Below are 50,889 nucleotides of genomic sequence, written 5' to 3'. Positions count from 1 at the left end.
GAACTCACAGCATGCATCGTTCATTAATTTATTCGTATTATTCTTTATACCTTTATATTTCAACATATCTTGATGATTGCCAGTACGTCGCCACCTTCTCTCACAACTCCTTTTCTCATGCCTAGCTGCTTTAATATCCGCATTGAACCATGGAACAAGAGGTCTAGATCGTATAATCTTTGTTTGTATCGGCGCATGCCGGTCCAAGTCTTGTACTAAGGTTGTATTGTAACATTCCACAAGTTCATCAAGCGAATCTGGACTGTCTTGGGAGAGTTTCGAGGATAAAAGTTCATCCCGCAACTTATCTTTGTCAATTGCCTTGATCTTTCTGAAAGAAAGCTCTTTCATTTTGGGAGGAGGTTTTCCCATAGTAAGGTCGTACAAAACAGTTATATGATCAGAGAACAGGTAATCTATAATCGGTTTAGCCGGGAGCAGAGAGTCAGAACACCGCGTAATAACTAAATCAAGGATATGACCAGATGTATGTGTAGGCTTGTCAATATGTTATTCGAGGCCCATGGACGTGAGGAGCTCCAATAAACGAATAGCATTGGTATCTGTGGCGACATCAACATGAATGTTGAAATCGCCGGTGATCAACAAAGGCTCAGGAGACATGACTAAAGATTCTAGATAGTTTGAAAACTCATCAAAAAACACACCAACAGAAATTGGATGGGCAACGGAGTAAGGAGGGCGGTAAACCACTATAACTCTCAGTTTACTTGAACCATATTGAAGAATCCATTCAGAAAATTCAAAGGACCTGCGCTCCCCACCATCGATCTTCCTCACATACACGTTCTCACTAAATAAAATAGCAGTTCCACCGCCAGTACGACCAATTCGTGGATGATCGAGTAGCTTGTATCCAGGAAAGGTAATTTCAGCTCGATGAGCCATATCTTTCTCAGTTATCCAAGTCTCAGTAAAAACGAAAACATCAGCGCCAGTTGAAGAAGCATAACAGACGAAGTCGGCAGTTTTATTCTTGATGGATCTTGCATTCAGATAACATAGTCTTAGATGCCTCTTAACGCCTTAACAGTGTTCATTAACAATAGGAATATCAACAAGGGTATGGGTGGCTGGTCTTACAAAAGGTCTTGAATAATTCGAACGATTTGAAATTACTAACCGAATCTTATTATAGCGAACGTTAAAGCCTCCAACATCATCACAATTAGAGTTATCCAATAACGAAGAGTCGTAGAATGGCGTCGTATTTCCAAACCAACAGTAGTTTTGGCTACTCATGAAGGAATTATCAATAAACTTTGCAGCACTGCCTTTACCCATATTAGCATATCTAGCCGATTGTGAAACGTTTATTTCAACATTAGGATGCAGCTCGTTCGTAACATCATTATTCTTCTCTACCGGGCCAGGATTCAGAGATATATCCATGAATATTGTGATATCAAAGGGAGGATCGTGGCCAGGAATCAGTAACGTAGTTTGACCATGCTTGGACCATGTTATAACTGCACGCCTAGATTGACGATATCCAAGTCTTTTGTGAAAGGCTGAAATATTGTACCATGGAAGTAGATGGTCGCTAGTTTTATGAAGACTAGATGTCCCAGGACATAAAAGGTCACCTGCATGACTTATATGATCATAGCATACAAAAAGACGACTTATATAAAGAAAAACTTGCAGAGTCAAAATACTCGTGGCCGCCATTTTCAGGAGCATGCGCTACTCTCGTATGTAACCAGTCTCGGTTGGCGATGGAACATCTTCATCTACGTCCATTGCGCAAAAATGTAGCTTTTTTGATTTTTCGTTTAAGATACTCTTTATCTTGATTAACAAACTGGTATCTAGAGATAACGTTCCTGAGGATCTGGCTTTAACCGATTTACAGTTGCCTTTCGGACCGAGAATTTCCAATCTCGTTTTGCTTTACTCGCAGAAATGAAAATTAGATGAGAGGTACTTACCTTGAAAGTGTAATTATAGTTCTCTGTAGATATGTGGAGCATTATGGAATAATTATGCATACTTTCTTCCTACCTACTTGTCAGCGGTCACGTTTAAAAAGTAGTATTGAAATGCAAATTAGTAGTACATAACACCGAGCATATGCTCTGTTGACCAGTTCTTCTGGAGTGCAGCATTGGCCGAGGTCTCCATGAAGGATGGGAGGGAAAACTAGAGTAATGGGTGGGAAGCATTATCCCATAATGCTCCACATATCTACAGAGAACTATAATTACACTTCAAGGTAAGTACCTCTCGTCTAATTTTTCATTTCTCTTACGATATGCTCCGCAATATGGGATAATTATGGGATAATTATGCGATTTCAAAGTAATGCGGACAATGTACAAAATGATAACATACCAATAAAGTTACCATCAATTTATTTCAAGGAATCGAATTCGTAACTTAGATGGCTACATTTCTTTTACTCTTAAATAATGTTTACGAAATGTGCGTTCATTAGACCAATAGGCCGTCTTCAAAATTTGGGAAACAGGCATGCCTGTTACATAAGCATTAGTGGCAACAGCTCCTCTCACACTATGAGCTTTGAAATTTGTTGTATCTATTCCTGATAGACTTAACACTATTTTAATCCACCTAGCTATAGTTGCCGTGGAAACAGGTTGATGTGGTTTAATAAATGAAATAATAAGTTTTGACACAGGGCAAAAATAAATATTTAAATATTGAGTAAAGGCATATTAAAGGTGTGGTAACGGAACCTTTACATACCTTTATTCAAAATGATTAAAGATTTTAAAGCCATGTATATTTAGCTTTAAAACATATCAATTAAAGGTTAGTAGTGGAGGCTTTACTAATTTCATTTAATGGTATACTAAATGTATGTAATGGTACCTTGCATTACGTGAGTAAAGTGTAATTAAACATATGTAAAGTTATCTTTATCATCCTTTAATCATTTTATTAAACATTGGTAAAGGGAACTTAAACTACCTTTAATTAGCCATATTAATGATAGTTAAAGGTACCTTTATCATTGTTTATTCACTTTATTTAAATATCGGTAAAGGGAACTTAATATACCTTTAATAAGCCATATAAATGATAGTTAAATGCACCTTTATCATTCTTTATTCAATCCATAAACGTTAATAAAGGGAACTTTAGGAACCTTAAATTATCTTTATAAATAACCCATAAATGTGCCCACCTTTTAGTTCCCAAATGAATTTTAATGAAGGTAACTAATTATCTTCATTCCTTTTTATAGATCATAAAAAGAAAAACAAAATTAAAATACTCAGAATTTTCCTTCGATCGTACTGATTTTATTGAATCCATAATAACCTTAACTTACAATGAAAATATATGTTACTAAAAGATATATAAAAGATGCTATTTTTATGTAAAAATAGCCAAAAATGATTTTTACAATAAATATGTCTCAAGCTCTATATCACAAAAAAATCATTAAATTTGTTTCAGCTATGAAATATATAGTAAGCTAATAGTTGGGTATTGTTTCATTTCATTTTCTCTATCAAAGAGTATAATAGTTTTTGTTGATAAGGTAAGTAAAATCTCCCTATGATGTTAAAATTACTATACTAAATAGTTGATAATGTGGGTACTCCATGCATAGTCTCTATTTCAGAAATCAAGGTCGACCTATACAAATTTTACCACGAAAATGGTAATAATTATTTTAGTTACAACTTTAGTGTCTACCACTAAAGCACTATTGGTTATAAATATGAAATTCTATTGCAATAATTCATAATTCAATAATTCATTACAAACACATGATTTGCCAAATAAATAGATGAGAAATTTAATAGAGGATAAAAGAGGAAAAGGTTCCATGCAAGACAGTGGCGTATATACTCAAACTGAAATATTAAAAACTGCATCCTGTTACATTCATGCCCTAAAGAATTTTGAAGTTTTCTTACATTTCACAGGTACAGTAGTTGACAAATTAAATAAGCAGCCCTGTTGTATAACAGTTAGACAATCACTCATAATATATTGTAATTACACACAACTAGGGAAATAAGGAGCTAAAACAGACAAGTTAAAAAGAGAGTTCTTGTACATTTGATCATATCATTGCATGGAATTTGTGCAATTTGATAGGAGTAAGAGACATTGCTATTATTAAGAAAGAAGCCAAACAATACACTAGCTAATAAAACGTTGTAGCACATACTACAGACTGTTTTATGTTGTGACATGAAACTGAATGGAGGTGAAACATGAAACATCTGCACACATGTTGACAAGTGCAAGAGATACAAATCAGAAATTAAGAAATGCTTTTATGATTAGGAATGTCATAAAATTATAATTATTACTGAAGGCAAGCCCAGTCTGGGCAATCGTTTGGCTTTTGTCTTCGAGAAGGATGTCCATTCCGCCTGGGAATAACTCTCCTTTTAACTAAATCAGGCAAAGAATCCTTATGGTGTTTGTCAAGAGACTTCTTTGCCTTTTTTAGTTCCTGACTTTCCCAGTTTAGAGGTTTAACAATATATGCCACTGTCTTAAATGGTTCCTCTTCCTCTACCTCACCATTACTCCACTTCTTAGAGTCAAGGCTTTTAAGTCTTCTTCCCAGCTTCTATGAAAATAAAAACAAGGAAAACAAAAACCCAGATCAATACAAAATCGTTTATTATTTGTTGTCGAAAGTCATTCTGCAGCAACGTGAAAAATGAATTAATTATTGATCAAGCTAGTCTCGTGGTATTTTGGGCGGGAAAATTCACCAACGGTTAGAATATAATTTTTAATACAAAGAGCGGGTTTGCTTGTTGATAAATTCTTTCTTACTACTATATATCAGTTATCAAATTTATTTCGCAGTAAATGCGCTTAAGGATGAATAATGATTATAATAACATTAGCAGGTTAAATAAAGCAAGCTGGAGGATCATCGAAGAACATTGTGTAAATTTGAATTTCAAATTATCTACATTCAGTTTTGGCGCGTGAATGGTTAATTCTAAGATCTCTTCGAGGATTTTGTATGAATCAAGGAAAAATGAACATCAACAGGGAATTACAGCTTAATTAGGTTTTCGGAGTGCCTTTTCTCTTTTCCTAAGTACTTTTGGATTAAAAATAATTGCAGTAAGCATGCCGGACAATGAAGTCACTAGAGCGCACGATGCAGAGGTCACCAGGGAGTTTAATTTTTAAAAAGATTTTTGTGTCTGTTGTTTTAAATATTAAAGATAGAAAAACTTTTAATACTTACGCTACACATCTTAGGGACTTTTGTAGGCCCTCCAATTTGGCGAACTCTTCTCGCAGCCGTCGCATTCATCGAACTTACTGTCGTCGCTAGCCCATCGACTTTCTTAGCTATGTTCTCTAGAACATCTTTCTCCGTACTCTTATCCTTGTGGATCTCCTCTCTCAAGAACTTCGATTGGTTCACAACATCTTGAAGTAGGACAACGTAGTGATCGCTTAGAGAAATATCGGCCACTATTACACTTAACTCGTAATGTTAACTAACTAGCTTTTGAGATCAATGATCGCTTGGAAAGAGACCCTCTAAGTGTTTACACTGTAATTTATATAATTATATTTTGGCGGGAGAAGAGCTGTTCTCTTTGATTGGCTAATGTCGATACCCAAACAAATATTAACACGCTGGCCCAAGTGGGGAACCTTATTATTGACTACACGCTTACTGGGTAAGTGAATCATTGTAATAACCAGTAAAAAATATGCTGCATGGGTCTATTTTTAATCATATTGCGAGAATAATATACTGTTATCCATTACCGAACATTAATGCATAAGCGATATGCATACCGCACGAAAGAAAGCAAGTTATCGCCGTGTATACCTCCCTGACAGTCTAAATTAGGGGAGACCCCTAATTTAGATCAATTTAGACTGTCAGGGAGGTATTGATAGCAAATCTAAAGCACATGTTTACGCGCGCTAACATGATAGGTTACATTAAGAAGACTTGATTCTTACTTGTTGGGTTGGTTGTTGCCTTCGTACCTTCTCTACTATATATTTGAATTCAACTCATCTTATTTAGCAATCTTTTGGTGAAGTAGTAGTGTTGTAAAACTGGCTGAAATGGCACATTTAAGCACAGTCTTTCACAAGGCGAGTGGCACACTTGCCATGAGTGAAATGCAACATGAACCTCATCCATTGACGAATGCTAAACAAAGACGGCTTTCTCGTCCAAATACCATCGAAGAAATACGAGTTAAAAGACGAAAAAGAAAGCAAAAAAAGCGCAAGGAAGACAAACAGATGTCTAAGAAAGCGAAGAGGATGATGAAAGCACGAAAGCTGGAGTTGCAAAAGGAAAAAATTAATAAGGAATTAGAAGAGAAAGCTTTGTATGGCAAAGAGCAACGAAAGAGAGCATTATATTTTTGGAAAAAATGGCGGGAAGAGCGACGATTGGATAATAACGAATGCATGTGAGTCTCGTTTCCCTAATATTACGTATTTTTATTTATTAAAGCAAAGTATTTTCTACATAAAGTTAGATTATTTAGGATGGAGAGCCTGCATGGTCATGATTCATGACTTCATGTTAGGGGCTTTTTTATTGTTTACAGGGAAGGGGGATCAATTTTATTCACGGAAAAAGGAAAACCAAAATGTTTTTTGTGCAGACTATTCAACTACATATATATAAAACAAGGTAGTGTCCCCCTACCCTATAATAATTACCCCTTGGTGCGCGACCTTCAGAGCATGAGGTACACGTTTGGATCCTTAGGATCTCCACATCTGTTTCGACTTCTCTCTAATCCGTGTAGCTTCAGCTTTAAATACTCTTAAAACAGAGCACTGATGGAGAGAGGGGGTAAAGTGCGCACCGTCGGATTCCATTGATAGCAGTTGAATTTCAACTGAAGGAACTACTGACGTTAAATATAGGTACTTTACCTTTTACCTTTGACAAGGATAATATTATAAAGTAGCCAAGTTTCCATTTGATGTAAATAAGTTTATGAGTTTATGAGTTTTGGAGAAGGTTAGTGATGCTAAAAAGTACACCCTCTTAACAAATGAGCAAGAAAAATACAGATTATACCACAAGCATATTGCACCAGAGGTAGTAAGGGGATTTCATCCTCAATCTACAGCAAGTGATGTATATGCTTTTGGACTTGTGATATCACTAGTGTGCCACTATACCAAGTATGAGGACTTGAGACTTCTAGCAGTGCAGTGTATTCATGGTACCCCACATAAAAGACCAGGGATACAAAATATAATTTCAAAGCTTTTTCCATTTTTTAATAATTAAATAATTATTATATACTAGTTATACAATGGTTTAAAATGGCATACCATGAAATATCCCACGAGTCATTTATAGTTTCTAGTATACAATCAAGCCTTTAGGCGAGTGTGGCATACAAAGAAAATACAAGTGCGAGTGGGTTATCCACATCCGCATCCTTGTTCTCAGTGCCTTCTCAGTGAAATTTTTATAAATTGTAAGGAGGCACTGGGGAATCCGAAAAGGATTGGTTTTATCATACTTAGCAAAAACTTTTAACTAAAGAACTTATGGCATATCTTTGTTCGCCTCTGTCATTTGACACTGTAGTATAAGCACATTTTGAAGAAATTCTTTGTACTGGAAGAAATCTTGAAGGCCCCCCAGGAAGAGTATCATTTTTGCATGCAATGAGAAGAGGGTTTACATTGGCATAAATGGTATCATTTGATGAATGATACCAGGTCACACATGCAAAAATGTTCTTAAAGTAAACTCCGTCTAAAACTAGTGAATGAGTGAAAAAATAATCAACTGTTCCAAATGTTTGAGTGGAGGAATCTTGTGTGATACCATCATTTTTGGGCCAAGATGCAAGTATTCCAGTTGATCTACTGCTTCGATGAGCCTTTTTAGAACCAAATTCAAGGCCATAAATATTAATTGTGGCATACTTGTTTACTGATCTTCCAAGATTTTTGTGTGAAAGCTCTTTTTCAGGAAACATAATTTTATATACTTGTAAAAGAATAAGTATGTCACCATCAACAAAAAAAGCTTGCCTATAATTCTTAGGTAGATGATGGCTAGTAAACACTAGCGTGGACTGCGTCGGTGTTTCTAATGAAACAGTTATCGTAGAATGATAAGTTATACACCGTAGTGAAAATAGTAACTGACGTTTCGGACGTTAGTCCTTCGTCGGAGTCAATGGAAAGTAAGAGAAAGAGAGATGTTTATATAGTAGAGGAGAGAGAAAACAAACCAATAAGAAAAAAGCAAGCCATAAAACAAAGGAAAACAAAAGGATCGAAAGCAACAATAGGTGGGAAATAACTTAATTATTAGCGAAGCGTTCGTTCATCCCGTGGGGATTAACGGTGCCAAGTGAATGAATTAAGAGCGACTGTCTATAAAGATCAAACATACGGCGGAAAGGCACAAATTTTCGAATTCGCTCTACTTTTGGATTTTAGTAGTGTATGATGAAGGAAGAAACGCTGTGTGGTTAGTTTTGAAAAATACTTTTTTGTTTTCGAGAAATAGGGAAAAATCGGTTTGAGCTCCAGGGACGATTTTCGCTGCCAAAAGATGGCTGAAAATTGCTTACTTTCGCTTGGTCCGTGTATCAAAACTATTAATTCAAATAGCCTTCTAATACTTTCTGCCAAAAGTACAACTCTTATTTGCTCAATTAAGAGTAGTTTCATAAAAATCGAACAACTCAGAATTATTTTACACAATAAAAAGCAATGGGCACTGAGTTACAATGCTGGTCAGTGCATCTCGAAAACTGCGAGTTTCCCTATGTGCCATTTATTTCGAGAAGTCTTTAGTCACGCAATCGCCAAACAATGATTTCTGCATATTTAATGAGTCAAAATAAAAGCTCTCGCAAAAAGCGCACAATTATTTCCCCAAAATAAAAAATACATTTTTCAAAAGAGTAGTTTCCCAATAGTTGTTAACTATAATTTCATAAGATTTGGAAGGATGGCACATAGGGAAACTCGCAGTTTTCGAGATGCACTGACCAGCATTGTAACTCAGTGCCCATTGCTTTTTATTGTGTAAAATAATTCTGAGTTGTTCGATTTTTATGAAACTACTCTTAATTGAGCAAATAAGAGTTGTACTTTTGGCAGAAAGTATTCAAAGGCTATTTGAATTAATAGTTTTGGTACACGGACCAAGCGAAAGTAAGCAATTTTCAGCCATCTTTTGGCAGCGAAAATCGTCCCTGGAGCTCAAACCGATTTTTCCCTATTTCTCGAAAACAAAAAAGTATTTTTCAAAACTAACCACACAGCGTTTCTTCCTTCATCATGCACTACTAAAATCCAAAAGTAGAGCGAATTCGAAAATTTGAGCCTTTCCACATATTTCTGATTTTGTTTGATTTTTACAGACAGTCGCTCTTAAGCGCATTTCTTTTGCTTTACGATGATTGTTGCTGCAGTGGGTTAAACACAGACCAAAAACAATAGCATTAAGCTCAGAGTGATTAGCAGAGTTAAAGTGCCGAGCAACTGGTTTAGATAAATCTTTCTTGCGAATGTCGTAAAGGTGGTCTCTAAAACGATCACCTAATCGGCGGCCAGTTTCTTCAACATAGAGCATGTTACAGCGTGAACATTGAATGCAGTAGATGACGTTAGAAGAAGTACAATCAAAATGATCTGTAATATTAAAGGTGGATTTGGGACCTTTAATAGAAGTTTGTGAAGCAACAAAGGGGCAAGTGTAGCAACGTTTGCGAGAACAGCGAAAAGTACCGGGTTCTTTATTAGAAGGAAGTACACCTTTAACTAAGAAAGAGCGTAAATTACGGTCCCTTTCGAAAGTAAAAAGAGGGCGTTTCTTTCAAAGATATCGTTATAAAGCTAAAACACCAAAAGCTTTGAATAGGCCCGTAGTCAATGATTACTTCCTTGAGGTGACAATGAAGATGCATATTTGGTGTTGTAGCTTTTTTTCCATAAAGTGACTGGAATTCGTTACAGAATTTCAATAGTAGGCCATCTCCTTTTATTATGTCTGCTTCAGTGAGGATGGGTTTACAGACATACCTACAAGCTAAGGTGAAAGTCTGCCAGCACCTAAAATGGTCATCCCCAATTATATTTTTTAATGCAAAGAGCGAATAAAGAATTGTCCAGTTCTTCCACTGTTCGGCGGTGTATGTTCCATAATTAGCTGAAATGTTCTTAGGTAGTATTCCCAGATGGGGTGGAGCATCCATTTCTTGTATTCGAGCATCAATTTTTCTTAATTGTGGAGCACTTAAAATACCTTCGTTAATCCAAAGTTTGAATACAAATTTAGCTGTACCAAGAAATAAATTGTGCATGGGATCTATGGCACAGAACCGTATTGCATCGAAGTATTCAAGGTCCAATAACGAAGAATAAAATGATATACCATATTTTTTTGAGAGCTCTTTAGCCTTGACTTTTGTTTTGCATGTTTAAATTTTTTTTGCATATTTTCTGTGATTTCTATTTGTTCTTTTTTCCCATTTCGTACGCTCAAATCCTGAATAATCTCTAGATTCTTCAAAAGAACCTGAAAATTTCTTTAAACATCTGGAGCAACCCAGTTCTGCAGAATGACCCTTCAATCCACATAACTTTCTTGCAGCAGGAATGTCAGAGGATGTACAGAGAACTGCAGCTCGGAACTTAAGTGGTACACTAGTAATGCTATTGTTCATGAAGATTCCTGACCATAATGCATTTAGCTCTTCAACTGCTGGGTTTAAAAACTCATTCAATGTTTTAGGTTCATTTTTCATTGATGGAATTATACCTACCACGATGACATTTTCCCACTTAAATCTTTCTGATCTTGGTAAGTTTAAAAGTACAAGGTATAATACTCCAACCGAATAGTCCTTTCTTCGTTTCATTGGTTGAAAGAAATCAAAGTTTAACATAAGGCCATAATTTCTTGGGGCATCTAAAAAAGGTTTTCCATTGAATGTTTTAAAGTCTTTCCACAGTTGGCCATCATAGATGTCAGTCATTAGTGAACTACCAATATCCCTTTCTCTCCATTCTTCACATTTCTGAGGAAAACCAGCTTTCTTCAATACATTTTCCAAAGGATTGATTATCCCATTATAGCAATAATAATGTATAGGATAAAACTTGACATTATTGTTTTTTAGTGTGACCTTCTTTACAAGTGCACTATCACACTGATGGGGTCGTCCTCTTAAATAGGTAATATTGGTGCAGTGCCTGCCAACTTGATGACCATGGACATCAAATGTCAGACATTCATCATTAATTGTAGCACTTTGTGCATTTTGGACAAACAATGAACTTTGTAAAGTTATCCCTGTCCAAGTTCAGATGTTGCCGCACCATATACAATGAACAAGGAAATGCAGCAATGAGATCTGTTAGGAGTTCATTTGACATATGAAGATTTAAGGCCTTGAAAAATTAAAGAAAAAATCTTAGCAACCATGTAAGACCATTATCACTTAGATGACAATAGCTTTGCCAAATTAGTAGAAAGTACAATAACCATTGTAATAAGGAATGGGCCAAGTGAAATCTTTTCTTTTTTCGTTTGGGCTGTGGCAAGGGGCTTGGTGTCTCAATGTCTTGGTTGAGTTAGGATTCAGGGAAATCATCCCAGAATTCATGAACATCTGAATCAGTGGGTTCACGTTCATCATCACTGCTCTCTGTCTGCTCTAGGTCACTGTCAACATATGTTACTTGTTCAGCCTGAAAATCAAAATATGCATCAAATTAGTATGGATCAGAAATTAAAGCCATATACATATATTTTTCAATTTCTTCAACGTCAACAGTTGGTCAAAATTTGTTATATAACAACAACAACAATTTATTGTGCCCTTGGAGTAATATTACAATAATAACTATGTAATATTTACATTTACGTGAAATGGACTCACACAGTGAAAAATCTGTGTTATGGAAACACACTGCAGAGAAACATCAAGGGATCATTCCCAATTACACGTAATATCACAGGAATGTTCCAAAGAGACGCTATGCTAAGGCAGATTAGCGTAGCAGTTAAGCCTGGTTCACACGAGCAACGCAAACGCAAGCAATGTTCACACGTACAACGCAAATGCAAGTAAATTAAGATACTCATGCGCAGTAGTGATTGTTTATAGTTCACACGTATTTTCCTTGCGTTTGCGTTTGCGTTTGCGTTGCTCGTGTGAACCACGTCTTGCGTTTGTGCTTGCGTTTGCGTTTTCTCCGGTTCACACGTTAATAACGCAAACGCAAACGCAAGCACAAGAAAATGGAAAATTTTCCATTCCTTGCGTTTGCGTCTGCGTTTGTGTTACTGTAGTTCACACGTAGTTTTCTTGCGTTTGCGCTTGCGTTTGCGTTGCTCGTGTGAACCAGGCTTTAGAATCAACAGAGAAAAACCGAAGGACATTATGAACACTAAGAATGAATGGAACTATATCAACCTTACTCGCGCTAAATTTTAGTTATCTTATTTCTTAAGCGCGCGCATCTTAGTGTTATACGCCATAATATTCAAAATGTTTATCAACTACAATCTGTAATTTTGTAAGTGGAGTGAAGAGGATAAACGAAACCGGTTTCCACTTAAATTGTTATTGGGTTAGTGCGTAAAAGACTTTCATAAGGCATTTTGCCTCCAAATATCTATCAATGAGTGAACTATGTAATAATGTATCGATAAATAATTTTCAGTTGGTGAGAGCACAGACATTTAGAAATAGCTTAGCATCATATCTTGTTAATAGGAGGAGATACGGAACATTTCATAAGATTTGTGTTAACATGTTCTATTATTGCAAATGAAATAAACTTTGCGTTTAAAAACATTTTACTTTGACAGTTAATAATGCTTTAGTCCCCTCCACTACAAAAGGATATTCCAAAAGGATATTCCAAAAGGATATTCCAAAAGGATATTCCAAAATGATAAAGTATTCATAGTTTAATAAAAAAGGCGATTAATACTTACAGTCTCGGAATTCGTTTGATTTTGAACTTCTTGTGTTTGTAAATCTTGAATTTGATCTGTAAGCAAATATAAGCTTTAGTTTAAGGACGAAAATCCGGGTTATCGAAGGAAAAGAAATGATATGTCATACCTTGCAATAAAGATGTGGATATCTGTGATAGATCGACAGATTCGCCATCAGAATCAGACGATGAAGAATCTTCTAGAACTCTATCGTGCTCACTCGTAGTAACAGCTGTTGCTTGTCTCGAAAACAAGTTCAAATGATGTCGTCTATATGTTGATTCGGAAACGTACTCATTGCAGTGAGAGCAATAGAGATATCCAGATGGAGGTTGATTCATATTGATCGCAGTTATATAATAGTTAAAAGGCCGGAAAACGTGTATACAAGTAAATTTGAAACCGTAGTTTTAGAATTCTGAATAATGACTGAACTATAGACCCGACGCGACGCTTCGAATGTTTTTCGTAGCATAGCAACCATAATCAACAAACGGTACCAATCCCTATCGGTCGTATAAAGAATCAATCGTATGTATTTATCGTGGTTATTTGACTTCGCGATAAACAATAGGATAACATCAACTAAATAATTAAAAATATATAGTAACCGACACTTAAATTTCATGGTGAAATAATAATAAAAAGGATTGGGATAGAGAACGGAGAGGTGTTTCTGTATCAATTCCCATCTGGAACTCAGAATTGAGTGTGTACACTATTTCCATGTGGCACTATTTCGAGTCACTAGTACCATGCATGCCGAGCTTGAAGAAATTTTTATATTGAATTGACATAATTATTGAAACAAAAGTAAACCCGGCTTTATTTACCTTTAAGATGATGCGTTAAATAACGTTAAAGGGAAATCCATATTTAGTCACCTTTAACACGGGGTATTAAAGTAAGTTAAATTGAAACATACCTTTATTCACCTTTAAGATGATGCGTTAAGTAACGTTAAAGGGAAATACATATTTACTCACCTTTAACACGGGGTATTAAAGTAAGCTAAATTGAAACACACCTTTATTCACCTTTAAGATGATGCGTTAAGTGACGTTAAAGGGAAATCCATATTTACTCACCTTTACACTGTATGTTAAAGTGTATATCAGATCTAGAATTTTTTTACGGTTTTGGCATCTCTAGATGATATAAATAAATATTCCAAAAAAAATTTTTCGATTTCGAATTTTTTTCACCTCGAAATCAGCCTTCAAAGTTAGATTTCTGGCGACGCCCAGTCGTGTTGGCCGTGTTTTAGGAGACTGGTAACTAGTGACGTAAATTCGAGAACCGAGAAAAGCGATTGTCAAGGATACGAGTAGACAAAGTATTGTAAACATTGACCCGTTATTGACTTTCATTCCTTCAAAAAACATAAATTTCAATATATAATTTCACAAGATGGCTACGAACTATTACGGGAGTGATTGCAGCTCTGAAAGCGAGATTTCAAGTATATATTCAGAGGAAGAGGATGGAGAAATAGAGGACGAATGCCATCAACATGCTGAAACACACGAGTCAGATGATAGCTACCCCAGGTCTGAATCTCACGAATTGGTAGGACCATATTCTTCAGAACCACTTGCTGATGCAGACTGGCTCAGTGAATATAACGAAGAAATTTCAAAGATCGAGAAGAGAAATGAAAAGCTTCAAGAAAGATTTGATGGCGTCACGCCGAATAGCGCTTGGTACGTAACTATCAAGATCTAGCTACAAGCTCACTCTTTTTGCAAAATATTTAGTTTCGTTTTGATTTTTTTACTAACTCGCAAATCTAAACGTTTCCTCTTTTAGGTGTAGATGCGGTCATTGCAAGAAAGACTTACTTCAAAAACCTCAAGAGTGTAATTGCTGTCACGAAATAGAGGGTTGTCTCGAGTCACTGAAGTCTTCCGAAGTGCTCGAAGAATTGGAAGTACCTCCCATTTGTGTGACCTTACATCCAGGGTTTGAGCCTGTTTGTTTAAATCGCTGGTCCCTACGTTCATCATGTGCCAAGTACCGCACTATCGACGGATATAAGTATAGACAAACTGGCAGTGAAGAAGAGTGAGTAAATCCTTTTTTTTCTTCTAAGCTTAGTTTTAATTACATGGGCCCAGAACAAGTAAGATAACTATGACTAATGTTTTCTTCCTTATTTTCTTATATCTTTTACTGTTCACGTGCTTTACAAGTCATACCATGCCGTTTTAAAGTATTACTTATTTCCATGATAATGATGTAAATAGCAATTGTAACTGACAGTTGTTTATTTCAAGAATATATTCTTGTTTGTTTGATAAGTTTATATACTAACAAATTATCATTTCATATTTTAGGCTTCTCCGTGCAACAGCTTACAGGGAATTCACCCAATTGGTTCATGGTTATCAAGGAGGAGGATCCAAGAGAATCCCACTGCCTGCTTGTGCTTGTCATGGTTATCAAGGAGGAGGATCCAAGAGAATCCCACTGCCTGCTTGTGCATACCACTCGATAAGAAAACAGTTTCCTAGCACCGATTTTTGTGGATACGAAGATAACGAGTGATACATATTATATTATAAACAGAACATTGCATTAGAGTGATTTTACTCGAAAGCATGAAAAAAATTGCACTACATAGTAGTAGATATTCACTGTTTTCTTTTGTTTTACTTCGACTCTCCTCACTAATTATACAACTTTGTATCATGGGTCTAATAGAAATGACTCAAATTGCCTTTATGAGGGTTGTTTTGTATTTGTCACTTTGTATTGCACTTACAACTATAATAAAAAATTATAAAATAATTAATTGTAAAAAGTATTACAAAATGATACATTTCTACATATTAATATAAGAGTGAAGTCACTAAACCAGTGAAATGGATAGTAGACTAATACACCTTAGCACTGAGACTCTAATGCCATTGTTTTCTTTTGTGTCTATTTGACTATTACACCTTAACAAGTAATTTCTATTTCACGGGTTTAGTAACTTCACTCTAAAAGCAAGAGAGTATTAACTGCTTTTCTGGTTTTTAGGGCAGTCTTTCACATTCTTGTGTCCTTTCATGGGATTCTTGCAATGAGTGCAATGAGGGATTGATTTCTCTATCCTGCCTTCTCCAATCTTCTTTGTTTTCTTAATTTCGGCAGCTTTGGCTTCTTGTTCAAGTACCTGTGATACTGATAAAAGTAATGCACAAATTAGCATGAAGTGAATAGTTGATGACAAAATTGTTAGTTTATATTATACTTCTATTATGTTATGACTGTTAGATTATTCAACATATTAGAAATAAACCTTCATGACTTAGACACAACAGTCTAATTATGAAGAAAGATCTATAGTGAAAGCACTGAATAAGGACTTGGTGATATTTGAACACTGAAACAGAGTGCAGTCAGTATAACCAGTGAAATAGTACAAAATCTAAATAGTAGTAATAATTAGCACAAATTCATTTGTTTTCTTTTGTTTGGTTAGCACTATTCAGTGCTATTCAGCTAAGCAAATTTCACAGGTATGATGATGGCACTCTTCAAACTTAGAAACATCAATGGGAAATAACATCCTACTCACATGGTGTTGTGGGTGGTACGTTGTCTACAACCATACTATTTCTTTTTTCCTTTTTTTCCAAAGCCACAGTTTTACTTTCTTTTACCAGCATCGTGTTCATTGATGGTGGGGTCATTTCTTTTAATTCTTTCTGTGCCTCTCTTAACATGTCTTCTTTCTGCAATGCTTCGAGAAAAGTGATGTATATCTCTTCCACATACCCTATTGATAAAAGATAAACAATAACATGTATACAAGTATTTTTTGACTTTTTGTTAAATCAGATGTGCCGAAATAGCAATTCTTACCATAATCTGGTTTTATTCTCACATCTCTTACAGTAGCCTCCCCATTTTTAAACTTCGGATAAATAAATCTCACTTGGTCTGATCCATCTGGCTTCTTTTTTGTCTCTCTAATGATATTGTAGTTGAAGTGGCTTACAGCAAGTATTTGTCTTGGAAGGAAAGAAAACAAAGAGAATGATTATAACAAATTATTATTCTTATTATTCGAATATCTTAGTTTGATTTCATTTGTTTCTTTATTTTGCATATTGCAATTCAAGTTTTTGCAAGAATGCAAATATTTAGTCATGCATTTATGTCTTATTTCTTGATAGCTTTTATATGAGAATAATACTATGATTATAATATTAGAAAAATCTATATAGTAAACAAACGATAGTGCTACAGTTGGGGCATATAGTCCAATATGTGTGACATTTTTTTATTATCAATCGACGACTTACCTTTCGGCGATTTCTTTGAGAATTGTTGGCTTCAGCTGAACTAGTCGATGGAACTGGGTAAAGTTTTGGGTATGACACAATTCCGGTCTCATCCCTTACTAAGTGTGCCAGCTTTCTGTCGTCTTCTCCGAAAGAGTAACGCTGACTGTAGTCCTCTGGAGAAAAGTGCTCCGAGCATATTGCCGAAGTCGCCGTAGGCGTCCATTTTGCTCGTCTTTTCAACGCAAAATCGACCCATCTTTTCCTTCTAGCCTTTGCTATTGGTCGGTCATCATTAAAATAAGGGATCGTATGAAGTTTTATGCCTTTCTTCGTTATATTTGAACACCCTCCAACCACGCACCTACTAGGCATATTTACAATACTTCGAAAGGCCGATCTAAACTGTGTCACCGAATTTACGTCACAGAAAAACTAGTGCCAGTCCATTAGCGTCTCCCAAAACACGGCCAACACGACTGGGCGTCGCCAGAAATCTAACTTTGAAGGCTGATTTCGAGGTGAAAAAAATTCGAAATCGAAAATTTTTTTTGGAATATTTATCTATATCATCTAGAGATGACAAAACCGTAAAAAAATTCTAGACCTGATATACACTTTAAAGTAAATTAAAGTTAAGTGATACCTTTATTCACCTTTATAGCACTATTAAACGTCATTAAATACGGTTTTCATTTAATCACGTTTAAGTTGTTGCTTAAAGGTGTATAAGACACCTTTACAAACTTTAGTCTCTTGATTAAAGGCAAGTTAAGATAAATTTTCGCCCTGTGTGACACAAAGCTGTCTTTGAATAATCTAAGTTTCTCAGTGCGCATGAAATATTCTCTTAAAGTCTCTACATGAGAAATGGAGACTGCATCCAAAGAGGAGAAACACACTTCGACTGATTTCCCAGGTCGAGATGTTTTAAGGCGCTCAGTTATTAGGAATTTAATAGAATCCTTAGTTTCTGATTTACTGTGAGGGTCTAAGGCACACAATGTTTGTTCTCTTGGAGCAGTAGACAAAGCACACAGCATTACAGTCTTTAGTGTTAACATCATTAAATTTAATTCCTTTAAAGGAAAAAGGGTCTTTAGATAATCTGTCACCATGGAGACATCCCATGTCGATGAGTATCTTGGTCTTGGGGGTTTAAGTACATAAATTCCCTTGAGTAGTCTAGAGATGAGTGGATGAGAACCAACGGATGGCTTATTTTCAGACACAGCATCCAGAGTAGTAGACACAGCTGAACGATAGGAGTTAATGGTGCTATAACTTTTGCCTTCCTAGCACGATTCAGTCAAGAAGTTGACAATTTGAACTACAGAACCCTGAAAGGGATTAATCTGTCTTGGATGACACCAGGTAGTCCATTTCTCCCATATTCCTTTGTACTGTTTCTCTGTACCAGCTGTCCAAGAGGCACAGATGATTTTGGCTGACTCTTCAGAAAAGCCTCTGTCATTGAGGGATTTCCTGATAAGGTCCAGGCGGCCAGTTCCAGTTTGGACCTAAGGGATGTAGTTCCTGAATGTGAGGAAGAGTGAGCAACCGGAGGTGATGAGGAAGCGCAGAATAGGCAAATCGATGAGTAACTGGAGGAGTACAGGGTACCAATTCGGAGTGGGCCAAATTGGAGCAATCAGTAATACCAAGGCTCGATCCTTTCGTACCTTGGCTAACACACATGGTAGCAAACTAAATGCATAAGATCTGATATTAGCCCAGCTAATTGAAAAAGCATCGTAAGCCATAGCTCCTGGTTCAGGATGCCATGACACAAATTTATCTTTCTTGGTATTGAGTCTAGAGGCAAACAAATCAACCTCAGGAATGAAGGTTTGAGAACATATTTTCTCAAAAATTCCCTTATCCAATGACCATTCAAGATTAGAATTCATTGTAGCTCGAGATAGTGTATCCGCCACAACATTGGACTTTCCTGGAATATGTTGCGCACTTATCAGAATGGTTCTAGACATACACCATTCCCAAATGGATCTAGATAACTGGTCAAGGGAAAGGGATTTTGTACCTCCCATATTGTTAATGTAGGCTACAGCTGTTGAATTGTCAATAGCCAATCTGATGTGGATACATTTTAAGTGAAAGCAAAACATTGGAGACCATGAAAAGCTGCCAGGAGTTCCAAATAATTGATATGGTATTCTGCCTCATCTAAGGACCATCTGCCACTGGCAGACTGACCCTTGCAAGTGGCACCCCACCCAGTGGAACTGGCATCACTTTCTATATAAATATCAACATCATGTTCTTGAAAGGATTTCCCATTAAATCTGGAAAGATTCTTAATAACCCACCGTTATTCTGAACGTGCTTCAGAACTCATGGTGAGATTTATATCATAATCAGGCTCATTGGAGTCAGACAAGGCTTGTGTCTTACACCGTTCTAAAGACCTGTAGTAAAGCTGCAAGAATTGAACAGCTGGAAAGGCCGAAACAATCAATCCTGTCACTTGAGCTACATCTCTCACACTGGGACTTCTTTTAGTTAAAAGCTGCTCACAGGCAAGCGTAATTTTCTCTACCTTTTTATGAGGGAGATACAACTTCTTCGTTGTTGAATCTATAATGAAGCCCAAATAAGAGATCTCAGTACTAGGAGTCAATTGGGACTTGGGTTCATTGATAGTAAACCCCAATTCTTGTAATCTATGTCTAGTAACAGCAAGCTCATCAATGCATTCATGATAGGAACTTGAAATCAACAAAATATCATCTATAAAGATTGTAATTCTGAAACCAAGAAATCTAAGATGGGCCATTATAGGCTTGAAAATCTTGGTAAACACTCTAGGTGCCAAGCTGTACCCAAAGGGTAAACAGGTAAACTCAAAACGTTTAGACTTCCAAAGGAAGCGTAAATATTTTCTGTGGGGCTGGAAAATAGGTACATTAAAATAAGCATCTTGGAGATCTAAGGACATTATAAGATCTCCCTGAGAAATTGAACTCAAAGCCATATGGATATTTTCCATCTTGAAATGAATTTTTTGCATATATTGACTTAATGGTCTCAGATTGATAACTGGACGAAAATCACCGGATTTTTTGGGTACTAGAAATAGATTGGAGATAAATTCATTAGAGCATAGAAGGACATCAGTTAGAGCCCCCTTATTGAGAAGTTTCTCAATCTCCATATCAATCAATTGAATTTCCTCCACCTTAAAGGCTGGAGGATTTGGCAGCCTTGATTGATAAGGCTGGTGTTAAAACTCAAGGCGATATCCTGAAATAGTTTCTCGCACCCAAGGATCACAAGTAATTTTCCTCCAATTGTGAATAGAGTTGGCTAAGTTACCAGCCCGAATCACAGATAAAGGTTGTACCTTATCTAGGATTTGTCCTTTGGGGTTGACTTTTTGCTGTTGTTTGATGAGCTTAAGCGTCCGCCTTGGTTTCTGTCGCGAAAGTGGCTTCCACGATTGCGGTAGCCTAAAAAAGAAGTTCTTTCGCCAGACCTTGACTGGTAGGATCCACTATTTCCACTTTTATAGGTGTTAGAGGTGTTCCTATTTGAACTGGAACGCCCTCCTACTCTCTTTGAAATTTTATTGACCTAACCAATCTCCTTGACATGTTTGGGAAGTTCATCACCAAACAGAAAAGTTGTGATGGCATTGGACCTACTGCAAACTGAGTGATAAGGCTTGGCTATGTCAGGTTTCAGCATTTCTTTCCTTTTGAGAGATGTCAGGTATGAGGCATGACCAAGAAAGGTCACAGCATCTGACAAAATTGGTAGCACTGACACAGGATCCAATGTGGATTTCTGGGTTCTAGCTTTGAGAGCAGATTCAAATAACTGGATTATAGGTTGAGCTGCTTTAACAACAGCCTTCTGAATCTCTTGAAGGCCAAGATCTTTATTGTTGGACTCTTTTGATAGGTCATGCCATAGCTCCAAATTCACTTTGGGAGGACACAAATTCTTGCAATTTGAGGGAGTCTTGTATTTTTCATGCAACTCCTTTAATTTTGAGTCCATAGGTTTCTTTGAACAGGCATCGTCGACCCTTTGAGCAATGACTTCTTTGACTTCGGGACCGAAATTCTCGGTTTCCTCGAAAATTGAAGGGAGTAAATACTCCTCTTCGTCTTTATTTTTCACCGAAGAATCTTCAGGCGAAATAATAGGAGTCGTGGGGTCAAATACAACCGTATCCGGTAAAGTACTGACATTTTGAGCCCCTGAACCAGAGTGCTCGACGACTCCCGAAGCTCCGCTCAACTTATCGACTAGAGCATTCAACTTTAGAAGAATTCCATCGATTCCTAACTGGTCCTTGAGTTCGTCTATATCAATCTCGACTCTATCATCGTCTTCGGCATCTTGCTTCGTTGGCTCCTCCACCTTTATAACAGGTTCAAGATGAATATCATCATTCTACGCCATTACTTTGACCTTAGCACGTGGATGAAAGATTTTCCTGTATGAAGAACGTGATTTCTTCGCTGACTTGCAAGCACGAAAGAAAGAACTGGTCAACTACGATGGCCGAGAAGGGACTTCAGACTTCAGACTTCAGACCTCAGACCTCAGACCTCAGACCTCAGACCTCAGACCTCAGACCTCAGACCGCAGACCTCAGAACTCAGACCTCAGAACTCAGAACTCAGACCTCAGACCTCAGACCTCAGACCTCAGACCTCAGACTTCAGACTTCAGACTTCAGAGATGTCATATCCACGTGTTTTCTAGTATTCAGACGGTTCAGAGTTGCCTCCGATCGATACAGACCCGGCAAACAAAGTTGCGTGTAGATTTACTATAATTGCTCACAATTAGTCATTATGCTTCGCGGGTAAGTGTGTAATCATGAATATGGTAGCTTTTATTATAATAGCTCTGGTAGCTATTTTGTACAGAAAATTGTATAGAAAGCTGGGCCAGGTATTATAATGATAAACAATGACAAATTTTACTTTGCGTTTGTCAGGTCACTGCATTTGCTAGTCATCCTCAATTTACTTGGCTTCTCATCGGGTGTCCTACCTGTTTACACTCCTGCACTAAATAACAACTTGGACCTAGATAGAGATACTTTGGTGCGGAGTTACTTTCAACAAGGGTTCACCAACGCAGAAATTGTGGGATTTTTAGCTTTACGACATGGTATAGCAGTTTGTGTAAGAACAGTTAAACGGATTCTTCGACGTTTACATCTGAAGAGAGCGGGACGTATAAGCGAATCACCCCTTGAGCAAGTCATAACTACTATTCAGGAGGAGCTTGACCATTCATGTTGTGCCTTTATGGGATATCGTCAGCTTACGGTGCGCCTGAGAGAAAAGCATAACTTACTGATCCGAAGAGACACAGTAATGAGACTCGTACGTGTCCTAGATCCTCAAGGAGTAGAGTGCCGTAGAAAACGTGGACTAAAGAGACGAAGGTATTCTAATCCGGGGCCAAACTTCGTATGGCACGTGGACGGATGGGATAAGCTTGCCCCCTTTGGTTTCTATATTCACGGGGCAATAGATGGGTATTCAAGGAGAATCCTCTGGCTAGAGGTGAATTCCACCAACAAAAATCCTAGGGTCATTGCTTCTCATTACCTATCTACAGTAGAGCAACTGAAAGGTGTCCCTAGAAGGGTTCGTAGCGACCTTGGTACGGAAAATACAAACATTGACTTCCTTCAACAATTGCTCCGATGGGATGACAATGAAAACTTCGCAGGCCCTCGAAGTATTGTGAAAGAGAAAAGCTCTTCAAACCATCGTATAGAAGCGTGGTAGTCTAAATTGCGCAACGGAGGAGGGGGGTGGTGGATTAACCTATTCAAAGACTTACGCGATTCTGGTTTGTACAGAGAAGATACCCTGACTACAGAATGTCTCAAATTTGCCTTTTTGCCTGTCCTTCGCGGTGAACTTCTACTTGTTGCAAAGCTATGGAACACACACAATATTCAGCGGCAGAAACGTGGTGAAATCATTGGTGGGAAAACCGACGTGATGTTTTTCACGCCGGAAATCTACGAGGCCCGTACTACTTAATGGATATTGACATGGAGGATGTCTTTGCATGTAAAGAATGTTGCATTGTATGCTGATGACAGCGAAGATTATAACGAGAATATAGAGGAGCTGGTGAGATTGATAAAACCAGATTATTTACCACCTTCGAATGCACACGAGGCCCTTGAGCTATATCGCGAAATTTCTGAAAACTTAAAAGGTTACTGACACTACCTTATATGAGGACCTCCCGTCTCACTATACATATGTTGTTGGTTTTTCTACCAAGCGGAAGGGGATGGATTTCACAGGTGCGTACAAATGGAAGGACTGACTCTAAGGACTGATAAGTTTTAACGGTGCAGGCTGCTCTTCATACCTACGGCGACGGAGGCAGAATATTAAACGCGAGCCGGCGCTCCATTACAATTAAGTGGAGCAACAGTGAGTGCATCCGAGAGTGTGCGCTTTGTATGCACAGACCGGCCATGGCTTGGACCACAAACACGTATCATTTACTCATTGAAGTCATTTATAATCATCAACTACAATAATACAAGCTGTATTATAACAATCCCTTTAATAGATCACGCATCCTTTTTCTCATACGTACCAGCTTGGTAACTTGAACAACATGCATTCAAATCGGACTTAACGATTTCTAGTGATCAAGGCTTGGTGAATCAGTTTTCACTAATACTTACTTGTATTAATTAACATTACTAAAAAATAATTTTACTGTGTTCCATATATTTTCCGAGTACCAAACATATTATTGTGAAACATTATTATACAAATCAGGTCCTTTTTTTTAAATTCCCTTGACTGTGACTCTGCATTTTACTGCTTCGCCCCAGCAAAACAACAAAAGTACATTTTATAACTATAACAATAAATATGATGCAAATGTGCAAATCATGTCGGTCTGCTCAATGTCAACGTTAACAGATAGATTGAAAATGCGTCATGTCAATAGCGACATACGATGTAGAGATGAGAGCATGCATTACACCTGCATTACACCATTTGTTTCCGAGAGAGAAGCAAAGTTAAGTTTATGACTAAAGAATCATTTAATGTTAAATTGTAATATATAAAAAATCTGCAGTGCCGCAATATTGCGTACCATATCATAAAAATCATGCTAAATTTAGAACAAAATAATTTGAATCGAAAAATCAAGCTAAATTTAAAACGAAAGAATTCGAATCGAGATTTCATAGATGAATCAGAATTTAAACTCAGTACTTTCACCCACAGCTTTTAAGTTCTCTATAACGCGTTGATAAGGTCAACGGCACTTGGACGCATCGCCGGGTCGTAGTGAAAACAGGCTGCTACTACTGGAGACAGGTCTGGTAAGGCAGAGGGCTTCCTTTTTGTCTAAAGGTACCGACTGAACTTCAAGTTCGTCCTCTTCAAGTAGGTCTTGCCAGCAGTCCTTTTCCGATAGTAACTCTACCAGCGTACACCAAAGGGACCAAATATCGGACTGTATTGTTGCAGATTTCTTGTCAAGAAGACACTCTGGTGCCATATAATGGGGAGTCCCTGGAATCCCGACCTGGCCAGCCTGCGTAGTAGTGGTCGCACAGGTATTTTTAAGTCTGCTAAGTCCCATGTCACATACTTTTGTAAGGTGAGACTTTTTATCGATCAATATGTTGGAGGGCTTAATATCTCAGTGGACAATGGGCGACTTGAGGTTGTGGAGATATGCTACAGCTTGACAAATTTGCTTACCGATGTATACTTTGTCGTTCAACACACTACTTCTAATGGCTGCCTTGGAGTCATCTTCGCTTTCTTCGGGGTCATATTCGTCGGAGAGTAACACTTGCTCTAAATTGGGGCCTTCGATATATTCTGAAACTAAATAAATCGAGTTCTTCAACAAAGCTATTGCCATGATTTGAATTATGTTGGGATGACGAATCGAACAATGTACACTTACTTCTGTTTTCAGAATGGCCCGCATTCGCTTTGCGTTCCTGACTTTTATAACCTTCACGGCGGCGACTGTGCATGCCCACTCTCCCCTATACACGACTCCAAAGGCCCCCCTTCCAGTTTCATTCTTTGATGAAAATTTGACGTCGTTTTTATCGATTTCTGGCAGTTGTGAGTCTTCCAAGTCTTCCAAGTGTGAAGGAATGTCGCTATTGGTTCCCTCGTTGCTTGCTAGCCGCTTTAAAGGACGAACCGAAACAGGTGTAGATCGGGCGGACACATCTCTATTCTGCACCTGAACACAATATTCCCCAGGAATGTTTACCGCGATACAAGAGAGCCCTGCTCCTTCTTTCAGGATCTTGTTATCGTGGAACCAGGTGTAATAGGTGCTGGCTGGGTCCTTGAGATATGACGTCACTACGGCAAACACAAGTTGACTTCCGTCGTATCCCAACGCCTCAGATGGCGAGTGTAGGATAACTGGGCCAGAGCCGTCTGGAACGTTTGAGGAAGGAAAAACAAAACTCGGAGAAGGGTCGTCAGGGTTCAAGGGATCACAGACTTTTTGGAAAAAACAAACATTTCTCTTATAAATGCCAGTAACATTGAATCCGTTTTGTAGAGGATCGCACTCGTGCAACCCTATTTTGTGGACATACGGGTCTTGGAATTGGTTTAACTCGTAACACTGGGACCTGGAGAAGGATGTTGATCTTATTATGACTTCAGAGTATGAAGATTCTTTTAATTCCTTATACTCTATGACCAAAGTGTGGTCTCTGTAGTCAGTAGTAGCAAATTCTTCTCCTGGCCTTGCAACACCAAGAGATGGAGGAGATGGTGTGGGAGCTTCTATTGGTGCCTCCGTGGACGGTTCTGGATGAGCCTCATCCTCATCTTTCCCAGATTGGTTGCTGTTTTCTATATCGGAAAGAGGAGTTGTCATGAGGTAAACATAAGCCCGGCTTGCAAATAGCCCACGATTTCGAAGGTACTCAGAATATGAACATTCCTTTCCATCTGTATCTGTGAACTTGGACATTGCTTGCCGATCGTAGTTTCCAAGTTCTATCTCCATCCTGTTTACAGGGCCATATTTTGTACTTCCCTCTGGAAAAAACATTCTTTTTCCTTCAGAAATTAGAAAATCGACAGTGACTTCACTGTCGTCAGTAAAGGTTATCTGCCGGATTGTGCCACCACCCGTTTTTCGAACTTGTTTATAGTCCTTTAACGAGTCAGAGCGATGAAGCCATCCGATATGAATTTATTTTCCCTTGACTTTCTTGTCAGTCGTCACTTTACGGGTATTTTTGGGCTCCTTTTTCCCCTTCTTGAGCACTTCCTCACTCTTAATCTTGTCCACAAGATCTTTAATTCGCTCTTTCTTTGCTGCTGAAATAAATAAAGAAAATAAGTTAGATTTCGCGCTAATGTTGATGTTAATTCTTTCCCAAAAAAATGCAGCGTAATATGAAGATTGGTTGACTGACTGACTTATTGATTGATCTTGACTACTTGAGAAACATGTTTAAACCTCAATACTGTTAACAAGAAACCTTTTAAACTCTTGTTTTATGTCATTGAAAAGTGTAATGGTTTGTCATTGGGGCCCACCCTTTTAAAAAGGTTGTACTACCTAACAATTGTGCTGCAGTAATCTTTCACCCGAACTACCTAATCAACATCTCAACATCAACATCATTAATAAGCTGACAACTGCACCCACCAGCTAATGTTCCAGCAGTTTTTGCTTCCAAAGCACTACGTATTTTTGCAACATGGCCTATTGCCACACCCATAGTTGCAAATTGACCATCTGACACCATTTTTACTGAATCTATACAGAGTACCTGTTGGTAATAAAAAAGAAAAAATTGTGAGTACATTGAACACATCAGTATTCATTTATATACATTATTGAATAGACTGCCTTATTATCCTTTTTTTCCCCACTGAGTTCGGCGTGACCTTACTTCGACGTTTGCCCTATGGGGGGGGGGGGGGGGGGGGGGGTCTCCCATATATGGACTATATGGGAGTGATCCGCTGAACAGGCTACGGTTTTTCGAGCTTCGTATCATAAACATTTTCCATTTTTTGGCTATCTTGTCATATACAGGTATCTATTTTTCGTCAACCTCGGCAACAGTAACAGAGAGTAACGGCAGAGTAACCTCCCCCACCCGGGTCCTGTGCCTTAGATTATGAGATACATGAGATTAAAAGCGTGTGGTGGGTGTGTTTGTAGGTGAAACGTATAGGTGTAATTGGTATTTTGACAGCCTAACATGATGAAAAATACGGAACACGCTGCGAAGAGTAAGGGGTAAGAAAACCGAATATGACTGAAACGTAAGGTACAATGTAGTAGAACTTAAGCGATGGTTATTCTAAAAATAGCCCACTTAATAGATGCATGGCTCAGAAAAAAAGTTTAATATTATACGGAAAGCAATACCGAGAAATATACATTATCTTCTATAGTTTTATCTTATTATTTTTTAATAAAACATTGCTTGTCAGTACAAACTAAACAACAGAAATCGTACCCATAGAGATGACAATTTGGGTTTGTTTGCCTAAGTTGTGACGTCACTGCCACGCAGCCCTGTTCGATTACGACCGGATGTGGAACAAGGACATGACATGTGTATGTGAGCCTAGATAACATGAAAGCGTGAGTGACAACTGATGAAATGTACAAGTGACTAAAGTTGTGACATAAGAAGAAACTCATGTAAACGAAGAAAGTAGTAGATATTGGAAATATATAAAATAGAGTGATTGAAAGACGCTATAGGGAAGGAAGAAACGGGTCAAAAAAATTGGAAAAACAGTAAATATAATTTAGGAATGGCTAACTGCGATAAGGCTATCGGAGATCGTTACCGAAACCAGAACGATAGACGATAAAGGGAGTAAACTATTGTAAACGACGTGGTGGGTAAGACAAGATACCGGTTCGAGTAATAATAATAATAATTTATTATTTGTATTGCGCAATTTAACATGTTAATATGATCAACTGCGCATTACATATAGGTACACTAAAATACTAGGCATAAAATCTCTAAAAAACTACAAAAAGAGTACATAAAAGATTTAATAACTAAGATACAGTTTAGACGTCGAATCCCGCACGCGCCGAATCCAATGCAGACAAACCAAACATTAGTTTGTCCATCTGCACTAGACCCGACACGCGCAAAATTCCACTTCCCAACCGGGCCCAACACGTTAAAGTGCAACTGAACCCAAAATATTCGCATTAGTTATCAAAAGATATTGAATTTATAATAAACATAGTGTTATTTTTTTTCAAATTGGGTAAAAGCTCGATTCGTAATATAAATTTGAATTTGGCGCCCTTGCCGAATTTAGAGGTTCCTCGTGCAATTTAGGGGCCTGGGTCGAGTGACGTCAGCTAAGGTACGCGAACTAGCAAGCTATACAAAGCTATAGTAAAGTAAAGGCATCGTTCATGCTTGTTGCTCCCTTGTATTCCTTGTTATCGCTCGAAACATCGAAATCTTCTGGAAAACAACATAAATGGAAATGTCACTAAGCTGTTCGGATACTGAGAGCTCTTTAGGCTCTTTTATTGGTGATATATCGGATCTTGAAGAGGAATTTGAAGAGACAACGGTTGACGCGTCGACAACCGCCAAATGTTCATCTACAGCAGGAGCTGAACTCGATGATGTAGACGAAGGCGCTTATCAGGATGAGCCCATAGCAAGTGATCAGTGGATGGACCAATATAACCAGAGGCAAAAGGAAATCGAAGAGCTTGAATCAGAGCTAAAGAAGCGACTTACCGGCGAATTGCCAGCTAGCGATTGGTAAGTGAGAAACTCGTGGTCGCATTCAACTCCTAAAGTTAAGAATTATGTGAAACGTAAACACAGATTTTTTTAGCAAACTTATTTATTCTTTATTTATTATTTATTTATTTATTGAAGGTGCAAGTGCGGAAGTTGTGCAATCACGAACCTCCAAAACATAAGCGAATGTTACTGTTGCACGGAAATAGAAGGTTGTGTTGAATCCCTCACAACAGATCTGGTACGACAAGAATTGTCACCCGAAGTTGAACTTTCCTGTGTGACCCAACATCCTGGATTCCAACCGGTTTGCCTCAACAAGTGGAGTTTGAGAATGGCTGCCGACAGATTCAAGACGAAAAATAAGCAGAAATATCGTCAAACAGGATCTGAAGAAAGGTAAGAATGTGTAATATTGTTCAGTGCGTGTCCCTTACAGTAGTTAAGACTTACTCACGTTTGACGTAAAAGGTTGCTTTACATTCATTTCGGAATAGCCGTTGTTGTTGTTGACAACATTATTATCAGATGTAGGTCTAAAGAGCTATCTATTTGTTTGTTTGTTTTTTGAAAGCGAGAGTTCTTTCGCCCTTCCATGACCCTCCCATGGCATTTTCACGTACATACACTTCTCTCCACTACTAGTCAACACCTATATAAAGTGGAGAAGTGTTTATGTTGTCTTGGAATCTATTCCCTAATTTATTTCCCGTTCCCTTCATAGGTTTTTGAGAAGTATCGCTTATAGAGAATTTTCGCGCCTCATTCATGGCTGGCTTGGATCAAGGAGAATTCCTTTACCAGCATGTGCGTACCTCGCCATACGAGATGCATTTCCTCTTGGTACAAGTGAAGTAACTTACACCGGATTTGATTTGGATGAAGAATCATAGACTCAATGTTTCTGCAATTACTCTTATTTATTTCTTTTTTTAACTGATGAATGTTTTTACTATAAATCAGTAAAATAAAGTATACTTTTTACAGCTTTATGAAGCTTTATCAAATACATAATATTATATACAAGTTTGACGAACTGGACCCACTATCGGTTGTAAAAAATGTCAGTTTCAAAACTCAGAACATAGAACCTTAGACTGAAATGGTACACGAGTAGCACAGCAAAAAGTCTCTGGTGTATCTCAAACTATTCAGAGGTTTACTATGTCATTTTCCATTCTGGTTCCAGCTTCTATGTTACTGAAATAGGCAATAATTTCACAATGGTCCAAAGTTTTGGCATTTGGTTTTCCTATTAAATAGTTTGTTTGATGGTATGGTGCATTAAATGAGAAAATTAATGCTATTTTGTTAATTAAGAACTGGAACAAAAATTGATTACTGTACATATCATGCTAATAAAAATATTTATGTTTTGTTATTTCTTGGACAATCTTTAACTTTGTTATGCCCCTTCATGGGTTGCTGACATTGTCTGCACTTCGGGGGTGCTCTATTTGCAGGAACTTCATGTTGGACCTGTGCTTGGTTCTGCAATGCTATGAAATAGATACAAGGTTTTCAGAATAATGCATATAGGCATTATAAGAATAAAAAAATACTAGGCCACCCATACCTGGTGTAGTGGCAGGCGTATCAGCAACTTCCATACTTCTTCTTTCCAGTCTTTTTTGAATGGCTTCAGCAACAGGCTGCTTTTGAAGTACCGAGTTCATAGGGGATGGAGTCATTTCTTGTAGTTCATCTCTGGCACTTCTAATTTCTTCTTTGCTGCTTGTCAGGAAGGTGTCATACAATTCCTCTACATAATCTGTAAAATAACACTTGAGGGTGAGTTTATTTGTTATCGCATAACATTTATTAAAGTTTTGTTGGGAAATATTATAACTATTAAACACCATTTCTTACCAAAGTTTTGGGTGATGCACACATTCCTCACTGTGGCCTCCCCGTTTTTGAACTTTGGATATGACACCCTCAACTGCTCAGTCCCATCAGCTTTGTACTTAACTTCTCTGTATAAGTTGGAATTAAAGTGGAGAATGGCTAAGATGTGTCTAAAAAACAAAAATTACATCTAAATTATACCCTCTGGTAAACACAAAATAAGTGCAACAGAAAATGTTAAAGGCAGAATACAATTACTATTATCTAAGCAACTACATGTAACTGCATCGCCTACAAATAACATAGGATGAAACTTAGGGTTATAAATCTCTTGCAGCATGTTGAAGTGCAGGTCAATATGGGGACCAAACACTAGCTGTCAAGAAATCAAAAGTCTTTTGTTTTGACCCTCATATTGCTAAATATGCAAGAGGTCGAATACCTAGAAATAAAGAAAACACACAGTCTGAATAAAATGGAACTTGGAAACACAAAGAGTACCTGCTGTACATTCCAACATATGAGTATGCGATCATTTTGGGTGCGAAATAATTCACGACGGAGTGGAAACCTTCCAAACCACTTGTTTGGTCCAGAGGAGAGGCTTGTTTTATTCCTCTAATGAGGCTTGGTTTCGACAGTGCAGTTACTAACTTGTCATGGGCTGTTGAACCTACAGTACACATACAAACTGAAATGACAACATTGCACAAAGTAACAAAACAACGGTCATAAGGTAATAAAGAAGATAAATGTAAAGATTAAAAACAGGACAGAAAATAACGTGTCCTTGATAACAGAGTGTGTGCAAGGGAAGAATTGACTGTACCCAACTGCTTAGACAATAGTCCATTTAATATACACTTATTTCAATAAAGTTAGTCACCTGAAAAGGTATGAAGCTGAGGCCCACAAGGATTATGGGTAGATACATTTTACACGTCCAACCGCTTGATAACTATTCATGGACTTCTGAATTTTTTACCGGTTACAGTCTCACCTCTTCTGAGTATCATCGAGCTGCAGTTTGTATTGAAAAAGCTTTGTATATATATCCTTTTTTGATATGAAAAGTTTCCCATGACACTCAGTGATCTCAGCTTTCTAGGTTTTTGGTGACTAACTTTATTGAAATAAGTGTATCCATGGTATAACAAACAATAATATAAGGTCTTTTTTCTTCAGTGATACCTTTTTCTAACCAGGTTCTATTTCTGATCTCCCTATGGGCACACTTGTTGAACAAAGGATCACCAAGGTCACTGTGCACATTGATTACATGGCTAAAGAAGGACTTAAACTTTGCCCATATAAGATTACCATCACCACTATGTGTTGATTGTGCACTCCAATATAAGTGGTTCTCACAGGGCCTTATCCAATCCTTTAGAACTTCACAAGCCTTTTCTTTGGTCAATTTAGAGAGTACTTTCCTTATTTCTGTAAGAAAGAATAAAATGTTATACAAATACATTATCTTGATCAATTCACACTGCAACAATCATCCCAGTCACTTTTCTCTGTTTTCACAGTTCCATGCTGATCATCTTGATCTGTGAGGTCTTTGCTTTTCTTGAGGGCTGTGATTTCAGCTTCTAACTGTAATACTAAGGCAGATGGAAATGATCAGTGAATATTAGTGATGAAAATTCTACACATTGAAATATGATTTATAATAAAATGTAGGTATCTCCAATCAAACACAAAAAATGGCTTATGAAAAATCAAGATAATTAATTTGTAAACTGATGCAGTATATAGTATCGATACAAACATTTTTATTATTTCATTCTATATATGTTACATGAAAAGTAAAACATAAGCTTACTTCTCTGATTTGCACATTCTAGTTGCTCCTCCTTTTCATCAACTTGATTCTTCTTTATTCGCCACCTCTGCCTCCAGCATGTTTTTTCCTTTTTCAGTCTTGAGCAGGACTTACATGACGTTTTGGTTTTCTAATAAGGTAAAAGAAAAGACTCAGTACACGTAAAATAAACTTACTCTGTTTGCAGTTATTAGAGAACACCTACTGTACAGTAGCCTACAGCTTCCCCCCATACCATAACTAACAATAATTCTTACCTCTGGTAAACTTAGCTTTACAGGCATCGGATCGGTACTAACATCCAGGTTATCTTCCTGTTCTGACAACGCGGGCGAAGAGGCAGTTGTGTCGTTGTTTACCGGTACCGTCGGAGGTACCGCAAGTGTGTCTTCTCGTTGTTCTAGGTGGACAGAGGCAGCTTCATTGCTGGTGTTGGTTCTATCCTTACTCGTAGATGGAGCTTGCACCTCTAGTTCTTTTTGTTGGTCATACTCATCTAATGCAGTCTTTATTGTCTACAAATTAATAATAATTTCTGAGTTTTGCAATCAAAAGCAAGAAGCTTTGAAGTATTAGCTTATATCTCACCTTGCGTCTTTTTCGTTGGCTGATTCCTTCGCTCTCGAATGAAGTACCAGCTTGTAGTGTAGGATACACACAGACACCAAATTCATCCCTTTTCAGACGAGGAATTTGTGGCTTTTCATGCCCAGGCAATAGTGCATATCTTATGGATAAATCCTCTGGTCGAAAGTGCTTTGAGCAGATGGAAGAACCCTTCGATTCAAAGAAATTTTTCCGCTTCTGGTTGACAAACTTCACCCAGGTTCTCCGCCGCCTCTTTGCTTCTGGCCGATTATCGTTAAAAAAGGGGATCGCAAATAAAAATATTCCTTCTTTGGGGTTTGGGGTACTACTACAACCCCAAACGACACACCGATTCGGCATATTTCGCTTAAATTTTGCTATACATACTCTTCAAAAAACTCTCTTTTCACATTATTTGGCTTGTGTTCTTCACATCGGCATCGCTATCCTACCTTTGTATACGTCACAATAGTCTCGATCCAGGCCCTTGACTAGAACCGCGGTTTTCGGATGTCAACGCAAATTTCGTAAAAATTTAATACTTTCAAAAATTCACCATAAATCGAGCTTTTACCCAATTTGAAAAAAAATAACACTATGTTTATTATAAATTCAATATCTTTTGATAACCAATGCGAATATTTTGGGTTCAGTTGCACTTTAAAACAAATGGGAAACTAATTTGTAAATATTAGGTAAAAGGAAATCTAATTAAGAGCTAGCCTAAAAAGGTGGGTCTTTAACAACGTCTTGAATCTATTAAAATGTCTCTCATTAAGTATCTCTTGTTCCATAACTTCGGAGCAGCCGCCGAAAAAGCACGGTCTCCTAGTGTCTTTTTGGTCAAAAAGCTTGGCGGCTGCAAAAGCAAACCTTTAGAAGATCTAAGATTATAAGAATTGTTATCCTTAATGCTAACCAGTTCACATATATATCTTGGGGCAAGCCCATTAATTTGCTTTAAAAGTAAATAAGATAAAATCTATCTATCCTAAATTTAACCGGTAACCAATGCAAAAAGTTTAAAACTGGCGTAATATGAGAGTATCTAGGTATTCTATATATAAGCCCAGCTGCTGAATTATGGACTCTTTGTAATTTCGCAATGTTTATTGCTGGAGTGACACAACACTTGAGATATAAACTAAGTAATGTAAGGAAGATTGTGAGTGTAAAGCAAGTTATGAGCCCATGACTAGAGTGTAAACGAATTTTATTGAAATCCGACTGAAATATGGGTGGAGCGAGGGAGAGAAGGTTACTGATAATGTGAAAGTAACGTAAAATATGACATGCCATGAAGACTGGCAGTTAGTAAATGACCGGAATTGAAGCAAAAATTAACCTAGATAACGGGATTGACGTCTGATTCCGAAAGTGCATTCAAGACTCACTGGCTGAGCATGTAAGCTAATTGCCAAAATCCATTGTCAATATAGTAACTTTGCTTAATACTGCATGTTGAAGACAATAGATGTTCCCCAGAAGATGGGGCATCTTTCAATACAATATGATAAATACAGCTACTTTTAATATGGCATGATTGAATATGCCTCACTTTCCTGAGGTTGGGATTACAATTGACTGGTGCATTAGAATGGTATTGTAATAATGTACCTTGTGCTTCATTCAAATTTCATTCAAATTTGTCAACTGGCACTCTTCGAGAAGTTTGGCAAACTGAAATTTAAACGGCATAGATTAACTTCCACATTGTTACCTGTCCTACTGAAAATGTATAGAACAAATCAGTACTATTATAGAACTGGCCGCTTGATTTTAAATAGCAAAAGAAACTATATATTTGTGCTAATAATGCGACGTGATCAAAAGATGCCTCCATATGAAGTTATATAGTTAACGGGTATTCTTTAAGGTCCAAAGTGATATTGAATCAAAGTAAATAATGCGCATTATTTCTCTCTTAGTACTAGGCTTTCGCATTAATTTTTGCTTCGCAAACCCAAGGAGATGTTAATCTAATTAAGAACCACCATCTCTGAAGAAAATTTCTTAGAAACCATGTACCAGAGAAAAGATTGATTATGAAAACATCCCCTTACCCCTTACCTCTTCGTCCATCTTGAAATGCTAAAGCAAGGCCGGAGCCTGGGTTTGTGAAGCACATGGAAATAGAATTATCTCTGAAGTCTGATATCTGAAGTCTGAAGTCTGAAGTCCCTTCTCGGCCATCGTAGGTCAACAGAGCATATGCTCGGTGTTTTATACTACTAATTTGCATTTCAATACTTTTTTTTTTTACGTGACCGCTGACCAGTAGGCAGGAAAAAAATCTGCATAATTATCCCATATTGCGGAGCATATCGTAAGAGAACCTCCAGCCAAAAGAATACCAAAACACAACAATAGATTTACAGCAACAATTCATGTTCCTGGGAAGTTTTGTTGGCTTTTCCATGTGTAGTCCTTCCGGCATTTTGTATTTGAGCATGTTGTCCTCACTTTTACCATTGTTCCAACTTCCCTTGTCTCAGTTAAAGGATTGCGACTTGTGAGAGTGACAAAATTGAAACAAAAGCAAAAGTTGAGACAAAAACACAATAGACTGATTTAGCATCGGGACGGCGACGCCGAAGACGACGTGACGGCGCGCGGTATGGACTGGGTTCTAGGACGGCAAGACTGCGTGAGTATACGTGATTTAGCTAGCTTGACGAAGACGTGACGGATACAAGAGAAAATCAAAATGGCGTCGGTTTGTTTTTGTCGTGGTTTATTCTCAAAAAAATAAAAACACTCCTATAAAAGTCAAAGCAACTACAGTACAGTACAACTACGGACTTCAGGTTGTCAGAGAAGCCCTTTTGCTTGCTTTCGACCAAAACATTATCGACGAGTATGAATTTGCTCTTCTCTACGATGCCAATTCCTCTAGAGAAGTATTTCCTTATTGGAAATTTGGTAGGTTTGATATGGATGATTGGGATGATGCTGAATGTCAAACAGAACTGCGATTTGCGAAGAAAGATTTGAATGGCCTGATTGAAGCGCTTGGATTTCCTCCAAAGTTTTGTATGTTGTCAGGGAACAGTATGTGGTGATGTCTGTTGTATTTCTACTCGGATCGAACCGGATTTAGTCAGAGACTACTAACACACAGAGAACGTTGTCCCAACGTGCTTTCAAATGGCGGTCCTCTCTTTTTACACACAGGGATCCCAACATGATAATATTAACCACAGGTATCCCAGACACTACATTCCCTCCCCTTTTGGGAAAACTAATTAACAACAACTGATTCAACAACAAATGTCAAATTGACTAATGTCACTGTCCTAGCACATGGTCCTTGAGGTATGCTGGTGGTCGCCGGTCTCTTTTCAGCCTCTGTTGTACTGTAGTTCCTTCATTCTCTGGAGTTGCAGTGTGCGTTGCTTTCTCTATGGCCAGTTCTGGTACTTCCAGCTCCGGCTTTACCTCCTTTGTCTCTTCCTTTAGGAGCTTCATTTGTGATGTGTTGCGCTTGTGTTCAACTCCATCCTGAGACTTGACAAGAACTTGGTTTCCAAATTTTCCATTGACTTCATATGGCACAGGTTCATAGTTAGTGCTTAACTTATTCTGTTTTGTCTGCTCCAGGAGGATCTTGTCTCCGACTTTAATGCTACTTTCCTTAGCATGCCTCTTCACATCAACGTAATCTTTATTCTTCTGCTTCATTTCAGCATCCTTATCTCTTACTTCCTGGTATGTTTCGCTATTGTAGCGACGAATATCGGGAATCTTTGAATGAATGTTCCTCCCAAACATCAGCTCCGCTGGACTCGTTCCGGTTGTCGAGTGAGGCGTTGTCCTATACGCTAACAGATAGGCGTTGATTTCTTGTCTCCAGTCCTTTCCTTGAGACTTGGCAATCTTCATAGCTTTCAGCAGGCTTCTGTTTTGTCTTTCCACTTCCCCGTTTGCTTGAGGCCAGTAAGGTGTCGACCTCCTGTGCTCTATACTATTCTGCTTTAAGTAGGTTTCAAACGTTTCTGCCACAAACTGGGGCCCATTATCAGTTTTGATAGACAGCGGATAACCATATCCGGCGAAGATAGGTTCCAGTGCTTTGATAATACTGTTAGCTGTAACAGAGTTCATAATCACAACTTCATAGAAACGAGTAAAATAGTCTACAACAACTAACAAGTGTTCCCCTGTTCGCATTGGACCTAACAGGTCGGCTGCAACATCCTGCCACGGTTCGGTCGGCAGCTTTATGGTCTTGACAGGTTCTGGTGGACTTGGTAAACTGACTAGTTGGCATTCATAGCATGTCTTGCACTTTGATTCCGCATCTTTGTCAAGTCCGAGTCACCATACTTTGGACCTTAAGCGTCTTTACTGTCCCTTGGTGTCCCTCATGGCCTAGCTCTACAACTTGCATCCACAATTTCGCTGGGATGACTAGTCTGGTTCCTCTCAATATCAAGTGTCCACAAACACAGAGTTCATGTCTGACAGACTTGTAAGCTGCAGGGCAGGTCTCCCATGCATCCGAGAGAATGCATTTTCGCAGCTCTTTTAATTCTTTGTCTTCTGCAGATTCCTTCTTAATTTCTTCCATGCTTATGGCTGCTGGAGTTGCATTAGCTGCTACGAAACAAACATACTCTTCCGTCTTGTTCCTCTTGTTCATTGAAGCGTCCTTTGTAAGGCGGGACAGGGCATCTGCTATGTTGTTGGGCCCAGGAATGTACTTAACTGTAAAATGGTAGGGTCGTAACCTGAGAACCCACCTCTCTACTCTGGCAGAAGGCTTTGACCTTTCGGAATAAATGTATTCCAGGGGCTTATGATCTGTTAGCAGTTCAAAGTCTATTCCTAATAAGTACATTGAACCTCTCGCAAGCCCATACAATTGCTAAGGCCTCTCTTTCTGTCTGCGAGTAGCGACGTTCTACGTCCTTTAAGCTCCTGCTAGCATAGCATACCGCTCTGTCTACCCCGTCCTTTTCTTGGACAAGGACTGCACCCACACCCACTGGGCTGGCACCTGTTATAACCTTTCCAAAATGACCTACTTTTTTACACTTATTACAGGTTGCATTCCGTGCTGGGCAGTTCAAGTCACAGCTAAGATGGCCCTATTCCACTCGGTCTCTTCTGTTTTCTCTCGTCTCTTGTATGAACAACATTGATCTCTCCTTTAAAGTCTTGTTCCATCTTTCTGGCCTGTACTTGAGCTGTCTCCATAGCTCTAGCCATGTCTCTAGGTCAGTTCCTTTTGCAAGCAATTTTGTCCTCAGTTGGGGAGAATTGCATTTGTCAATAATTTGATCTCTTATGTTTTCATCTATGGCGTCTCCAAAATCGCAGTTCAGTGCTTTGATTCTCAATGTTGATACGAACTGGTCGATGGTTTCCGATATTTCTTGCTTCATGTTTCTAAATTGACGTCTTTCATATGGAATGTTTGCTTTAGGAGTAAAGTAGTCGTCCAGTACCTTCATTGTTTTCTTGTATTTTGTCTCGCCTTCGCCAACTTCAAGATCATCTAATCCCTCAAAAATGGTCTGGACAGATTCTCCAGCACAGTGTAGAAGCAAAGCTTGCTTTTGATCGTCATCTTTCACCCCTTTTCCTACGATGAAATATTCGAAAGACTTTTTCCATCTTTTCCACCGAGGAGCTACGCTGGTCGGGTCTCCTGACGAATCAAACGGTTTAATACTTCCAAATTCAAGCTCTTTTGCCATCTTTCTTTAAGAACGAATCTAATCAGTACATCTTTTTGTCCTCGTCGCCAATTGTGTTGTATTGTTGTATTTCTAATGTCGAAGCCATTTGTGTGCTTTTGAAAAGGCTTGCTTTCCCTTGTCGATACAGGGATATGGTGCCCAGATTCGGAAGAAATCCTAGCTAGTCGTGTTTTATTTTTAACACGGTTCTGGATTTCGTTTATGACAGCCATCACCATCGCCTTTCAGACTGGAATCAACCAATGTTACAACCACAGAAATTAAAAGAATATGCTGAAGCAATTCATCGACGAGGTGCTCCGTTGTCTAACTGTTTTGGGTTCGTGGATGGAACACTTTGCCAGGTTTCAAGGCCAAAGCGTAATCAAAGAGTTCTCTATAATGGCCATAAAAGAGTTCACGGCATAAAATTTCAAAGTGTGGTGACACCAAATGGGATGATTGCAAACATGTGTGGACCATACGAGGGAAGGAGACACGACAGCACGATTCTACAGGAATCCAACATGCTAACAGAGCTGAGGCGTATTGACTGGGTATATGGAGAACCACTTTGCCTTTATGGGGATCCGGCATACCCATTAAATGTGCATCTCCAGACTCCATATAGGGGAGCACATCTAACCAACGATATGGTGTTGTACAACAAGACAATGAGTGAGGTCAGAGTTTCAGTGGAGTGGATGTTTGGGAACATTACCAACTATTTCAAGTTTGTAGACTTTAAAAAACAACTAAAAGTTGGTCTTAGTGCTTTTGGAAAGCTCTACCTCGTAAGTGCTTTGCTGGAGAATGCAAGAACATGTTTATATGAAAATGTAGTTTTCCAGTTTTTTAATTTACCACCTCCTACCCTACAAGAGTATTTCCAGTAGTTATATATAGTAGTTGTTTTAAGTTGTAGCATTTGGTTAAGTTTCAATCTATATATTTACATTTAGATAGATCCAAATGCCACGACATGAAATAACTGTTTGCAGGTAATAGAGTGTAACTTTAATACAGACTACAGTAAAAACTCCATTTGAGAACCAGTTGATAATGTCAGAATCACCAGGCTGAAATTTAACATGAAAAATGATACATTTCTTAAGTATGCTTAAAGTGGATATCAAAGATTTTTTATTATGTTCAAAATCACTTATATGTGGACAGTGCACTAGTATGGTTGCATTATTTTTGTATTTCAAATTTCTTTTTTGGAGATATAAACATTTGAAATATCAATATGTAAATGAGACCACGTAAATTCAATTATCATTGATATACTGTACACTTGAAAGTATAAAGCTTTGGCAATGTGCAAAGCATGTGCTAAGGATCTAAGAATCTTTGTTTTTGGCTGGTAAATTTAAGAACCTGTTATGGACCTACTCACCTGATTTGTCACTAGATTCCAAATATTTAAGAACCATTACAATCTGACTTGGAAAAGTAGTGGAGGTTATTATATGCCGGACTTTTTACTGTATCTGCTATTACCTTAAGAAAGTGTGATGTTTTATCAAAACAATTCGGTTTAATTTACACAAATAATCGTGTTTATTTGTGGGAGGAGGGAAAAAAAACACAAAAACTGCAGAAATTGAACTCGGAACTCAGAACTGGGAAAAACAGTTAATAAAATGTTTGAAAACCAGGTTCATCAGAGCTCCAAATTCTTATTGTTCTTAATCACTTCGTCCCCTTATGAGCAAACTGTGACATCTAAGGAAAATAGGGCAAATGAAATGTAATGCTTTACATGTTTTTTTTTCTCAAGGATATTCAAATAACATTTATTATCATTCAAATTATTTTTTAATGGAAGACACATGAATAGCATTTGTTTGACATTACAAACTTGACATTGCAATACATTTGAAAGTAAATAATTTATTTATCTTTTTTTTGTTATTGCATTCAACTTTATTCAAAATGTCAAATATATTTATAGGTTCATAAATTCCCAAAGTTGTAAAGATATTGAATATAAATGTACCTGCACAATAAATAATTAAGGAGCCTTTTGTGCCACGTGGCATGAAGTACATACAGGTGAAGGCAATGTATAACTGTATGATATATAAATAATTATAAATATGAATATATATATATATATATAAACCCACAAACTAAAGAGAAAGGGAACTTAGGCTACAATAATATTAGTCCCTTTTTTGTGAACTTGAATGACCTAGCTGCTGTATCACAGCCAGCATCTGTTGTTGCATCATACATACATACATACATACATCTTTATTAAAGTGTCTAATCGTTCTCGCGCCAAAGGCACTAATTGGGGACACAAATAATTAATTAAAAATTAAAATCTCAAAAAAATCTTAGTTAATGCTAATAATCACATAAGTTACAATTCATGAACTACAAACAAAAAAAAATAAAATAAAAAATAAAAATTATTTCTAAAATTATTCCTAGTAAGAAAGACTAAACTAAGATTATTCTTGCACTAAGTCATACATAAATAACAATCCCTACCACAGCCCTCTAATACAGCCGATATATCCTTTTTTCTTATCATTTTCTTAAAGGCTGATAATGTTGAAATATTTTCTTTCCTCCTTACTTAATTTAGCCCACATCGCTGGTCCTAGAAATCTAATAGAGTACTTTCCATAAGCAACAGTCTCAAAGCGAGGCAGCCTAAAATCAGAATTTCTTAAATTATATCGTCTATCCATCTCATCAGTAATTTCAAATAGATCTCTTATATACTTTGGTGTTAATCCATTTTTCACGTTAAACATAAGTATAAGCAAATCCTGTAGCCTTCTATCATATAGTGTAGTCAAATTAGCTTTTTTGAGCAGTGAACCATATGCTTCTGATGTTGTATTAAAGACTGCACTCAATGCCCGTTCTTGCAACCTTTCTAATTTTCGTCTATCTGATGCACGTGAAAAATGCCAAACAAGATGATTAATTGACTGTGATTGTTTCACTTTTTCACCTCCTATATTAATGTCCATTGTTTTTTCCTGATTCTTGTGTCCTAACAATATACATTGATATTTATCACAGTTCACTTTCAACATGTTGTCCTCGTACCATTCTGTCATCCTTTCTCCATTTTCATTAAGCTTCTCTTGAACCATCGTACTTGAATCACAAGCCACATAAATTTGGTGATCATCAGCATACATCGATATATCAGTTCCCACGACTTGCATCGGTAGATCATTCTGAAAGATATTCCACATTAGAGGTCCAATCGTTGGGCCCTGAGGACATCCCTTTACAACGGCTTTCCAATCACTCGTAACTGTACCCATTCTGACACGATTTTCTCTTTGCTGAAAAAATGCCCGGACCAAATTTATAGAAGATTCTGAAAAATTGTATGCTTGAAGCTCACTTGTCAATAGAGGTGGGCACACAGAATCAAAGACTTTACTCATATCCGAGGATAAGACCGCTTCAGATTTCTTATCTGTATCTGTCTCTGTTGTCTCCCCCTCAGTGTCTTCCTCGGTCATTGGCTCTTCTTCAGTTATAGTGCCATCATCATCTGTACTCTCCATTTCATAGTCACTTTTAGCATTTTCTTCATCATATCTTGGTGCAGCAACAGGAGGAGGTGGATTTGGTGGGCCTGACAAGTGAATTTTCATACATTTAATATCAAAATAGAATACAGTAAAACTTACATGGTATAGGCCATCGATCACATCCCTCAAAATATTAGGCCATGAGCAACGACTCACTCTCAAAATGCAGAGTAAAATATTTTGTACAGTACCTTAGTGATCAGCTGCAAACTTCTTTTGTTTATGCTCCTCTCTCCTTAGTTGAGCTCTGCATTTTCTTAATTTTGTCCTCGTAGAAATCCATTGATTTCGCAGCTAACAATTTTTTCTCTGGAGGGAAGTACAACTCGAGCATTCCTGAACTGGAGTTTGAGTAAACTTACACTACAGAGTTTGAGTAAACTTACACTCACGGCTTCGGGACTATCATCACTAAAAAACGTAATTCTGTGCAACAAGATGCAGTTCTTACGGCTGTTTTCATTCCCACAACCCCCGACAACACAACGGTCGGGCATCTTAATAATAAAACCAAAATTTATCTTCGATTTCCACTATTTTCAATAAGCTTCTGTAACGCTACGAACGTTTCTACTAAGAAAAACCCTTGAACCGTTGATCAACAAGTCCCGTAAATGACGTCACAATTTTTGATCATCAATTAAGCTTTATTAAGAAACATAGCCATCCAATGGAGAACTCGTGGATATAAAAGTGTATTTATTTTGAGATATGGCTATTTTATAGAAATTATTATATGAGGATATTTGTAATTGAGTGATTGGTTTTAGACTTTCATCTTGAATTCTTGCAATTGAGTGGATTGTGGATTTTTTTATTATTCATGTTTAATCAATATTTAATCAAATCGCTAGAAAAATAAGGTGATATTGGATAGATAATTTTTTTGGAAAAAATATTTTAAAAAATTATCTCTATTATATATGTAGGTAGTCTCCCGGCGCGGGGTGGGAGTAGACTCCCATACATAGAAGGGTGGGGACCATACATATTCTTATCAGAGCCTTTGTCTGGTGGCGACTGTTAGGGATTAATTTTCGTTGTGGTAGTGTGTTTAAATAAAAAGTTAATAAAATTCCTGTAAAACTTAGTCATTTTTGGTACGAATTAGGTGTGAAACTTGCCAGTGATATGAGTTCAAGTAAGGAATTCTTGGTACCTTTTAGAGGTTATTTTTGAAATTTCCAACAAGCATTGGTGTTCGTATATAAAGGTAGTCTTTGGTACCTAAACTCTCTGCCAGAGTAACTGTGAGTAATATTATGAGGGGTATTCTTATTGTTTTGTACACTTGTTTTTGTTAATTTCTAGTGTCCATACTGCACCCTTAAGGCTGAGAGAAAAAGTGATTTGGGTAGACAGTGCATTAGGTACGTAGTATATATGGAAGTTTTCCTCCAACCTCCTTTTGATGGGTTGTAAACCACTAAAATAAACAAATCGTCAATTCTATATTGAACTCAACTTTTATTGAAGTAGAATAATAGAAAATCAGAAAATCATCCTTGGCTAAATATAACAGTAAATGATATAATGTAAATGTTATGTTGTAATTGTTTTTAATTTCTAGTGTCCATGCTGCACTCTTTAAGTCTTAAAAAAATCATTTGGGTAGATAGTGTAGTAGGTATTATGTATATAATGGGAGTTTTGTTGTCCTTAATCTTCCTTTGATGGGCTAATATAAACTACTGATATTGAACTCAACTTTCTCAACTCAACTTTTGTTGAATTAGAATGATAGGGAATCAGAGCATGAAAAATATTTTTGGCTTTATGAATATGTTACGGTATCAGAAATTGTAAATAATCTTGATTTTCTGTGCCAAAAAAGTGTTTAGTTAAGCTTTTGTATTTGTAGATTCAAAGAAAATTAGTATAGCTTATTTAATTGATATGTAATTTTGTGCACACAATTTTAGACTGTAACCAAAATGTTTGGAAATGTGGGGCAATAAATGATTAAACATTTATATTTGTAAGTGTACTATGTGACTGTTTGAAATTATACATACTGATTTAGTTTCATTTGCTTGTAACAATTCAACAGAACAATATAATGATAGGAAAATACAACGGTATAATAAAATGAATGGCTTTAATATAGGGCTTATTGTACCTTTGCAGAATGAAATAAAATATTTTTAAAATTTATGTTGAAGTGTAGCATACTTTTAGTTTCCCTTTAAAAGTATTATTTACTTTTATTTTATTAAAATAAGAGGCTATTTCCCAGTGTTTCTATAATAGATTTTCTTCTGTATTTCAACTCTAAGTGCTTAAACTTTGTGATTGTTTTTGCTAAATCTCTTGAACAAGAGGAATAAGTTGACATTGATTAATTAAGGTATGATTTCCTTGGGTCCAAGCAATTTATCATGCAACACAACAGTCCTTAACATGATATTGGACTCCCGGTAATGATCTTGGAGAAATCAGAAAGATGACTTTTTGAAATGTGACAAAAATAATACCAAAAGTTTATGTTGGGTTCAATTCCGTTTGTTTTGCATGAGCTTATTGCTGGGGTCCCTGTGGTATTTAAAATGGCAGTGCCGATAGCCCAAGGAAAAAGTTTGATTCATCAAGTTATTGTTTTTGTTTAAGATATATAGCAAAAAGGCATGCAAAGTTAGCACTTAGAAAAGGACTGCAGAAGAGAATCCGCTGTAAAAAGTGTTTTATGTGCCTGGAAAGTTTGTTGGGAAGCTATGTGTGCAAAGACTGGGAAAGTGCCTTTTATTTACGTATGAAGAACGTAAATATTCCTGTCGAGTCGTATTATAGAGTCAAACAAACTGAAGATGTTATACTTAAAGGTAAATGTAAAGAGAAAAGTTATTTGGTTTCGTTTCGTTCGTTATAGTATAATAAGCCCTATATTTCGTTTTGTTTAGTTCCACAAAGAACGGTGAGCCAAATAGAACGATATAAGGATAAGACTGCCGGTAATGGATAGTAAATTTGAACGTGAAAAATGATGATGGCTTTGCAAATATAAAGTAAGCTTAGTTAATTTTTTTTTCATTTTGTAGATCCGATGAAAAATATAAACGAAATAGCAAATTTAGTCGATATGTAATATTGTATATAAATAAGATAAGTTAAGGAGACTCCAACGTAATTGGGAGGAAATTTAGAAATGTTTTGTAACTTGCTTGTATCGCTTCAAATATACTAGGATATTTCTGAGTTTAGGACAAGTTTTAGCGTAAACATATTTACGATATTTTATCTTGGAGTCGTGTTTCCTGTTTCTGGCTGATTTTCTAATAAATCGATAGGTTTTCATTGAAAATTAGATTCTTAGGAAATGGATGGCCGTCATTTTGTTTGTGGAGTTGAAAGAAAAGTTACCGGTATGAAGTGGAATTTAAAAACGTCTAGTGTAGTGGCAAATAGTCGTGCCGTGGCAAAATACGGCTCCGAAAAAATAGCATTACAATATAATAAAAAATCACTTTTTCGCGATTTACTCTTAAAAAACTACTGTTAGAAAACTGGATCGTAACGGGAAATGCTACTTAAAAAGAATATTTCCAATTTATCATTATTAGAATACTGTAAAAGCGGACTGAAGTGTTTGAGGTAGTACATGTTGCTAACCTAATTTATAAATATCCGAGTATTTTTGAAGTGAGCTGAAAAAAATCATTGAATTCGGTCGTAATTAAGTTGGAGTCAACTTAAAATATGGCAGTGGTTGAAAATGTGGGGTAATATGAAAGGTGATTAAATACTGATATGTGTGACTATCATACGCTCGACGTTATACTTCATACTGACATTTTTCAGGTTCATCAGCGCTTCACTCAGCATTTCCTCGTCACAAACCACAGAGTTTGGAAAGCATGTTTGTAAAACATTCTCAAATATGGTTAACTGCACATCATTCTCTTCTTCTTTTACAACAATTCTGACCATCACAAAACTTTTACAAGACTCACTTCTAACACGGTGCAAACAATAGTCACATTTGAGTAAAGTACCTGAGTTTGGCTGAACGATTTTCTTTTGGCAAAGTAATTCGTGCAGGATGTTATCATCTTGAATACGATTGAGAGGTTCTCTTTCACGAGTTACAGCCTTGTATCTGGGCGCCTTTGACATACTCCTTGATCTACATTTTTTATGCTTTTGTTCTTGTACACGGATTGTATTTTCTGCTGATGGGTTTCTATTAGCGTTAACAACGTCTGACGGTACTTTTGGATACTTCTGATACTGCTCTGCCATATAGTTACACTTGTTGATCTCCATGGAGTATTCGGCTTGAATTTTGTTTGTCATTTTTGTTATAGTTTCAGTCATTTGTAAAGTCCTTATGTATTGCTCATTTAATTCATATAATTGCTCATTTGATTCTCGTATGATCTTGTATGATTTGCTAGATTGGCTATTTGGCTTTTTAGCTAATTGCCCACTTTCCATAGTTATGGAACTTATAAATCCCCCGTGAGCTGGGGTTATGTCGACGTTCGAGTTCGTCTCCTCGTCGAAGGATTTGATTTCGATATCAGGAACACCTTGACGAGTAAAAGGCGCTTCACATTCTTCAAAGAAGAGCTTCAAAGAAGCTTACGAACATGCAATATTGCGTAATAATCGTAATAGACTTCGTAAGGCGATTGGGAATCGTTTAATTATCGATCTGCTAACATCTTAGTGAGTGAGTGAGTGAGCGAGTGACACATTTGCATATTCAGACCCCTCACAATAACTCGTTTCTACGCTTCGCGTATCCACGAGTTAAAAAAGCATTGGGTTAGTTCATAGTTAAGTCTATTAACTATGGTTAGTTTAACCTGGGAGTTTTTGTAGAAGTAGCGTTTTTTCTTAAAGTGCCTATGACCCCTAACTCAATGTTTTCAGCATTGATTCTACATGAAGTTAAAAGTTAAATAGTAAAAAAATTGTGTAAATTATCAAAAATACATATTTTAGTAAAATATGATTTGAGTGATGCATCTTGGATATATCAAGGTTTATACTTCCAGTATGCTGATGAGTGTGATGTCATAGTAGGCATTATTAAATATACGAAAATTTACTGGGTTAGTAAAATATCCTGTATAAAACATAATTATCTTACTCGGGGTTTATAGAAAGGTTATTGCAAATTTGTTTTATCATAGTAATCAATGCTTTGATTTAAAAATGATGACAAATAAACCCAAATGCCTACTATGACATCACACTCATTAGCATACTGGAAGTATAAACCTTGATATCTCGAAGATGCATCACTCAAATCATATAAAAATATTTTACTATTTAACTTTTAACTTCATGTAGAATCAATGCTGAAAACATTGAGTTAGGGGTCATAGGCACTTTAACCCATAAGGCTCGTTTAGTCATTGGCTACTTATTTTCGATCTGCATTTTTCTAATATCAGACTGATAAAGACACTCCACATGACCTAATGGTATCAATCAATCAATTGAATCCCATTTTTTCTGTGCTACTCATCTTCTTTGTCCCATTCAAGCTGTGTTTATGATTATAAAAGCAGATTCTATGATGAAAAGCTTTCTTTCCATGGTTTTCCAAGCGATACAAAGCGAGCAGAAAAAATGAGCAAAAACGGGACTCTGTCTGTATATCCCACTATTTTCACTGAATAAATTATCACCAAGCAGTATAAATTAAGTCAACACACATGACTCATTGCATAACGTCGTTTGGAGCTTCGAAGGACGAATTTTGCCCCACCCACCCACCCCTAAGCCTAGTGGCGGTGGTGTTCTCGTTTTCCCTATTCTCGCTGTTTGCCTCATCATCGTCGCGGATCTCGCCCCATAACTTAATCTTACTGCGACGTGATAATGGCTTCAGTGAGAATATATTACTATGATTGCGAGAAACACCGCAGTTTGAATGAGCGAGCGATTGCTAAAGTAAGGCGCTTTCTCACTTTCAATAGTAAGCTACCAATCAGTTCTATGGGCACAATGAACCAAATGTGGGCAGTTTATTGCTTGTTGTCAAACTTCATGGACCCCATTTTGGCAGATGAAGATGATCAGTGATTACAATAATTTCTGAAATGTATTAATTTGAATACAGGAAATGTGCAAAACGTAAACTTTAATCGAAATAAAATAAGGTTAACTGTACAACTGTGACACAATTGCAATGGGAGACTAACCAACGTACTTGCAAAACGTTAGGAAACGTTAGTTAAAACCTACATGTCAATCACTAGAGAATGCTTGTCCCGTATTTACCACAAATCCTCTGTTAAGCCCCCACCCCCTCTAATAATGTTCCCTCTCAAACATGCCTTAGATATAAATAAGCCCCAAGGGGTTTGCTTAATAGAGGGTTTACGGTATTCAAACGTAACTACATATGTTCACTTAATATAGTATGAAAGTTCAATTTCATGCCCAATTGTCATTCCAGTAATTGGGGTTAAAAGAAATTCGTTCCACTGAAAGTGTGTTTTAACCAGAAAGGTAGAATACAAAAGCACATTAGTCAAGTCCACTAGTGCCATTCGTCCGCGAACTTGAACTCGTCCTTCGACATGTTTTTTTTTCAGCATTGGTGATCCATTCACCACGTTAAGTAGAAAACTTGACTGTTGACATGCAGCTTCCCTATTTCAGGTTTCTGCTGGGAAATATTTTATTATACATCGAGCCTGGCTTAGGGGGGATTGACTTCATATGTGGATTAGTTCAAATGAGATACAGAATTTAAAACATGCGTATATACGGTTGATTAGCCATAGCATTTTGTGGAAAATATTTTTTAACTTGAATTTGTACAATACTTGTCTCTTATACAATAGAAGATAAGGAAGACCAAATACGTTACTTTTTAAGTTTTGCATCTCATTAGATATTCGTATAAACGTATACTACAACCTTTGTGCAATCAAGTGCATATACAGGTATGTCAAAAGTATATCAGAAATTATCGGATATCATGGCCGATATTTTTATCGAGTTCTCTATCACTAGCGCTTTCTGAAAAAAATATCAGGGAGAATATCCCATAATTATTCGATAATTGGATGCATTCGATTTTGACCCGTGTTATTCGATAATTAAATCCATTCGATTTTGACCCGTTTTATTCGATAATTGGATCTAATCGATTTTGACCCGTTTTATTCGATGATTGGATACATTCGATTTTCACCCGTGTTATTCGATAATTAAATCCATTCGATTTTGACCCGTTTTATTCGATGATTGGATCCATTCGATTTTGACCCGTTTTATTCGATGATTGGATCCATTCGATTTTGACCCGTTTTATTCGATATTTAAATCCATTCGATTTTGACCCGTTTTGTTCGATGATTTGATCCATTCGATTTTGACCCGTTTTATTCGATAATGAAATCCATTCGATTTTGATTCGATGATTGGATCCATTCGATTTTGACCCGTTTTATTCGATGATTGGATGCATTCGATTTTGACCCGTTTTGTTCGATGATTGGATGCATTCGATTTGGACCCGTGTTATTCGATGATTGGATCTATTCGATTTTGACCCGTTTTATTCGATGATTGGATCCATTCGATTTTGACCCGTTTTATTCGATGATTGGATCCATTCGATTTTGACCCGATTTATTCGATGAATTGATCCATTCGATTTTGACCCGTTTTATTCGATGATTGGATGCATTCGATTTTGAACCGTTTTATTCGATGATTGGATCCATTCGATTTTGACCCGATTTATTCGATGAATTGATCCATTCGATTTTGACCCGTTTTATTCGATGATTGGATGCATTCGATTTTGAACCGTTTTATTCGATGATTGGATCCATTCGATTTTGACCCGTTTTATTCGATAATTAAATCTATTCGATATTTACCGGATATCATTTAGTGGATAGCCGATCTGTGCTTTTAATTTTTTATGTCGATTGATCATTGTCTGTTGTAAGAGAGTTCTAAAGCTCGGAATAATGTATTGTATGTTCTAGTTATAACAACTTACATTTATAAATAGATCTTTTTTTTATTTATTTGGCCCGTGAGACATGAGTGAGCGTAGAGTGATGTCATTAACCGGTGAAATATAATATTCTAACTATACTCTGTTTTAATTGGCAAAAGTGAAATCACTGTACGATACAGTGTAGGGGGCGGTTTTGGGATATTTGTTGTATTAGAAGGGGGAGCTACCTTATAATCAGTTGCTTACATTTGTAAGAGACGCTGGTGAGTCCAGAGCAATAGTTTTTGTGGCTATTGCCTCGGTAGAGGCGAAGCCACTATGCTATCGAGTTGTGTAAGTGAAGGTTGCTACTCTACGGGTGCACACCGACCCCCCGTTCCCTAGATCCACCCGGGGGGAGGGGTACTCTTGCCCGCTGAGGGTAG

At 37.2% G+C, this 50,889-nt stretch overlaps 4 protein-coding genes and 2 pseudogenes across 5 annotated transcripts; 3 read left to right on the top strand and 3 right to left on the bottom strand.

Annotated features, from left to right (window-relative positions):
* Positions 1–510: 510 nt before the first annotated feature.
* LOC148908980 (uncharacterized) lies at positions 511–21,949 on the bottom strand (annotated as a pseudogene).
* Positions 14,343–15,745, top strand: LOC148908982 (uncharacterized). The gene is made up of 3 exons (XM_089033915.1): positions 14,343–14,658; positions 14,765–15,019; positions 15,292–15,745. The coding sequence occupies exons 1-3, from the start codon at positions 14,366–14,368 to the stop codon at positions 15,500–15,502; spliced, it is 759 nt and encodes a 252-aa protein (XP_088890041.1). The 5' UTR covers positions 14,343–14,365; the 3' UTR covers positions 15,503–15,745.
* Positions 15,205–17,806, bottom strand: LOC148908981 (uncharacterized). 2 transcript variants are annotated; one of them, XM_089033918.1, is made up of 4 exons: positions 17,251–17,806; positions 16,808–16,956; positions 16,606–16,721; positions 15,205–16,123 (listed from the first exon to the last, which is right to left on the bottom strand). In XM_089033918.1, exons 1-4 carry the CDS (start codon positions 17,340–17,342, stop codon positions 16,049–16,051), a joined length of 432 nt encoding a protein of 143 aa, XP_088890044.1. In that variant the 5' UTR covers positions 17,343–17,806; the 3' UTR covers positions 15,205–16,048. The 2 variants fall into 2 exon arrangements, with proteins under 2 accessions (XP_088890044.1, XP_088890043.1); XM_089033917.1 differs by having other exon boundaries at positions 16,521–16,721; positions 17,251–17,801.
* Positions 21,950–28,544: 6,595 nt separating the features above from the next.
* LOC148908979 (uncharacterized) lies at positions 28,545–30,254 on the top strand. The gene is made up of 3 exons (XM_089033916.1): positions 28,545–29,029; positions 29,150–29,410; positions 29,736–30,254. Exons 1-3 carry the CDS (start codon positions 28,737–28,739, stop codon positions 29,902–29,904), a joined length of 723 nt encoding a protein of 240 aa, XP_088890042.1. The 5' UTR covers positions 28,545–28,736; the 3' UTR covers positions 29,905–30,254.
* A 1-nt stretch (position 30,255) lies between these two features.
* Positions 30,256–32,333, bottom strand: LOC148908978 (uncharacterized). Its single transcript, XM_089033914.1, has 5 exons — positions 32,051–32,333; positions 31,361–31,532; positions 30,881–31,029; positions 30,588–30,782; positions 30,256–30,510 (listed from the first exon to the last, which is right to left on the bottom strand). The coding sequence occupies exons 1-5, from the start codon at positions 32,331–32,333 to the stop codon at positions 30,380–30,382; spliced, it is 930 nt and encodes a 309-aa protein (XP_088890040.1). The 3' UTR covers positions 30,256–30,379.
* Positions 32,334–38,789: 6,456 nt separating this feature from the next.
* Positions 38,790–39,855, top strand: LOC148908977 (uncharacterized; annotated as a pseudogene).
* The last annotated feature ends 11,034 nt before the right edge of the window (positions 39,856–50,889 follow it).

Source organism: Actinia tenebrosa, unplaced genomic scaffold (genome assembly GCF_029948245.1).
Source record: "Actinia tenebrosa isolate PJP-AT-01 unplaced genomic scaffold, QUT_ActTen_1.0 PGA_scaffold2__45_contigs__length_23673736, whole genome shotgun sequence".
Taxonomy (NCBI): Eukaryota; Metazoa; Cnidaria; class Anthozoa; order Actiniaria; family Actiniidae; genus Actinia; species Actinia tenebrosa.
The sequence above is the reverse complement of the archived record's forward strand: the minus strand, read 5'-3'. Positions and strand labels throughout refer to the sequence as shown.

Coding starts and splice junctions, on each gene's coding strand:
- LOC148908982 (XM_089033915.1), top strand. CDS start 14,366: ATGGCTACGAACTATTACGGGAGTGATTGCAGCTCTGAAAGCGAGATT. Junction 14,659..14,764: donor GTCACGCCGAATAGCGCTTG/GTACGTAACTAT, acceptor TTCCTCTTTTAG/GTGTAGATGCGGTCATTGCA. Junction 15,020..15,291: donor CAAACTGGCAGTGAAGAAGA/GTGAGTAAATCC, acceptor TTCATATTTTAG/GCTTCTCCGTGCAACAGCTT.
- LOC148908981 (XM_089033917.1), bottom strand. CDS start 17,342: ATGAGACCGGAATTGTGTCATACCCAAAACTTTACCCAGTTCCATCGA. Junction 16,957..17,250: donor CTCAAAGAAATCGCCGAAAG/GTAAGTCGTCGA, acceptor TTTCCTTCCAAG/ACAAATACTTGCTGTAAGCC. Junction 16,124..16,520: donor CGTACCACCCACAACACCAT/GTGAGTAGGATG, acceptor TACTTTTATCAG/TATCACAGGTACTTGAACAA.
- LOC148908979 (XM_089033916.1), top strand. CDS start 28,737: ATGGAAATGTCACTAAGCTGTTCGGATACTGAGAGCTCTTTAGGCTCT. Junction 29,030..29,149: donor GAATTGCCAGCTAGCGATTG/GTAAGTGAGAAA, acceptor TATTTATTGAAG/GTGCAAGTGCGGAAGTTGTG. Junction 29,411..29,735: donor CAAACAGGATCTGAAGAAAG/GTAAGAATGTGT, acceptor TTCCCTTCATAG/GTTTTTGAGAAGTATCGCTT.
- LOC148908978 (XM_089033914.1), bottom strand. CDS start 32,333: ATGTATTTGTATAACATTTTATTCTTTCTTACAGAAATAAGGAAAGTA. Junction 31,533..32,050: donor TAGAACCTGGTTAGAAAAAG/GTATCACTGAAG, acceptor TGTGTACTGTAG/GTTCAACAGCCCATGACAAG. Junction 31,030..31,360: donor TATGTTGGAATGTACAGCAG/GTACTCTTTGTG, acceptor TTTGTTTTTTAG/ACACATCTTAGCCATTCTCC.